Source organism: Salvelinus alpinus, chromosome 10 (genome assembly GCF_045679555.1).
Source record: "Salvelinus alpinus chromosome 10, SLU_Salpinus.1, whole genome shotgun sequence".
Classification (NCBI taxonomy): domain Eukaryota; kingdom Metazoa; phylum Chordata; class Actinopteri; order Salmoniformes; family Salmonidae; genus Salvelinus; species Salvelinus alpinus.
Window position 1 is genome coordinate 25842784 of NC_092095.1, and position 53230 is coordinate 25896013.

General features: G+C 42.2%; 4 protein-coding genes and 1 pseudogene across 9 annotated transcripts; 2 read left to right on the forward strand and 3 right to left on the reverse strand.

The window, feature by feature from the left end:
• The first annotated feature begins 6878 nt into the window (after positions 1–6878).
• LOC139531797 (proteasome activator complex subunit 1-like) lies at positions 6879–10862 on the forward strand. Its single transcript, XM_071328648.1, has 11 exons — positions 6879–7143; positions 7448–7480; positions 7585–7647; positions 7803–7904; positions 8047–8104; positions 9336–9433; positions 9598–9666; positions 9793–9860; positions 9998–10052; positions 10156–10242; positions 10554–10862. The coding sequence occupies exons 1-11, from the start codon at positions 7105–7107 to the stop codon at positions 10632–10634; spliced, it is 753 nt and encodes a 250-aa protein (XP_071184749.1). The 5' UTR covers positions 6879–7104; the 3' UTR covers positions 10635–10862.
• A 192-nt stretch (positions 10863–11054) lies between these two features.
• LOC139531798 (fat storage-inducing transmembrane protein 1-like) lies at positions 11055–12383 on the reverse strand (annotated as a pseudogene).
• A 1241-nt stretch (positions 12384–13624) lies between these two features.
• Positions 13625–31326, reverse strand: dcaf11 (ddb1 and cul4 associated factor 11). 4 transcript variants are annotated; one of them, XM_071328643.1, is made up of 15 exons: positions 31125–31326; positions 28627–28849; positions 28191–28318; positions 27804–27922; positions 27651–27715; positions 27336–27436; positions 27014–27160; positions 26599–26653; positions 26015–26083; positions 25825–25882; positions 25383–25568; positions 21156–21309; positions 15446–15598; positions 15129–15235; positions 13625–14904 (listed from the first exon to the last, which is right to left on the reverse strand). In XM_071328643.1, the coding sequence occupies exons 2-15, from the start codon at positions 28836–28838 to the stop codon at positions 14833–14835; spliced, it is 1626 nt and encodes a 541-aa protein (XP_071184744.1). In that variant the 5' UTR covers positions 28839–28849; positions 31125–31326; the 3' UTR covers positions 13625–14832. The 4 variants fall into 4 exon arrangements, with proteins under 4 accessions (XP_071184744.1, XP_071184745.1, XP_071184746.1 ...); XM_071328644.1 differs by having other exon boundaries at positions 28627–28874; positions 31125–31259; XM_071328645.1 differs by lacking the exon at positions 31125–31326 and adding an exon at positions 30833–30971 and having other exon boundaries at positions 28627–28874.
• A 2301-nt stretch (positions 31327–33627) lies between these two features.
• On the reverse strand, positions 33628–35863 carry thtpa (thiamine triphosphatase). Its single transcript, XM_071328652.1, has 4 exons — positions 35731–35863; positions 35431–35506; positions 34483–35037; positions 33628–33858 (listed from the first exon to the last, which is right to left on the reverse strand). The coding sequence occupies exons 1-4, from the start codon at positions 35734–35736 to the stop codon at positions 33758–33760; spliced, it is 738 nt and encodes a 245-aa protein (XP_071184753.1). The 5' UTR covers positions 35737–35863; the 3' UTR covers positions 33628–33757.
• A 383-nt stretch (positions 35864–36246) lies between these two features.
• Positions 36247–49618, forward strand: zfhx2 (zinc finger homeobox 2). Of its 3 annotated transcripts, none has more exons than XM_071328651.1 (5): positions 36247–36733; positions 38605–38763; positions 41951–42005; positions 42265–46474; positions 46747–46926. In XM_071328651.1, exons 1-5 carry the CDS (start codon positions 36635–36637, stop codon positions 46784–46786), a joined length of 4563 nt encoding a protein of 1520 aa, XP_071184752.1. In that variant the 5' UTR covers positions 36247–36634; the 3' UTR covers positions 46787–46926. The 3 variants fall into 3 exon arrangements, with proteins under 3 accessions (XP_071184752.1, XP_071184750.1, XP_071184751.1); XM_071328649.1 differs by having other exon boundaries at positions 36249–36733; positions 42265–46439; positions 46747–49618; XM_071328650.1 differs by lacking the exon at positions 36247–36733 and adding an exon at positions 36792–38060 and having other exon boundaries at positions 42265–46439; positions 46747–49618.
• Positions 49619–53230: the final 3612 nt, after the last annotated feature.

Here is a 53230-nt window from a genome sequence, read left to right on the forward strand (position 1 = left end):
GATCAACAACTGCAAAAAGTAAAGTCTCAACCAGACCCTGGTCAGGCCAAGGAATATCTGTTGCTCATTTGTTTGCATACTCAAATCAGGTCACAGAACCAGGAAAGAAACTCAAATGTCATCTTCAAATACACATTCAAAGAGAGAAGGCAGAGAATGCTATTATGAATCTGTTTTGGTTGAAGTATTTTTTAAATGTTTGCCCTTTGTTTTGAACCAAAAGGAAAAGTATTGGGCTGAGGATCAAACAATAATTATTGATGCTTGTACTTTCATAACGTGACTAATGTGTCAATAATTAAACTTGATTCAGAATTGCATTTTTTGCTTGAACGTATACTATTTCATTGAACACGTTTATTGTACAGAACACAACTTCTATTAACATGTCAGTCAACCTTTGCCACTCTCCTTTGTTTCTCTCCTAAATGCTCCTCTCCCCTTTCTCATCTGTCATCCATTGAGGAAAGACCTTTGGTCAGTATATTTCGTAATTAGGCAGAAGTGAAAAACAACTCAAGTTTGAATCACTCACTCAATCACATCAATCAATAATTAATGGTTTCGCAAACACTTCAAGATGACTTTTGCCCTTTGGATTAAATGCATCACAAAGTCTAACAAAATCTTCTGGCCCATTTTGTGTAAGTCTCCATTGACTGTAAAGGATATACACTGAGTGTACAGAACATTAGGAACACCTGCTCTTTCAATGACAGAATAACCAGGTGAAAGCTATGATCCCTTATTGATGTCACTTGTTAAATCCACTTCAATCAGTGTAGATGAAGGGGAGGAGACAGGTTAAAAAAGTATTTTTAAGCCTTGAGACAATTGAGACATGGATTGTATATGTGTGGCATTCAGAGGGTGAATGGGCAAGACAAAAGACTTAAGTGTCTTTGAACGGGGTATGGTAGTAGGTGCCAGGTGCACCGGTTTGACTGTGTCAAGAACTGCAACGCTGCTGGGTTTTTCACGCTCAACAGTTTCGCGTGTGTATTAAGAATGGGCCACCACCCAAAGGACATCCAGCCAACTTGACACAGTTATTATTATTTATTTTTTATTTAACTTATTATTTATTTAACTAGGCAAGAACAAATTCTTATTTTACAATGACGGCCAACCCCGACCAAACCCTCCCCTAACCCGGGCGACACTGGGCCAATTGTGCGCCGCCCTATGGGACTCCCGATCATGGCCAGTTGTGATACAGCACGGGATCAAACCAGGGTCTGTAGTGACGCCTCTAGCAGTGAGATGCAGTGCCTTAGACCGCTGCGCCACTCGGAGCCTCGAAATGTGGGAAGCATTGGAGTCAACATGGACCAGCATGATTTCGACACCTTGTAGAGTCCATGCCCCAACGAATTGAGGCTGTTCTGAGGTCAAAAGGGGGTGCAACTCAATATTAGGAAGGTGTTCCTAATGTTTTGTACACTCAGCATACACGTTAAGTACATAACCAAGAGAAAATTCAAGACATTTTCAAGCAATTTCCTTGTGTGCTTGTAATAGTTTGCATCTTTCTCCTTTAACTGAAATTGATTATGAATGTCAGCCAAATTAGATAATTCCATCATTGCAACACACCATAGCAAAACAAGGACCCTCAGACAATACAGTCCTATATGATAAGAAACTAAGCTGCTGATGCTTTATTGGAGGTCTGGAGATGAGAGGGGGTCGTAATCACTGTTGCCTGGTATACATTTCTGGTCTTGTCTCATCGTTCTGTAGGGTAAATACTGGAAGTCTGCAAAACTGATATGCTCCCACAAACATGTTTGAATACACTCTTAGAAAAAATGGTTCCGAAAGGGTTCTTCAGCTGTCCCCATAGGAGAACCCTTTTGCGTTCAATGTAGAAACCTCAGTGAAAAGGGTTGTACATGGAACCCAAAAGGGTTCTACCTGAAACCAAAAAGGGTTCTCCAAGGTGTTCTCCTATGTGAACAGCCTCATAACCCTTGTAGGTTCTAGATAGCACTTTTTTTCAATAACAATTGTAGGCTACACTCTTGTAGGCTACACGCTTCATATATGATACCCTTGGGTTCCATAACGGGTTCTATATGGAACCAATTTCAGTTCTAGAACCGTAAGGGGTGCCATATATGAAGTAAACATAGAACCCTTTTTTATAACCATTTCAAAGATGTTCCTAGAGCACAACTACTGAGCAAGCCCAGAAGCCCTAGAGCTAGACCCTCCATTCAACTGATCACTACCTACACCCTGCAAAGTCCAGAACTACTAGGCATCATCAAAAACATTGGGATATTCTATGCTTAGACCCAGCTCTAGGGAATACATTTCAGCAGCCTCCTGCAGTGCTTACTGTAGAGCTAAAAACATTAAAGACAGTGCAGCCTGGTTTCAGAGCATTTCTTATTATTCTGTACATAAATCCAAGACACTCCATTTAAGATTTTAGCTAATTAGCAACTTTTCAGCTACTTACTACTTTTTAGGTATTTTGCCACTACTTAGCATGTTAGCTAACCTTTCCCCTAACCCTAACCTTAACCTAACTCCTAAACTTAACCCCTAACCCCTAGCCACCTAGCTAGAATTCGTAACATATCCTACGTTTTGAAAATTCATAACACATACTGAACAAAAATATAAACGCAACATTTAAAGTGTTGGTCCCATGTTTCATGAGCTGAAATTAAAGGTCTCAGACATTTTCCATATGCACAAAAAGCATTTTTCTCTCTCAAATGTTGTGCACACATTTGTTTACATCCCTGTTAGTGAGCATTTATCCTTTGCCAAGATAATCCATTCACCTGACGAGTGTGACGTATCAAGAAGCTGATTAAACACAGGTGCACCTTGTGTTGGGGACGATAAAAAGCCACTCTAAAATGTGATGTTTGTGTCGTGGTAATTTCCTGTATTACTCAATAAAGAGAGAGAGAGAGCCAACCACACACACAAGTCAGAGTTATATTATAAAATCCATCTTTAATAATATATAAGCTTCACCAAAGCCCTTTTTTGACTCTCAGATCAATTCAGTGTCTATAAATGAATTCTCTGAGAGTCCTTACAAAACAATTCTTAGTTTCATTTAGAGTCAAGATACACCCCTCTCAACTTACAAAGAATCCTTTACCCGAAAGAGGAGTATCCCATAGCTAGACAGCATCAGCTATAAATCATCGTTCAGTTTGGTCTCCTAAGACGAGGTTTCAATCTCATGCTTGGTACTTCACTGTCTACCAAAACATTACCTCATCCAATGGCATATATCAATTGTCAATCCTAGATACTCCCAAACCTGGACAACCTCACTAAAGACAGTGAGCCTCTTAGGTCATATACCATATCAAGATAAGGGCAACCTCAGAGGGGACATACAATGGTTCCAAACACTGCCATACTCCTTCCCCCAATGAGAAAAGTAGGGAGTGACTGGCGTACAGACATTGTATGAGATAACTAACTGGTTCCCCATTAATAACGCCATCCCTTCACATGGTTTAGGAATAGTTACATACACATTCCCATAAGAAAACAATGTTCCATTCTGTCCTCCTCCCCTTCTGATATTCTACATAGCACCACATGGTTTAACAGATACATTGACATATGAAGACAAGCCTGACCTCTCCCCTCTCTGGGCCCCTAGTGACTAAGCCCTAGCTCAGAAGGGAAAAATGCACTGCCAACCCTATATTCCAAAGGGCACCATTCTAATGACAAGTATCTCACAAGCATATGATGAAAATAACATCTTATCTATCTATGTTACCTAGCTAAATCTGATTCAGCCACGACATTTGTCACACAACACAATGCCACAGATGTCTCAAGTTTTGAAGGAGCGTGCAATTGGCATGCTGACTGCTGGAATGTCCACCAGAGCTGTTGCCAGATAATTGAATGTTAATTTCTTTACCATAAGCCACCTCCAATGTTGTTTTAGAGAATTTGGCAGTACGTTCAAGTGGCCTCACAACCGCAGACCAAGTGTAACCATGCCAGTCCAGGACCTCCACATCTGGCTTCTTCACCTGTTGGATCGTCTGAGACCAGCCACCCGAACAGCTGATGAAACTGTGGGTTTGCACAACTGAAGAATTTCTGCACAAACTGTCAGAAAACGTCTCAAGTAAGCTCATCTGCGTGCTCATCATCCTCAACACGTTCTTGACCTGACTGCAAGACCGTGGTGTCTGTGACCAACAGATGCATATCTGTATTCCCAGTCATGTGAAATCCATAGCTTAGAACCTAATGAATTTATTTAAATTGACTGACTTACTTATATGAACAGTAACTCTGTAAAATGTTTGAAATTGTTGCATGTTGAGTTTATATTTTTGTTCAGTGTATAATACTAATTGTAATTTGTAACATATCATACGAAATGGGTGATGGACATCCACAAATTAATACATACCATACGAAACGTAATATATACTAAATGGACAGGCACGGATTTACGTACAGAATAATATGAAATGCTCTGACACCAGGTTGGACAGTGTTGTCAGATCCGATGTCAGCCAAAGCTCAAACAAGACCAGGCTCCTGCTTATCCACCCTGGCAATTGTGGCAATTGTACCCAATGCCAGTACACCAAATTTAGGAAAGTTTCTCGCACTGGTGGAAAAAGTACCCAAATGTCATACTTGAATAAAAGTAATAGAAAGTTACTCAGGTAAAAGTGAAAGTCACTCAGCAAAATACTACTTGAGTAAAAATCTAAAAGTATTTGGCTTAAAATAGACTTAAGTATCAAAAGTAAATGTAATTGCTAAAATATACAGTTGAAGTCGGAAGTTTACATACACTTAGATTGGAGTCATTACAACTTGTTTTTAAACCACTCCACAAATTTCTTGTTAACAAACTATAGTTTTGGCAAGTTGTTTAGGACATCTACTTTGTGCATGACACAAGTAATTTTTCCAACAATTGTTTACATACAGATTATTTCACTTATAATTCAATGTATCACAATTCCAGTGGGTCAGAAGTTTACATACACTAAATTGACTGTGCCTTTAAACAGCTTGGAAAATTCCAGAAAATGATGTCATGGCTTTAGAAGCTTCTGATAGGCTAATTGACATCATTTGAGTCAATTGGAGGTGTACCTGTGGATGTATTTCAAGGCCTACCTTCAAACTCAGTGCCTCTTTGCTTGACATCATGGGAAAATCAAAAGAAATCAGCCAAGACCTCAGAAAAACATGTGTAGACCTCCACAAGTCTGGTTCGTCCTTGGGAGAAATTTCCAAACGCCTGAAGGTATCACGTTCATCTGTACAAACAATAGTACGCAAGTATAAACACCATGGGACCACGCAGTCGTCATACCACTCAGGAAGGAGACGCGTTCTGTCTCCTAGAGATGAATGTACTTTGGTGCGAAAAGTGCAAATCAATCCCAGAACAACAGCAAAGGACCTTGTGAAGATGCTGGAGGAAACAGGTACAAAAGTACCTATATCCACAGTAAAACGAGTCCTATATCGACATAACCTGAAAGGCCGCTCAGCAAGGAAAAAGCCACTGCTCCAAAACAGCCATAAAAAGCCAGACTACAGTTTGCAACTGCACATGGGGACAAAGATTGTACTTTTTGGGGAAATGTCCTCTGGTCTGATGAAACAAAAATAGAACTGTTTGGCCATAATTACCATTCTTATGTTTGGAGGAAAAAGGGGGAAGCTTGCAAGCCGAAGAACACCATCACAAACGTGAAGCACGGGGATGGCAGCATCATTTTGTGGGGGTGCTTTGCTGCAGGAGGGACTGGTGCACTTCACAAAATAGATGGCATCATGAGGCAGGAAAATGATGTGGATATATTGAAGCAACATCTCAAGACATCAGTCAGGAAGTTAAAGCTTGGTCGCAAATGGGTCTTCCAAATGGACAATGACCCCAAGCATACTTCCAAAGTTGTGGCAAAATGGTTTAAGGACAACAAAGTCAAGGTATTGGAGTGCCCATCACAAAGCCCTGACCTCAATCCCATTAGAAAATTTGTGGGCAGAACTGAAAAAGCGTGTGCGAGCAAGGAGGCCTACAAACCTGACTCAGTTACACCAGCTCTGTCAGGAGGAATTGGGCCAAAATTCACCCAACTTATTGTGGGAAGCTTGTGGAAGGCTACCCAAAACGTTTGACCCAAGTTAACCAATTTAAAGGCAATGCTATCAAATGCTAATTGAGTGTATGTCAACTTTTGACCCACTGGGAATGTGATGAAAGAATTAAAAGCTGAAATTAATCATTCTCTCTACTATTATTCTGACATTTCACATTCTTAAAATAAAGTGGTGATCCTAACTGACCTAAGACAGGGAATTTTTAATAGGATTAAATGTCAGGAATTTTCTTGTACTGCTAAGTATTCAAAATGTACTTTTGATTGTCAGGGAAAATGTATGGAGTAAAAAGTACATTATTTTCTTTAGGAATGTAGTAAAGTAAAAGTTGTCAAAAATATAAATAGTAAAGTACATATACCCACAAAAATTACTTAAGTAGTACTTTAAAGTACGGCAGTTAGCCTTGTGGTTAGAGTGATGGGCCAGTAACCAAAAGGTTGCTGGATCAAATCCATAAAAATCTAAATTACCATAAATTGAAATTCTCGCAATGTGATCTACACGATTGCTGCCAGTGCGGGTTATTTTGTGTTGGAGAGACCTCAAGGGAGTTACACACTAGAATGTGTGAGCACCGAAGTGCGAGCACCGAAGTGCCATTCAAGGTGTTGACCCCAACAGCCCAGTGGTCCTCCGTTTCATTTCCCAACGAGCCATGGCAGCGTTCGTGCCTACAAAAAGACGCCATTACTAGTTTCTGCAGGTTATTAAATCCATAATTAAACTACAAATCCCACGATGCTGCATCTTGAGCTTCAAAACTGGAAAGTACGGAACACTGAAAATTGTTTACTTACTTTCATTTTCACTTTTTGTGCTGACTAACTGCGACTGTTTTCCGCGTTGTGTACTATTAGACATTTAGAATAATCGCGCATTCTTTCAACTATTTAATTCTTGCCTATTATTGCATTGAAACGGGTGTTTTTTGACTATCAAATAAATATATTCCCATCACACAAGATGACTTCCATAGACATTCGCCCGGAGTCCAAGAAGATGGTAGGTTGTCAATTTAAATTGTGTAATAACAAACAGAAGCCAAATGTAACCTAGAATCATTCATGACTGTAGCCTACCAATATCATGTGTGTTTAGATAACTCACCAGCCCTGATAATCTTCAAGGCGTTTTGATAATTAGACCAACAATAGATCCAGGTGAGGCCACATCAGGTGACCTTTCCCCGGCTATCGTAGTCAGGTGTAAAGTAGAGACAGTGGGAGTTGGGTTTGCTGCTGTGCCTTGCATACAGTTTCATTTACAAAAATAAATAAATCGTATTTCTTTGGTTTCAATTTCCTAGGTCGATGACTTCTGCACTCAGCTCACTAAAGAGGTAACTGACATATTTATTTTTGATAGTCTAATAAGCACATTTTAGATGGTAATCATTACTATGTCCAACGTTGATAACGTTGATGTATTTCCTGCGCGTTATAGGCAGAGACCCTGGTCACATCATTCTTCCCTCAGAAGATTGCAGAGATGGAGATGCTATTGAAGGTATGGACAAATGTTGACCATGAAAAAACACCTTTTGAAAAAACACCTTTCGATTTCAGTCCAGATACATTGACACAATGCTATTGTAAGTAGGCAAATATGAGCTGTTTGTCAATGCTTTGTTTATAATTCATACCCCTTGAAATGTACCCCAGAAATCCTTTAGCACTGATGGCCTGGCAGCTCTGAAGTCACCTCTGGACATCCCAATGCCAGACCCAGCTAAAGAAGAGGCAAAGAGAAAGAAGAAAGAGGAGGTACAGACATTTCACTAATTCAGCATTATATCATGATTAACCCCTTGGATTACACTGGAATCATCAAAAGTAGTATCAACCATGCAAATTGATGAATCTTGCAAATCCTTTACCCCATTCCTCTTTTTGCTTTTTTTGTCAGAAAGAAGCAAAGGAAGGAAAGAAAGACAAGGACAGCGATAAAGAAGATGAAGATGCAGGTAAAGACACAATACCACTGATGTACCACCACAGTTAGATGTTAACTTGCCGTATGCACAGATCTGGGATCATCTCCTAATCTTAAAAACGTCCTCCAGAGATTTTTCTACTTTTACTGTTGAAAAGCGATATCCCCACTTGTGTTATGTCATGAGATACCTTGACCACCTTTTGAGATATACATTTTATTAAGTAAATCAGGTTAAATTAGGTGAAAATTAGACTAGAGTGACACTTTAAAGGCCCAATGCAGTCAAAAATGTGATTTACCCGTGTTTTATATATATTTCCACACTTAGGTTGGAATAATTTCATCCTGTTTTGGTGGGATGGAGTTTTGGCCTGCCTGGTGATATCATCAGGTGGTAAATTTGGGAATAGACCAATAAGAAAGAGTTACAAACCTCTCTGCCAATAACAGCTAGTTCCCCCCTCCCTCTTCAGACCACTGCCAGACAGTCCTAGCAAAATTCTTTCTTGAGAAATTGCTTTTTGCTAAGAAGCTACTTTAGTTTATTTTTGACCATTTTAATGTAAAACAATCACAGTAAGGTACTTAATTGTTACCCAGAAATGGTTTGATATTGAGATATACCAAACATTAGGAACACCTTCCTAATATTAAGTTGCACCCCACCTTATGCCCTCAGAACAGCCTCAATTCGTTGTGGCATGGAATCTATAAGGTGTCAAAAGCATTCCACAGGCATGCTGGCCCATGTTGACTCCAATGCTTCCCACAGTTGTGTCATTGGCTGGATGTCCTTTGGGTGGTGGACCATTCTTGATACACACAGGAAACTGTTGAGTGTGAAAAACCCAGCAGCGTTGGAGTCTTGACACAAACCGGTGCGCCTGGCACCTACTACCATGCCCCGTTCAAAGGCACTTAAATATTTTGTCTTACCCATTCACCCTCTGAATGGCACACATAGACAAACCATGTCTCAATCGTCTTGAGGCTTAAAAAACCTTTAACCTGTCTCCTCCCCTTCATATACTGATTGAAGTGAATTTAACAAGTGACATCAATAAGGGATCATAGCTTTCACCTGTATTCACCTAGTCAGTCTATGTCATGAAAAGAGTTCTTAATGTTTTGTATGCTCAGTTTAAAGTAGCTGCGTCTGAACTTTTAACCATTAGAGGGGACACACAAATCAAATCGTAGATCAGTGCATTGGGATAGCTTCGTCCTACTCTGGGTTTTCTGATGGGTTTTTTCCCTAGGGCCTGCCTGCGGTCCGATCCCCTGCAACGAGAGAGTGGAAAGTCTTCTGAAGGAGATCAAGCCTCAGATCCAGATACTGAAAGAGAAACTCAACACCGTCAGTCAGCCTTTTGTCTCTATTACTCTGTATTGGCCAAACTGTTATTTTACATCTAAGATTCACTAGCACATCTCTATTGCTAAATAGGTGAGAAGGCATGTGTAATTGTAAGGCAAGTGTGTATAGAAATACATACATTCTATAATCTCTTGCTCTGGCAGGTGTCAATGTGGGTGCAACTTCAGATTCCCAAAATTGAAGATGGGAACAACTTTGGGGTAGCTGTGCAGGTCAGTGTTATGAATTTCTGAGATGAATAAGATATTGTCATATCTGTTATATATATTATAGTCATTCATCAGTTATATTATGCTTGTTACCTGTACAGGCCTATGTTCACAAGTGTTTTTTCACAGGAAAAAGTGTTTGAATTGTTGACCAACACTCGCACAAAGATTGAGGGATTCCAGACACAGATCTCAAAGTAAGAGACAGACCAAAATATTAACATCATTTCAATTAGTTGTGTAATTACTCTTTACCTACATACAATCTAATTAGTTATGTAATCAATGTGTTAATGTGACTAACACACACCTTCATTATTTGATGTGTTGTCAGGTACTACAGTGAGAGAGGGGATGCTGTTGACAAGGCCTCAAAAGAGCCACACGTGGTTAGTATAACTCTGTGTTTGTTGTGTGTGTGTGTGTGTGCATGCACATGCTCACTTTCATTGGTGTGTGTGTTAACCATATTTCGTATACTTATAACTCAAGGGAGACTACAGGCAGCTGGTGCATGAGCTGGACCAGTACCAGTACTGTGAGCTGCGCATCGTGGTTCTGGAGATCCGCAACACTTATGTAAGCCAAGATGCCTAATGTATCATTCCTTTTTTCCCTTCATTAGAGTTCAAGTGCTCAGCATCCCCATAATGTTCAACCCAGAGTTGAATAACATTTACCAGTGTGAACAAGTATTAACCTCAAGAGACCTCAAGTTGTCATTGGAAATCTTACCCTGTTAACAAATTGATTGAGTTGATAATTACAATGCCTCTCCTACTATTTTCATTGTACTTACCTGCCCTTGTCATGAAAGGATGGTGTAAATGATGATGATGAAATATTTCAGTGATGTAATTACCCTGCTATTTCTGTCACCCACTCACCAGGCCGTGCTGTTGGACATAATTAACAAGAACTATGACAAGATCAAGAAGCCCAGAGGGGACTGCAAAGCCCTCATCTACTGATGATCAACTGACTGTTGTATGTGCACTCTAGTTGGCAATACACCTACTCAACCATTCACTGGATATGATACAAATCGTGTAGTGTAACATGTTAAGATGATTGTTGGGTAACTGAATACATTGACAGTTCATTTAAAAACATTTTCATTTTCATCAATGGTAAAAATAACACTGCTGTATTACACAATCATTTTTATTCAGATTTCAAAATAAAGCAGTGATAACTGACATATGAAGTGAGTTGTGCTTTTTTGCCTCAAGGTGAGATTGGAAAGTATTTAAATATTTTGTTTAGGAAACATGTGAAAAGTTTGAGACTTGACTCAATCCTGTGGTAATGTACGTCATCGTCCTGTTATCATCCAATTCTATCTTATTGGTGTTAGGAGTTATCCCACTGAATATAAAGCACCAGAAAAGTGTAAACAAAAATGATAACTTTAGTTTTTATAAAATATCAAGCAGAGCCTGTTTTTGCTGTGGAGTGTCAACCATTCTTATCCGAAGACATACATTTTTTGGTCAGTGCCTCCACACGTCATGGACATCCCTCTCACTGCTCTCTGAGTGGTGGTGAGTAGTCCCTCTCCAGGCCACCCAGGACAGCATCAGCTTGGTTGCAAATGATACCAGCCCTGGTACAGCCCCCTCCAGCCCAGATATTCTAGAGCTCCCCCCAGCAGCTGGGAGGGGAACCTATGGTAAGTGAGCCAGCAGACAGAGCAGCATGATCAGCCACAAGCCCAGCAGGGAGACACAGAGCAGGAAGAGCAGGCACCGTGGGGCCCCCTGAGGGACCTCCTAGGGCCAGGTAGGGCCCCAATATGGCAGTCTCCTCGGCCAGGAGGAGGCAGCAGAGGCAGAGGAGGAGGGTGTCCTCGGAGACCTCCCAGCCTCGCAACAGCATGCCCGCTTTCAGGCATGAGGCCTTGCCCTCATGGAGCAAGAGTAAAGACTGCACTGGACACTGGTTCCATGGCCCAGATTCAGGCCCCCATCCTGTAGTAGCAGGCATTGGCTTGTAGCCGCTACCTGTTGCATTCTCCAGCAGAGTCAGAAGATGGTGACAGCACCACCACAGCACTCCCATGACAGCTATCTGTGAGAGGTGGCGAAGGGAGAGAGAGGGGGATCGACGGATGGAGAAGAGGAAGATGAAGGAGCCCGTGAAGACACAGGCCCAACCCCAGCACAATCACAGGAACATCCTGAGAGAATTCAAAGCAGACTTCTACAGTAAATGTAAGATGGCTATATAGCTCGGGACAGAACTAGATGGTATGGATACTGGGTGAATATTATCTGTGTGAAATCAGGTAGCATAAACAATATATTCATTATCACAAAGCAACAGTAAGCGAGAAAGAATTTAACTTTTATCTACTCTCTCCAATATTCTATATCTTGCCCATTTAATCCCCATAATACTGTTGGGTGTTGGTCTATGTCGACAGTCTTCTCACCTGCAGAGGTAGTGGTTTCTGTTTGCAAAGATGCTGTACTTGGAAACCCAGACTCAGCGCTGGTCCAAACAGAACCAAGCCTGACAACAGGAGGTAAAAGGGTGTCTGAATATGGCACTAACAAGCAGTCCAGCCCAAAGGTCTGTCACAGCCACCAGAACTGTGCTGAGGAACATCATGACGAGCTTGCCTGGTCAGCTCTGTTCCTTAGCCACTGGTGTAGTTTACTTATGTTCATTTTCCAAAATTCCATTTGATTTTGTTTTCAATCTTTCGGTCCGTTGTTTCTATTCACTTTTCTTCAGTCACATCTTTAGATTATTTTATTTTTTTATCATCCTCTTCCTACCTCTTCTTGTTGGCCGAGAGTGTACTCTGTTATGGAGTATGTACTGCAGCTTTATCTGTTCAGTGCTGTGCTCTCCTATCATTGGTGTTCCAGTGTTCCCTCCACTTTCTCTATACATTTAAACTCAGAAATCCTAAAAACACCTCTGCTCAACTGTAGCCTATGCCACATTGCAAATGTTATTATGGCTTTATTATAAAGTGCCTTTCTCTTCAACAGTACATTTTACCACGCATTGAATTGCATCTTGGTGCACAGATTTGTTTACAGAAAATGATGGTGTGCCTGGGCCTAGATTTCTTAATCTGGCCCTGCACACAAGAGCAGCCTAATAGATTGTGAAATGTTTCCAACCAGCGTTGGTACTGTACTAATGGAATACAATACTCTCCATACACCAGTATTGTGATGTAAGTATAATTGTGTCATATCATGTCACAAATGACCATATAAAATTGTTAATACATTTAGAGTAAAAGCCAGTCTCTTTTTTTGGCCAAGTCCTCTTTTCTAGGCCCTCTATTCAAAGGCTCAGATGTCAATGTCAAAGCTTATTTGAATCCATCCCTGTTGTCTGTGTTTGTCAAAAGCAACACATGCCTCACAGAGCGTTCTCTAAAACCCATTCCACCACTTAACATTCCATTATATGCTGCTCCATGTATCCCACCACTTAACATCTGCCTGTATTCATTCAGATACAAGCCCCTAGTGGTTTATCAGAGATACTTACTAATAGCCTCAGAGGCCAGTCTCCAGACAGCTCCCATCCTATATTTGTGTTAATTGTTCACTCGTTCTCCTTCCTTGCTCTCTGAGAGTGCCAAGAAATCTGACTCTAATATTAGAGTACAAACAACATTCTTGCCGTTACAATACCCCCCCACGGACCTATGATGTGGCTCTATAGCAACTAATTGTCTGTTAACTGTGGTTGGCTATGCACTAATTTAAAGCGGTGTTCAAAAAAAATAATCCCCTCTTGCTTCTTATTGCTCAAGCAGCGACTTTCGTGAAAATCCATCTGTAAAGCAAATTACTGCAAAGACAGGTGGCTAAAGTAGTAACAATTACAGTTGTTATCAGATAACCTTTCCTGATATCAATCTGGCAATTCCCTTCATATTATTTCTGACGACTGTATTTGGCAGGTTATGTACTTCTACAAAATAACTGAATATGTTCAAATAAATGTTTTATTGATATTGTAAAACAATTGAGATTGGAACATGAACATCGATATAAACACACAGTCAAACAACATACACACATATTAATGTGTGTACCCACTGGGCAGACGTCTAGTTTTAACACCTAGTTTTGATTTACTATTGGTTGAGTTGTCAGCAAATGTGAATTCAACGTGAAATCAACAAAGCATTTCATCATCGGATTTAGGTTAAAAGTTTGGTGAAAACAATATTAAATTCCCTTAGGTTGATGACTTTTTGTAAATCCAATCAGTTTTCCATGTTGATTCAACTTCCCATAAATTGTTTTAAATGTTTTATTACGTGGAAACAACGTTGATTCAACCAGTTTTTGCCCAGTGGGTATCCACACGTGCACACACACATCCCCCAACCCTTCACTGTGTCTTAAACCCCAACACACATTATTCACACATTCAAATATTGGAATTGGAATTGTTGGACTCCAAAATAACTTATTCTTACCCATGGACATTAATACCATTAAAGTATTATATCTTATACTGAATTGTCATAAGTCTTTGTGGCTGTTCACAATTCGCCTGTAATTTATAACATTGTTTTCGTCTACATACAGTATACATTATTTGGGTGATGCTTTTTACTCAAAGCAACAAAAACATACTGTTGTTAGGAGGCTTGTTGGGGGCTCTCGGAGCAAGCATTTAGTTAGCTTTGAGCTTTAATAGGTTCTGCATAAAAGACTCCAGCCCAACTTAGAAAAGGCTTTAGCCTTCTTTAGCCTATACTTGCATGAGAAGAGACATCAACTCTCCTTAACTGGCATGGTCTTAAAGTTAGATAGCATGGTTCCGTCTGCACTGTCGGTGGAGGGACTAGTGCTGTGTAGGAATAACACCACCTGTCAGAAGACAATGCCTCAACTGTCTCGCTAAAATGTTGCCGTTCTCTGCAGATTGGCGAATACGGGGGGTAATAATGGCTTCTGCACCAACACAGGGAAGTAAAAAGGTAGAATTGGGAGATTAACACTTCACAATCACACTATAATTATTGTTATCCAGCATTGAATCAATGAGATTTCACGGTTTGCTCTGAGCTTGTTGTTTCGCTCTCTCCCTCTGTTGTGGTTCCACCCCTCCCCAGAGTGATGTCACTGACTGACACGGTCAGGCTATCCCATACCTATGACATCATCACTTCCAGTCCTTCTTTCAGTCCCTCTCCCTCTCCTCATCCAGTGGGTGGGTCTGCCTGTGCTCCCAAACACGCACTGCTCCGTCCCACTGTGAAGAAAAAAATTAAGATTGAGGGAGAGAAATAGAGAAAAATAAAGAGGGAAGTGTGAATTAGAGGGAGGAAAAGGAACAATATGTTAAATGACAGGAAAGATAAGAGAACTTACATGCACATTGATTTAATGAGATAGGTATTCTGAATGGTCTAAATTAACTTCCTGAATTGACGCCAGCCCCTCAGTGGAGTGGAGCAGAGCCAGCTAGAGACTTACGGAGCTGCTGATGATGTTGTCCTGGTAGGGATGCCAGCTGACGTCCCTCACACACGCGTCATGCTCAGAGAGTCTGGTCACCACGCTGCCCGTCAGCACGTCATAGACTGGACACAAACAGTCCGTTATACCCCTTTACAATGCTTTTGACTCCCTCTAGCACACGTGTTAGCAAACACACAGTCACACACACAAAATGTCTCTCTCCCACAGATACAGACCAACATACGTACACACTTTACATTCTACATAAACAGAATCAAACTATATTTCTCTCTTCAACACACACACATCCACACCCAGGCATAGTGACCCACCGATGATCTTCCCAGTGGAGCAGCCGGTGTAGATGAACCTCTGTCCGGTGGTGAACTCCGGGGAGAAACGGCAGCGTATGAGTGTGTGCAGAACGCCGTGACCCCTGTAGGTCATCACCGAGGTGTCGCCGGTCAGCTTGTGTCTCTTCAGGGCTGGGAGGACAGGCGAATAGAAGCACAGCAGGCAAACGACAGGTCAGTCAACACCGCCTTCTATTTACACAGTCAAATACAGCTGCCTTATGGCCAAATATTTACAAATAGGACATGTAGAGGATGAATGCTCAAAAGATACTGTAGGCAATGTTTCCTCGGCACTGAGCAGATTTTCAGGTCTTCCAGCGCGTGTTTACTGTGAACACTGAGGCTGTACCTGCTTTAAGTTACTGTTAACAGTGGCCACGTAGGCTACTGTGGCTATTTGATCATAATGTAGGCCTACCAGAGTGGACTACCATCAAAAACAAATGGAGAAAATGCATCTCATAACATTTTAACAAGGAAATAGCTGTTCTATCATTCAGCCTACAGTAGCAGCCTACGTGTGGTTTTCAATGTAGACCTACATTCCATGAGACTTTTGAAAACAACATGCAGGGCTTGACATTAACCTGTTTATCCACTTGTTCTTCAGACGAGGAGGTGACTGATAATGTTGTGTTGTTTGACGCAGGAAACCACTTTACTAAATAAAATGCATTATTATTCCCATACCAATATTACAGAGAATCAGACAAATTATGCTACCCTCTGCATATTGGCTACTTAGCTTTTTCAAGCCTGTCTCAAAATACAACACTGCCCCTTTAAGACAAACAAAAAAGCTGTTCACCTGGCTCGCTTTTCAAAGGTGTCTAGAAATACACGTTTTGTCCTCTCGTAGGAAGCAATCACTCCCCTATTGCTGACCACAAATAATCTATAACTGGGCTAATAACTCACTAACTTGCAAAGGATAACAACAAAATGTGCACGTGGCTACATGCAGCTCTCGCTTTGATCTCAAAACAAGTGCATCTACTCACGACCGCTCATGCTGTAAACACAGTACAGTTAAACGTAAAATGGCACAGATCCATATATGGCAATGGACTATTTGCATATAGGCCTACTGCAGCTCAGATTTTTATGCCGCACCGGTCTGAGTCATATGTGTCAATGCAATAGAATCCTACTCCGATGCGTTCTGCATTTCTTGCATAGATAATTTTGTTTCGGGATGTTGCATTGTAAATAGCTAATATTGCGTTGATTCGATCACAATTACCACAGCAAAGGGAAACGTTGATAGTGTTAACAGGGAAAACTCTAGAACAGTGGTCACCAACCTTTTGAGTCAATATCACAGATTCAAAATGCAAGCCAAGATCAACCGCTCAGATTTGACTTAAAAAACATAAACCTATGCAACATTTACCAATTAAAATTAAAAGTACTGTAACAATGAGGTTTGTGCAGTAAGCTATTGGCCTAATACATTATCCCAGCATATTAGCTCTGCTTGAATTGCCCTGCCAATGCATTGATGTTTGTGCCATTATATTCAAACATTTATGGTAGGCTATATGATCACACCAGTAATAGATCTGTTGTTGAATTACTTATGAGGCACATCTGAGTGAGCATACATTTAAATAATTTGCTTTTTATTTTACTGGGCTGGTGGTGCCTGCATCTGATGGTCAGTATCAGCGGAGGGAGAGCAGAAATCTGAGGGTCCGCCTCTCAACATCCCTTCGCTCTCCCTGACCAAAAAGGGTCAGTCTTCCAGCTGGTGGCGCAACACGAGTCGCACTGCATTATTCCTGCCTCATGCACAAATTCATGTTGTTACTCCTATGAACAGAACGTGAAATATTCCTTGATATTAAAAAAGATCCTAGCCACTAATAATAACGCAAGCCTATAGATGCACTTCCCTAATAATTAATTACTGCTGCACTGCTTTTTTATAGAGCCGAGTGTAAATAGGAAGAAAGTGCATTTTATGTCTCATAAAAGTTTTGAATACAAAGTGTTGAGTGCTGAATAAGAACTTGAACTCACTCAAAAACAGCAGCTCTTTGCTGTATTCGTTGACAGTCTCTCTCTAGTCATGTTTTAAACGTTTTTAAATCTCACAGTAACAACTTTGCTGTAGCTTTCTTTTATGCCCGCTACGTTTCTGCAGACAATCTGACCAATCGACTAGGAATGCCTTGGAGATCGACCAGTCGATCGTGATCAACCGGTTAGTGACCACTGCTCTAGAAAATTGAGTGAAGTTCAAACTCTGTCTGTCTGTGGGCTGATATTTCTGCACGGCAGTCCCGGGGCTACTGCGCACACGCGCAACTTAGAGGGAACATTGACTGTAGGTAGGGATGGGGGGGGGGGTGTATTTATTTTTTATTTATTTATTTAACCTTTATTTAACCAGGTAGGCAAATTGAGAACACGTTCTCATTTACAATTGCGACCTGGCCAAGATAAAGCAAAGCAGTTCGACACATACAACAACACATAGTTACACATGGAGATACAGTAGAGTATACAGTAGAGTATTGCGATATTATTTTTGGCCATTTTATATCAATACTGTAACTCCAACTATCGCATTTCTTTACTTATTTTTGCTTGGTTAACGTTAGCTAGTGCTATTCACCTATAACTGCGCCAAAACGCTGGTATTTAGCACCTTATAGCATAGCGATAGAGGACTCCTGTGCCCAAAAACCTGTTATAGCATGGGCAGCGCCACAGAGGACTTTCACCATTTTCAAGTAGTCAACTGGGTGAGACTTTCTATAGGTTAAGGAAGGATCACATAATTCCCTCCAGGTCATCAGGAGGGATCAGCCAATGAATTATACTCGTGAGCAAACATTTCATAACTGCAGGTGGCAGTAAATCATCAACCTCGTCATTATACCTGTTCAAATAACACTCCATGTGGCAGTCTGCGCCCTTTCAGTTTGTTACCATCTCATAGAAGTAGTAGAAGAAAACGGACTACTTCAAAATGGAGATGGCCTCAATGGCGCTGCCCATGCTCTCACAGACACCATAATGGGACATCCACAATGTTGTGTCCTCTAATTATCTCTATGTCCTATAGATAGTTCTCCATCTTCTTTTTAAAGACGGAATCTGCAGTAGGGGGAAACAGTGCCACTGGCCGACTACCACCTTCATTTTTTGTTTTTGTTGCGGAGCTGAGGAGCGTTGTGCAGCATGGTAAAATAAATTACAGCACATATTGTGCTCTTCTATCGCACATGCAATGATGTTACTGCTGTTTGCACTAACACTGCCCTAACTCATCTGGACAAGAGGAATACCTATGTGAGAATGCTGTTCATCGACTACAGCTCAGCATTTAACACCATAGTACCCTCCAAACTCGTCATCAAGCTCGAGACCCTGGGTCTCGACCCCGCCCTGTGCAACTGGGTCCTGGACTTCCTGACGGGCTGCCCAAGGTGGTGAGGGTAGATAACATCTCCACCCCGCTGATCCTCAACACTGGGCTCTGGTCACTACACACCCGGGTTCGATCCCAGGCTGTGTCGCAGCCAACCGGGAGACCCATGAGGTGGCGCACAATTGGCCCAGCGTTGTCTGGGTTAGGGGAGGGTTTGGCTGGCCGGGATGTCCTTGTCTCATCATGCTCTAGCGACTCCACATGGCGGGCCGGGCGCATGCACACTGACTTCGGTCACCAGCTGTACAGCGTTTCCTCTGACACATTTATGCGGCTGGCTTCCGGGATAAGCGAGCAGTGTGTCAAGAAGCAGTGCGGCTTGGCAGGGTCGTGTTTCGGAGGACGCATGGCTCTCAACCTTCGCCTCTCCCGAGTGCTTATGGGAGTTGCAGCGATGGGACAAGACTAAACTACCAATTGGATATCACAAAATTGGGATGAAAAGGGGGTAAAAAGTAAAAGAAAATATATATCAAACACACACAGAAGTTTACATACACCTTAGCCAAATACATTTAAACTCAGTTTTGCACAATTCCTGACATTTAATCCTAGTAAAAATTCCCTGTCTTAGGTCAGTTAGGATCACCACTTTATTTTAAGAATGTGAAATGTCAGAATAATAGTAGAGAGAATGATTTATTTCAACTTTTTTTCTTTCATCACATTCCCAGTGGGTCAGAAGTTTACATACGTTAAATTGTTTAACTTGGGTCAAACATTTCGGGTAGCCTTCCACAAGCTTCCAACAATAAGTTGGGTGAATTTTGGCCCATTCCTCCTCACAGAGCTGGTGTAACTGAGTCAGGTTTGTAGGCCTCCTTGTTTGCACACGCTTTTCCAGTTCTGCCCACTATTTTTCTAATGGGATTGAGGTCAGGGCTTTGTGATGGCCACTCCAATACCTTGACTTTGTTGTCCTTAAGCCATTTTGCCACAACTTTGGAAGTATGCTTGTGGTCATTGTCCATTTGGAAGACCCATTTGTGACCACGCTTTAACTTCCTGACTGATGTCTTGAGATGTTGATTCAATATATCCACGTAATTTTCCTACCTCATGATGCCATCTATTTTCTGAAGTACACCTGTCCCTCCTGCAGCAAAGCACCCCCACAACATGATGCTGCCACCCCCGTGCTTCACGGTTGGGATGGTGTTCTTTGGCTTGCAAGCCTCCCCCTTTTTCCTCCAAACATAACAAATGGTCATTATGGCCAAACAGCTCTATTTTTGTTTCGTCAGACCAGAGCATATTTCTCCAAAAGTACGATCTTTGTCCCCATGTGCAGTTGCAAACCGTAGTCTGGCTTTTTTATGGCGGTTTTGGAGCAGTGGCTTCTCCCTTGCTGAGCGGCCCTTTCGGGTTATGTCGATATAGGACTCGTTTTACTGTGGATATAGATATTTTTCCACTGGTTTCCTCCAGCATCTTCACAAGGTCATTTTCTGCTGTTCTTGGATTGATTTGCATTTCTCGCACCAAAGTACGTTAATCTCGAGGAGACAGAACGCGTCTCCTTCCTGAGCGGTATGACGGCTGCGTGGTCCCATGGTGTTTATACTTGCGTACTATTGTTTGTACAGATGAATGTGGTACCATCAGGCGTTTGGAAATTGCTCACAAGGATGAACCAGACTGAGGTCTTGGCTGATTTCTTTTGATTTTCCCATGATGTCAAGCAAAGAGGCACTGAGTTTGAAGGTAGGCCTTGAAATACATCCACAGGTACACCTCCAATTGACGAAAATGAGGTCAATTAGCCTATCAGAAGCTTCTAAAGCCATGACATTTTCTGGAATTTTCCAAGCTGTTTAAAGGCACAGTCAACTTAGTGCATGTAAACTTCTGACCCACTAGAATTGTGATACAGTGAATAAGTGAAATAATCTGTCTAAACAATTGTTGGAAAAATTACGTGTGTCATGCACAAAGTAGATGTCCTAACTGACTTGCCAAAACTATAGTTTGTTAACAAGAAATTTGCGGAATGTTTGAAAAAAATTGTTTTAATGACTCCAACCTAAGTGTATGTAAACTTCCGACTTCAACTGTGTAATAAATATAATTTTTTTTTGGATCCATTTAATCATGTATACTTGCATAGTACCTTATGATTGAAGATTGCAATTGGAGTGGCCCACTTGCTAATCTAATGTGCAAGCTAGAAGAAGAACCAGTAATGTATAACAACCTTTCTGCCTCAAACGTCCCTAACACCCTGACCCCCTTCCCCAGGCCTCTCACCTCTCTGGGGCACCTGCTGCCAGCGGTAGTCCCAGTTCTGCTGGGTAACGGCCAGCCGCGAGGCCGCCAGGCCCTCCTTGGGGGAGAACTTCCTCACGTCCCACAGCTTGATGGACTGGTCCTTGGAGTTACTGATCAGATAACGTGCATCGCCCTGCCATATGGAGAGGGCAGAATAATGATGGATGTGTATCTTCCTGACAGAAATAGTTGTCCCTGCGGGTGATTTGTGCAGTCAACGGACACACAGAAGATGTCGTTACCACAGAATGAGGGTAAAAATACTAATAATACATCCTTCCTCACTGATCGAAACCCTTTCTGATTGGTGAAACAGCACTGCATAGCTTTGACCTGTCCAGTTGTGTATAAAAAATACATTTGACCATGTACAGTGCCTTCAGAAAGTATTCATACCCCTCGACTTATTCCACATTTTGTTGTGTTACAGCCTGAAATCAAAATGGATTCAATATTTTTTTCTCTCTCACCTATCTACACACAATACCCCATAATGACATGTTTTTAGAAATGTTTTTTTGAAGTACAGAAATGTCTAATTTACACATACAGTACCAGTCAAAAGTTGACACCTACTCATTCAAGGGTTTTTCTAAATTTTTCGCTATTAACTACTGTGTAGGATGACAACTTTTCATTCTCTCAACCAGCTTCATGAGGAATGCTTTTCCAACTGTCTTGAAGAGTTCCCACACACGCTGAGCACTTGTTGGCTGCTTTTCCTTCACTCCGCAGGTCAACTCCTCCCAAACCATCTCAATTGGGTGGAGTTCGGGTGATTGTGGAGGCCAGGTCATCTGATGCAGCACTCCATCACTCTCCTAGCCTTATCTTATACAGCCTGGAGGTGTGTTTTGGGTCATTGTCCTGTTGAAAAACAAATGATCGTCCCACTAAGCACAAACCAGATGGGATGGTGTATCGCTGCAGAATGTTGTGGTAGCCATGCTGGTTAAGTGTGCCTTGAAATCTAAATACACTGCTCAAAAAAATAAAGGCAACACTAAAATAACACATCCTAGATCTGAATGAATGAAATATTCTTATTAAATACTTTTTTCTTTACATAGTTGAATGTGCTGACAACAAAATCACACAAAAATTATCAATGGAAATCAAATTTATCAACCCATGGAGGTCTGGATTTGGAGTCACACTCAAAATTAAAGTGGAAAACCACACTACAGGCTGATCCAACTTTGATGTAGTGTCCTTAAAACAAGTCAAAATGAGGCTCAGTAGTGTGTGTGGCCTCCACGTGCCTGTATGACCTCCCTACAACGCCTGGGCATGCTCCTGATGAGGTGGCGGATGGTCTCCTGAGGGATCTCCTCCCAGACCTGGACTAAAGCATCCGCCAACTCCTGGACAGTCTGTGGTGCAACGTGGCGTTGGTGGATGGAGCGAGACATGATGTCCCAGATGTGCTCAATTGGATTCAGGTCTGGGGAACGGCCGGGCCAGTCCATAGCATCAATGCCTTCCTCTTGCAGGAACTGCTGACACACTCCAGCCACATGAGGTCTAGCATTGTCTTGCATTAGGAGGAACCCAGGGCCAACCGCACCAGCATATGGTCTCACAAGGGGTCTGAGGATCTCATCTCGGTACCTAATGGCAGTCAGGCTACCTCTGGCGAGCACATGGAGGGCTGTGCGGCCCCCCAAAGAAATGCCACCCCACACCATGACTGACCCACCGCCAAACCGGTCATGCTGGAGGATGTTGCAGGCAGCAGAACGTTCTCCACGGCGTCTCCAGACTCTGTCACATGTGCTCAGTGTGAACCTGCTTTCATCTGTGAAGAGCACAGGACGCCAGTGGCGAATTTGCCAATCTTGGTGTTCTCTGGAAAATGTCAAACGTCCTGCACGGTGTTGGGCTGTAAGCACAACCACCACCTGTGGACGTCGGGCCCTCATACCACCCTCATGGAGTCTGTTTCTGACCATTTGAGCAGACATGCACATTTGTGGCCTGCTGGAGGTCATTTTGCAGGGCTCTGGCAGTGCTCCTCCTTGCACAAAGGCGGAGGTAGCGGTCCTGCTGCTAGGTTGTTGCCCTCCTACGGCCTCCTCCACGTCTCCTGATGTACTGGCCTGTCTCCTGGTAGCGCTTCCATGCTCTGGACACTACGATGACAGACACAGCAAACCTTCTTGCCACAGCTCGCATTGATGTGCCATCCTGGATGAGCTGCACTACCTGAGCCACTTGTGTGGGTTGTAGACTCCGTCTCATGCTACCACTAGAGTGAAAGCACCGCCAGCATTCAAAAGTGACCAAAACATCAGCCAGGAAGCATAGGAACTGAGAAGTGGTCTGTGGTCACCACCTGCAGAATCACTCCTTTTTTGGGGGTGTCTTGCTAATTGCCTATAATTTCCACCTTTTGTCTATTCCATTTGCACAACAGCATGTGAAATTTATTGTCAATCAGTGTTGCTTCCTAAGTGGACAGTTTGATTTCACAGAAGTGTGATTGACTTGGAGTTACATTGTATTGTTTAAGTGTTCTCTTTATTTTTTTGAGCAGTGTATATCACAGACAGTGTCACCGTCACACCTCCTCCTCCATATTTCACGGTGGGAACCACACATGCAGAGATCATTCTTTCACCTACTCTGTGGCTCACAAAAACACAGCAGTTGGAACTCTGGGTCTTCCTTTCCAGTGGGGGTCCTCATGAGAGCCAGTTTCCTCATAGCACTTGATGGTTTTTGCGACTGCACTTTAAGAAACTTTCAAAGTTCTTGAAATGTTCCGTATTGACTGACCTTCATGTCTTTAAGTAATGGACTGTCGTTTCTCTTTGTTATTTAAGCTGTTCTTGCCATTAAATGGACTTGGTATTTTACCAAATAGGGCTATCTTCTGTATACCACCCCTACCTTGTCACAACACAACTGACTGGCTCAAACACATTAAAGAAGGAAAGAAATTCCATAAATTAACTTAAGGCAGACCTGTTAATTGAAATGCATTCCAGGTGACTACCTCATGAAGCTGGTTGAGAGAATGCCAAGAGTGTACAAAGCTGCCATCAAGGCAAAGGGTGGCTACTTTGACGAATCTCAAATATATATATTTTTTTGGTTACTACATGATTCCATGTGTTATTTCATGTTTTTGATTTCTTCACTATTATTCTACAATGTAGAAAATAGTACAAGAAAAGAAAAACCCTGGAATGATTAGGTGTGTCCAAACTTTTGACTGGTACTGTAAGTATTCACACCCTTTTGCTACGACACTCCAAATTGAGCTCCGGTGCATCAAATTTCCTTTGATCATCGTTGAGGTGTCACTACAACTTGATTGGAGTACACCTGCGGCCAATTAAATTGTTTGGACATGATTTAGAAATTAACAACTGTCTATTTATAAGGTCCCACAGTTGACAGTGCATGTCAGAGCAGAAACGATGAAGTCCAAGGAAATGTCCGTAGATCTCCTACATAGAATTGTGAATTGACTTTTCAGCAGCAGGGACTGGGTGATTGGTAAGGATAGAGGGAACAATGAATGGAGCCAAATACAGGCAAACCCTTGATGAGAACCTGCTTCAGAATGCAAACGGCCTTGGACTGGGGCAAAGATTTACATTCCAACAGGACAATGACCCCAAGCATACAGCCAAACCAACGCTGGAAAGGCTTCAGAACAAAATTGTTAAAGTCCTTGAGTGGCCCAGCCAAAGCCCAGACTTGAATCCCATTGAAAATCTGTGAAAAGACTTGAAGATTGCTGTTCACTTCCATTCCCCATCTAACTTAACAGATCTTTAGAAAGAATGGGAGAAAATCCCAAATCCAGATTTGCAAAGCTGATACAGACACCAAAGACGACTCAAAGCTTTAAATCGCTGCCAAAGGTGCTTTTGCAAAGTATTGACTCAGGGGTGTGAACATGTATGTAAATTAGATATTGCTGTAATTCATTTTTTATACATTTAGAAAAACATGTTTTCACTTTCTCATTATGGGGTATTGTGTGTAGATGAGGAAAAAAATGTAATCCGTGTTGAATTCAGGCTGTAACAACAAAATGTGGAATAAGTCAAGGGGTATGAATACTTTCTGTGGGCACTGAACGTACTCAAATAGTGCTTTGATATGGATGATTACATACATTGTATCCTAATGTGTAGAGGGTGATTACAAATGCTGGACACATACACACGCAGCTAGTGTTTTTTCTATTACCTTGCTGTGTATGAAGGTGATGCCGTCTCTGTGTCCAGACAGCTGGCCCACGGGCTGGGGTCTGTCCTCCCGCAGCGTCCGCCTGTCCCACACCTTGCAGAGCGCGTCGTCGCTGCCCGAGAACAGCAGCTGGGACGAGCTGTCAGCAAAAGCCACCGCGTTTACGTCATCCTCGTGAGCATCAATCTAAGGAGAAGGGGAGGAGGGAAGAGGAGAGGGGGGGATAAAGTGTGTAAAAGAGTGAGGAGGAAAGAGATAGCAGAGGTCAACACAGTGAGGTGGGTTGTGATATACACAGAGGGCTTCCAAGATAAGAGGGACGCTCTGTATCGTCAGCAAGGCGATAGTGTGAAGCTTGGTGGGCAGACAGAGGGTGACTAAATACTCGCAGTGCCAATGTCAACAGCAACAGCAAATATGGTCTATAAGCACAGACACAGACCTTAAGGGTTCTCCTATTCTGTTCACGATCAAAGACGTAGAGGCAGCCATCATTTGCTCTGTGAAGAAAATAAAGAAACGGAGAGTGAGATATGCACTGTAGGCTATTAAACATGTCCCTAACCAACTAAAAAATATTAGAAATTGATCTGAAAATGTAAAATTGTGATGAAGAAATTGTGTGCACCAACCCTCCAAGGATCTCTTTTCCGTCTGTGGAGGCAGCCAGAGAGAAGACACAGAACCTCCTCTCGTCTGGGCTAAGAGGGAAGAACAGAACATTAACCAGCCTCCTCCACTGAGACATCACCAATTATGGAACATCCTCGACAATCCATGGAAAAAATTGGCCTAAAATGGTGCTGCTCTCAAAAAGTTGAATCCTAGCTTCAGAGAAACATGCGTGTAGCTCAAAGTTCAGTGCAAGTGTAGCCTCACGAGCTACCCTGATTCAGTGAACCCCTTTTACACTAATTCATATAATTTAAGTAAACGTTGAAGTTACAAAGAAGTTAGGATTTCTCCCAAACAGCAGGAAAAAAGTGGAAAAATCACATAAATGGAGTCACTCGGCTTTTCATGTAATATATCATGAACTCATATAATTTAAATGGTTCCTGTTGCTCCATTATAGTGGCACACAAAATGAACAATGGCCGGTTGAAATGATAGCAAGTTCCAAGGTCAGGCATCCTTGTGAATGAAGAGGATTGTAGGTAGAACAGTTTATTACCTGATTGGTTAAGCTATGAGTACTATGAGGGGAAACACTAACTTGAGGTCCAGGGCGGTATGGGTTTCACTGTCTCCATCTACACTGCAGACATGAACTAGAGGGGTACAAGAGAGCACACATCAGTACAAAATACACCCCAGTGACATCATGACAAGAAGCCCAAAATAGATATATTCTGGTGAAGATCGTGATGGCAAAAAACATCCGTTTTAATGTTTAGAAATAACTGATTTCAAAATGAGTTAGAGTTGAGTTATTTTATATTATATCGACATAGCTGTGATTACCGACTACGCCTCGTCTCATGTTGGTTGAAGCGCCGTCCTTCCACCTCACTATCTTCAAAATAAGTTATAATCCTACCCATTCCTTCATCTATGGTAAGGTCAGGGTGACTAAAATAGCAGCACCCCCCAATGTGGGTGGTATCTTCACTCTGGTGGCCTAGCCTTACTGTAATCAGACCAGCTGGAGTAGAGCACGTTGTGGGAGTCGGGGGTGAAGCATACGTCCAGCACGCTCCAGCCGACGTCCCTGGCCTTCACAGTCTGCTTCAGGTTAAAGCGCCCGCTACTGGTGTCATACAAACGGATGTTCTGGTCTAGGAAAGCCAGGGAAGGGATGCATGTTTTAGAAATCAGTGGTCACTACAAATAAAAATGTGACATTGTTTTAATATCCATTTTGTAAATGTACATGTAAACACAGTGCTTTAGAACTAAAGGAATTTCAATAATTTCCCCAGTCTACTGTAACGGTTGTGTTCACGTCCTTACCTTGGCAGGCAGAGAGGAACATGTTGCCATCATCACTGTACACACCACAGAACGCTTTCTGCTGGTATGTGTCCTTGTGTGTCACATGATTGGGCAGGAAACTGAGGAGAAGTGCAAACGGAACACCAATGGATTTCAGCAACAACAGGCAACTCATCTGTCAACATTCAGGTCAATGGTCCGATAAATAAGGCTTTATTCATTACAACTTTTAAGTGGAACAATTCATAACACATCCCCTTTCACTTGTTTCTGCAATGAGTTTACGGTGCTTAGTTTTAGTGTGTGGATGTGAGGCGTTTTGGTCATACTCACTGTGAGCGAATGCGACTACACTCTCCGTGAGAAAAACTGGAGCCTCGACATCGGCCTTGTTCCCTCTGAGAGAGTAACACAAATCAGAATCACCCTCTAGACCTGAGGAACTCAGTAGACCCAACATGCTTGCCCAACAATGCTTGCCCTCACCTCTGTTAGCATGTGGGTGAAGCTTTGCCTGCCTTTCAAGTCAGATGAGGCCGTGGTCAAGAGGATCTGAGTCCGGATTTCACTCCGGTCCAACTCCTGAGTGTCTGGCTGGGAATCCACTGACAAGACACAGGAGCAGTGAGCAAGAGACCAGTGAGGCATGCAAGTAGATATACATGTGTAAACACACTTGTGTAACAAAAATGCCAATACCTTTTATTTTAACTGTGGTGTCAAGTGCATTGGAATATCTATATGAATAGCACTATATCAGATAGAAGGAATAGCATTATGTTTTTTGGTCATTTTTCATCCATTGCTTGCACACAAAGTAAAAAGTAGGATTAAATGTGACTAGTGCACTCAATGAAACCCAGCTTGGTTTACCGGGAGGGTTGTAACGGTCTCCTAGACGCCCCTCCCAGGCCCCATCGCTGTCCTCGTCAGAGTCCGAATACGACTGGACGAGCTGCAGGCCTGTTGCTCCACTCCCATGGACCAGCCTCACCTGGCCCCTTCATGTACACACAAAGATGAGGAGAGGGATGGGGAAACACTTGTGCTCATTGACATGAACTAGGACTAGGCTACACATAGGACACAAGTCCAGAGGAGAAAGCACTCTATTCTGCATTGGCATGATTTCCTTATGAGTGCCATGATAAAAAATAAAAAAATAAACCTCTGCTGAGAAGCAATAATGTGAGTTTGTGTTGAGTATTTTTTTTAAACTTGGAGCAGAGTGAACTTTAGTGCTAGGTCTACTCTTTGGCTACTGTACAGGCTATGGTCAGACTGTCTCCCAGTCCCAGCTTCCACTTACCTCCTCAATAGGTAAGCCAGCACTTGAGCTAAATCGACGTCCTCCTCTGCTGTTGACTGCCTGTCACCCTGCTGCCCCTCAGCCGATCTGCGACTTCTACTGCTGTTACTGTTATTACTGCTGCTGCTCTGGTTGGATTCCGCTTCAGACTGGTCAGGGTTGCCACTGGAGCCCCGACCGCCGGACATCCCAGAACTAGACTGAGAGCCCATATACTGAGAGCCTGCCAGGGAAGTCAATGATGTTGTCTATGAGAAGTGAATAATGATGACAAATGCTTTAAAGGCCCAGTGAAAAACGTGATTTCCTGTGTTTTATATATTTCCCACACTAAGACGAAATCTCTCCGCCATTGCCTAGTTGCAAAAATTCTGATAGTACGAGGATTCCATACACTATACTTGTTTTGTCACATAGTTCGAATAATTTCAGTTTATCTAACACTGTGAAATATATTTTCCATAAATAAAAAATATTGTTTTTTTCATCTGTTTGAAGCTGGTGTACAAAACCGAAAATAAAAGACGCAAAAACTAAACTTAAGAACGGGAAGCATAGAAATAGCGTACATAAGACAGAGCTACCGCTTCTTAGACTTGCTTCCAATGAGAATGACAGATCGAGCCTTCCGAGTTGGACAGCGGTCTAAGGCGCAGTGCTAAAGTAGTCACTACAGATCCGGGTTCGATACCGGGCTGTGTCGTAGCCGGCCGCGACCGGGAGACCCATGAGGCGGCACATAATTGGCCCAGCGTCATCCGGGTTAGGGGAGGGTTGGCCGGCTGGGATGTCCTTGTCCCATCTCACTTTAGCAACTCCTTGCGGCTGCCGGGCGCAAACACGCTGACTTCGGTCGCCAGCTTTACGGCGTTTCCTCCGACACATTGGTTGGGCTGGCTTTCAGGTTAAGCGATCAGTGTGATTCGGAGGACGCATGGCTCTCGACCTTCTCCTCTCCCAAGTCCGTACGGGAGTTGCGGTGATGGGACAAGAATGTAACTACCAATTGGATATCACAAAATTGGTGAGAAAAAGGGTTAAAACTACCCCCAGGCCCCCCGGGTGGCGCAGTGGTCTAAGGCACTGCATCGCAGTGCTAGCTGTGCCACGGGAGATTGGGGTGGCGCACAATTGGCCCAGCGTCGTCCGGGTTAGGGAGGGTTTGGCCGGCAGGGATATCCTTGTCTCATCACGCACTAGCGACTCCTGTGGCGGGCCGGGCGCAGTGCACGCTGACCAGGTCACCAGGTGTACGGTGCTTCCTCCGACACATTGGTGCAGCTGGCTTCCGGGTTGGATGTGCATTGTGTCAAGAAGCAGTGCGGCTTGGTTGGGTTGTGTTTCGGAGGACACATGGCTCTCGACCTTCGCCTCTCCCGAGTCCGTACGGGAGTTGCAGCGATAAGACAAGACTAACTACTACCAATTGGATACCACGAAATTGGGGAGAAAAAAGGGTACAAAAAAATAACTGCCCCCCCCAGAAATTTGAATGACAGATCTATAACACATTTCTATGTGAATTTGGTAGGGTCGCCAAAAAAGTTACATATTACAGCTGTAAGCCTGGAGGCAAATAAAACATATGTTTGCCATTCAGAGGGTGAACTGGCAAGACAAAAGATTTAAGTGCCTTTGAACGGTTTGAGTGTATCAAGAACTCCAACGCTGCGCGAAAAAAAGGCGGTGCAACTCAATACTAGGAAGTTTTTCCTAATGTTTTGTACACTCAGTGTATATGGCTCTGATGCTTGCTAATTCCCCATAGAGGATGTCATCCTCCTAAGGAGAATGAACTGGCAAATCAGCTGTCTACTCGCATAAATATTTTTCAAGACATAAAACCACACCATTCCAACACAGAAAAGCTGCTTATTAACATAGTTCCTTAAAAAAATTACAATATGCAGAAATCGCTCCGCCATTTGCTGGTTTTTAAAATTCTAATAGGTTCATCTAATTTCAGTTTAAGTGACAAAACAGGTAACGTTAACGTTGATGTCGACAAATATTGTCAAAACCGCTGTGAAATAGCTTTTCAATGTGAATTTGGTCGTGTCGCCCCAAAAAGTTACATATAGCTGCTTTAATTAACATTTTGGGGAAGGTAAACTATTTAACTCATGTTGTAATTAATTATAAGTAATATTTCATAACAATCTGGAAACACAGGATAGTTAACGTTACTTTAACAAAATCTGTTCACCTGTATGGGTGAGCTGCCTGACGTGTAAGAGATTGACCGTGTCTTCTTGACACAGACATACAACTACTATCAAAGACTTAGCTAGCTAAGAAAATGTAGTGGCAAAAATCATCAAGCGACTTGCTCTAACGTTCGTTACAAAAAACGAGCTAACCATCGCATGAATTGTCTGACTAGCTAGCCAGTTAGCTAATACAGCTAGCCTAGCCTAAAGATACCTACACTGTTCTAAGTATAAGGTTACACGCGCTTGACAGTTATTTGTTGCTGTATATTAAGCAAAATAACTTGCCAATTATGTTGTCACGAGTCCGTTTAAGAAAACGTTTTTTATCTGTGGATGATACGCCGTTTTCGCTGCGATGTTTTCAAGATAATACCAGACCGAAGTTGCGAAGTCCGTGATGCGCCATGTTGTTTACAACATAGAAACTCATTATTTTTTCTATGGTTTACAATACTGGAGCAACCTGCGCGAGAACCCCAGCCCTTTTGGTGTCACATGACCTACTCCCGCGAGAACAAGCTACCAAGTCAGTCAATTTGTGCCAGTGCAAATTGACAAGACATGTTGAAACTTGGATGTGTAGAAAATTCACCTCGTGCCTACTCTACACATGGATGACATTCTCCGCAGGAAAACTCTGAAATGAGGACATCCATAAAACCGCAGGGATAGCAACACTATATAGTGATGACATAAGGTTTAGCACTTTACCTAGTACTTCCCCAAATAGCCTAATCTCATATGGCTGCTATACATTTGTTTTTGTTAATATTTCTTAAAAATATATATTTTTAGTTTATTATAGATATACAGTTAAAGTCAGAAGTTTACATACACCTTAAACTATTTTAAACTCAGTTTTTCACAATTCCTGACATTTAATCCTAGTAAAAATTCCGTTTTAGGTCAGTTAGGATCACCACTTTATTTTAAGAATGTGAAATGTCAGAATAATAGTAGCGAGAATGATTCATTTCAGCTTTTATTTATTTCATTACATTCCCAGTGGGTCAGAAGTTTACATACACTATTAGTATTTGGTACCATTGCCTTTAAATTGTTTAACTTGGGTCAAATGTTTCAAGTAGCCTTCCACAAGCTTCCCACAATAAGCTGGGTGAATTTTGGCCCATTCCTCCTGACAGAGCTGGTGTAACTGAGTCAGGTTTGTAGGCCTCCTTGCTCGCACATGTTTTTTCAGTTCTGCCCATGTAACCGATGTGAAATGGCTAGCTAGTTAGCAGTGGTGCGCGCTAATAGCACTTCAATCGGTGACGTCACTCGCTCTAAGACCTGAAGTAGTTGTTCCCCACGAATTTTCTATAGGATTGAGGTCAGGGCTTTCTGATGGCCACTCCAATACCTTGACTTTGTTGTCCTTAAGGCATTTTGTCATTGTCCATTTGAAAGACCCATTTGCGACCAAGCTTTAACTTCCTGACTGATGTCTTGAGATGTTGATTCAATATATCCACACAATTTTCCTCCCTCATGATGCCATCTATTTTGTGAAGTGCACCAGTCCCTCCTGCAGCAAAGCACCCCCACAACATGATGCTGCCACCCCAGTGCTTCACGGTTGGGATGATGTTCTTCGGCTTGCAAGCCTCCCCCTTTTTCCTCCAAACATAACGATGGTCATTATGGCCAAACAGTTCTATTTTTGTTTCATCAGACTAGAGGACATTTCTCCAAAATGTACGAGCTTTGTCCCCACGTGCAGTTGCAAACCGTAGCCTGGCTATTTTTATGGCGGTTTTGGAGCGGTGGCTTCTTCCTTGCTTAGCGGCCTTTCAGGTTATGTCGATATAGGACTCGTTTTACTGTAGAACAATATACTTTTGTACCTGTTTTCTCCAACATCTTCACAAGGTCCTTTGCTGTTGTTCTGAGATTGATTTACACTTTTCACACCAAAGTACGTTCATCTTTAGGAGACAGAACGGGTCTCCTTCCTGAGCGGTATGACGGCTGCGTGGTCCCATGGTGTTTATACTTGTGTACTATTGTTTGTACAGATGAACGTGGTACCTTCAGGCATTTGGAAATTGCTCCCAAGGATGAACCAGACTTGTGGAGGTCTACAATTTTTTTTCTGAGGTCTTGAAGGTAGGCAACGAAATACATCCACTGGTATACCTCCAATTGACTCAAATTATGTCAATTAGCCTATCAGAAGCTTCTAGAGCCATGACATCATTTTCTGGAATTTTCCACGCTGTTTATAGGCACAGTCAACTTAATGTATGTAAACTTCTGACCCAATGGAATTGTGATGCAGTGAATTATAAGTCAAATAATTTGTCTGTGAATAATTGTTGGAAAAATTACTTGTGTCATGCACATTGTAGATGTCCTAACCGACCTACTTCAACTGTAGGTACACAACTATCTTAAATGTATGATTGCACAGGATCTTGTTTTTCAAATATGTTTTGTATTTCATTTCGCAAGGGAATTATATACTATACTAACTCAATGGTATTAGTTTATTTGTTTTTTCAAGGTTGGTAAGCAGGACAAGACCAACCACACCCTGTGGCGATAAGAGGTTGGAAGACATTCCCATTCCCAATCATCCTATGTCTCCAGCAAAAGTGGATCCAAAACATGCTGAATGGCAGATGTAATTATTATTCAGTGACTCTGCAAGTGGACAGGGTGGTAGTTCATTATTCTTTAGAAGTGGTTGAATACCATGTACTAGGCCTATGACACCCAGACAGCATAGCAGGACATATGAAATGATGATGTCTTGTGAAAGCAAAATCAAGGGCACCAATCATAATAACTTTTCATTGTTTATTGTAATAACAAAAAGAGACCATCATTTTTGTGTTAACCACTTGAATTAGATAAAGTTAAGGACATGCAGAAGTTTCAATGACATTAGTCAGCTACCTTCCAGCTACTATTTCTTACAATATATGTGCACTTAGTAATTTTGCATAGTGTTCTGGGCAGTATCTTTGCAGGTACACATCCATTTTTCCTTGAACCCTCTGATCGCCAGACAGACCTAAAGATGAGGGGGAGAGGGTGAAATAGGGAAAAAGAAAGAAAATATTAAATATTTCTAACATAAATATAACATATAAATACAAAATGAACCCTAAGGTGTGACAATACAGCACAGAATAAAGTTGTAATAACATGGTAATGATATGGTAACAAGTTATAGTTACTCACATTGAAACGTTATTTGCCCAGATACCCCGTAATTTCAGTATAATTATATTCTTATTTCAGGGTTACACCACATACTTTGTGCCATAGTATAGAGGGGTAACAATACCTATCCCTTTTTCCAACCATCTTCCTTATTAAACTCTTATTTCATCCTTAAAGTCTTATAACAAACTATTACCCTTAAACATGAATGTAATTATACTGAAATTAAGGGTTGTGAATGTTTTTATTGTGAGTATAAATAATTTGTTACATTACTATTACCATGTTATTACCATTTTATTCCATGATGTAACATAAAGTGCTACTAAATTATCTTTAAGAAGACATTAGTAGAATACATATATACCATCAATCTGTATGATGCATGCTTTCTGGCAGAAACAACCATTACCATGAAAATTAAAAGAATAATAAGTGCATAAATGACTGATACCCAGCATCCCCTGCTCACCCAGTCTTTGGGCAGTCTTTTCAATCTTCCTCAGTGCAGACTGAATGTCTTCTCCCTTTGGCACGAGAACCTCTATCTCCCCAACACAATAGCCAAAGTCGGCCTGGTCAAGGTCTACACGCACTCCACTTTCATCTCCTTCCCCCCCAAAAGTGAATGAACACCTCTGTGTTGTAAACTCTGCAAAGCAAACCAGATTCAGCTCCATCAGCCAGGACTCATTCCCTGTGGGGCAATTCTCTGCACCTTCAGTTTTGGGTGTGTCTTGATGGACCACTGGGTGCGTCTGGTTGGCAGTTTTTTGCTCCCCATTACCTTCTTTCATGACCTCTCTCACTTTCAACTGAATTTGAGACAGATTGGTTATCTCCTGATAGCGTGAACACAGTTCTGCCTTCTGAGGCTCCCCCACTCTGTCTTCTGCCTTCGTAACTGTGGTGCATTTGAGTTCCCAACATCCCTGGCGACAACGCAACCACACATCTCTCAAGGTGAGAAGGAAGTCTGGGGTGTCAAAATACTTGTCTTGGAATTGTTTCTGACCAATACACACCGCTGGTGAGAGAAAAGTTGCAAGAAAGAGGGAAGGGTGCAGAGAAAATGTATTACATTTCATTTGAATGAATAGTTTTCACTGCTGAAAAGGATGCAATTTTGTTTTTAATGTGTAAGTATACTGAGAAATGATATCAAGTAAGTATTAAAAATAAAATCTGTCCTGATAAAACTAAATTAACATTGTAATCTACATTTGAGCTTTCTTTACCAACCTTCATCAGCAGCATTCCACTATAATTAATCTAGTAGTTAGCCCACATTATACATTAAAATGGTGCATTCTATATTGTAAGTAGCCTACATCAATCATTTTTTGTGTGTTTTTAATATAAAATCAAGAGTTATGGAAATGCCCTTTGGGCACAATGGTACAACTTGGAGGCTACACACCTCCTATCTCTTCCAATTGTTTCTGAATGTCAGCGTCACAGACAAATTTCCTCTCCACTTCCACACTCATTGTACTCTGTAATGACACAAATTTATCAGCATCAAAATGCTCACTGTGAAATAAATTAATCTAACAACTACACATGATAAATTCCATTTGGGAAATAATATATGGTCCCAATATTGGCCTTGCTGCAGTGTGGAAACGTAGCTACGATCTGTATTAAATACAGAGCGCGTGCAGGAGTAACACTAGACTAGTACGTTAGCGTTATACCATTCATATAGGCTACCCCTCACCTCCATTTAACGACCGCTATTACCGATTCAACAGTCTTGTAAAATAGGTTCAAGATTGTTGATTGAGCTTTGACTAAATCACTGACAGCCGCAAGTATTTTAGACAGGCGCAGTGTGGACACCTAGGTGCTTACTGCATTCTTGAGCATCATAGCCCGTCATAATAACGCAGAACAATACAGAGATTGAAAAACACTGTTAGTGCCTTTTTTAAACCTATAATCTATACTATTTGTATCTTTGTTTTCACCATAATCCCCCATATTTCGTGAATAATTAAACTATTGTCATGCAGTACTACACAATATGATGTACAGTAATATAAAAGGGCTTGGTGAACATACTGTAACAAGTGTCCTAATTGGACAGGGGTCCTATTAGGCCTAATTGGAAAATGCCAATCATTCAATAGCCTATTGATGGATTGAGAAACTAAACAGAGACCAAATAGCTCTAATCAAAGACATATATTGGCTCACCATGATTATAAGTAGATGTAAAACTTTACGCAACGTTTTGTCTAGATACATGTCCTATAGATACATGTTGTGATTGTTTAACATTTCAATATGTAGGCTATTCGCCCTGCTGGTTTATTTTCATCCTAATCTGCTGAGGGTCAGGATGTTGGGTATGCAATCTGATTCAATCCGGTTGATTGAATTCTACAAATGCTTTTTCAGATCAAGGGACATGGCTCTGGAGAAGCCCTCATGCTTCATTACATTAAACTGCAGAAGTGGTTCGACGAGACAAATATTAGGCTATTTGAATCAACTAATATTGTTACATGAAGGTTTTATATTGACGCCAAATGTATTCTTCCCTGCTGAATGTCAGAAATCAGCCTTGGGGGGAGCTGTCGTGTGTTTACTAGAGGGAAGAGGGGAAAGAGAGAGGGCGAATGAGGGAGGGAGAGAACAGGCGAGGGAGGGCGAGCAAGAGAAAACTTTTCAGTTTTAAAGAGCGAGAGGAAGCGTGCGCTGGAGCGACGACCATGCAGGTAAATGCATTAGCTAATTGCTCTGAAGTTAATTAAACGATATTGGCGTTTGCTTAATTGCGATTGTGTGTTTGAAAGATTGTGTTGCAAATGATAGTTTCAATCGAACGATGAATGTTGTATATCAAATGGTTCTATTCACCGGATTCGAACATTAAATTCCAAACTTTTCAACCTCCGTCTCCGTTTCTCTTCACCCCACCACCCCTTTTGCCGTGCGCAGTGTGCAAGTAGTCTGTTTCAAGTAGCTTAGCATTTGATTCTTTTGTCAATTATTGCACGAAGCCATCTAAAATGATTGTAAAGATGTTCATGAATACTAAATATTTTGTATAATGAAGTAGATCATTAAAATGTGTTATCAGGTTTTGTGGAATGGTGGGGGAGTAGGGGGCGCGCCGTTTTTTACACATCTGTAAAGGGAACCCATATTCATTAATTAAATAGCTTAGTCCATGTAGGCCTCAATTTGCGCTGTTGAGCAGGCAGCGGGTGGTGTAATACTGGATCCCCGATTGGCAGCCCACAATCCGAGGGATAAGGGAAGCACTCGAGGCCGATGTTTTGGACGGAATATCTAAAGCCTACAGTGTATCTATTTGTAGTAGATCGGTATACTTCCGAATGTGTAGCCATGTACACCTGGGCTTAGTTTTTCTTTTTCCAGACTAGTTGAGGAAGGTTGACAGCGACGGGTTAAGTTCTTGTTAGCTAGTAGGCTAAGTGCCACGACTGTTATTTTGGTCCTTTTGTTTAATTTCGCAACGTTAATGAATAGACAATGCGGTACGTAGTTTCGAGTCTCAGTTTTTAACCGTCTTTATAATTGCAGGACAGAGTTGGTGTGTTTCTTGCATTTCATAACATAAGCTAGAAACAACTATTGCGACGTTGATAGCTTGGCTAACTAACGTTAGCTAGCTTGCTAGCTAATTGATTCAACACTTCGGCGTAGCTAATTAGGTTGGACGTTAATTAGCTAAAGAATCACGAGCCATTTGGGCATTTTTATCCACACCGTTGTTATATAAAGCCTTAAACTATGTTTTATTACTCACTGCACTTTCTCAACTATAATAATCATGCAACCTTGCTGGTAAAACGATATTTTCTGGGCACGGCTAGATAATTGGTGAGGACGGAAGTGGGAAAATACAAGTGTTGGTATTTGGGATTTGTTTTTGTTTTTATCGCGCCTCGATTAATTTAGTAGTATTCAAATGTGGATCTTAATAATAGCGACTATGTAAGTCGTTAAACATAACCACAAATGTCAATTTCTGCCGAGTAGCATTGAAAAAGGACAATACTGCATTGAGTTCTCATGGTGAGGTATGTTGGCCATTAGGCTATTTTGTTAACGTTAGTGTGTATGATGTTCAAATGGCCATTATTCGCTTATTAGTTATAAAGCGACATGATATGTTTTGCATGACCCTAAATATCATGCTAGTCGCTGACAGTTTATGCTGGTCAAGGTCAATAATCAGGCCATTCACTTACATTTTAATTGAAGTGGTTTAAATGTTTCTTCGTGTCACATGACATTGCAATTACATGTCAGAAATATAAAGTATTTTTATTGCACTCTGTTAATTTGTTAATTGGTAGTCCTCAGAGGAATTTAATTTGAGGTTGATTAATTGATTTGGACCAAGTTTAATTGATACTATTTTGGGTAGGTCTAATGTAGCCTAAACAATTAGGCTATCTATTTCTGTTATCTAATAGTTAATTATCTATATTGAGGCTGAAAACATTTGTACTGTATAGCTTATTTTATTTTGGTCCTACAGAGAAACACCCCTGGACATGGTTATGATTTAAAAGCAATATTTTTAATTCCACTAAAATACATTTTGATCTTGCAGGAGGAGTCTGGTGAGACAGTGTGCAGTGACAGCAACAGAGTGGCGGTGTGGTTGTGCCCCCTGTGTCAACAAGGGTTACCAGACAGGGGCTCCCTTGCTCTGCACCTGAATGATGGGCATAGTGTGCTTCCTAACTGTGTAGACAAGTTGCTGGACATTGTAAGTAGCGCAATTCAAGTTCATTTTGGACTTGTATTTTTTTTTACCCATTGTGCGAGTCAACGAACTTGACTTTTGTGTCTTTATGTTGATGTATTTAATTCATGATTCTTGGATGACGTCAAACATAATACATTATCAATTATTGTACATGCATTATTTGTATGTTATTGTAGGATTTTAGGACGTTTCCCAAAAGCCTCTTATATTTTAAGTTAGTTAAACTTATTCTTTTGTAAGAACATTGTTAAATCTCCGAGCTGTTTTCAAAAACCATCGTTACTAAAGTTGCATTTGAAAACGCTGGTTATTTACGGACTGCCTGAGACCACTCGTAGAACAGCTAATTGCGTCGTAAGCAATTGTTTTGTGTACCGTGCCACTTTATACACAGATCTCCACTAACATAGAATCAAGATGTTTCTGTCTCTCTGACTTAACTACACAACGAAGTTGACTACAAAGTTGCAAATGTCTTTAACTGTTACAAACAAGCAAAGGATAAAAACATGCTTCAAAGGAAACCAAGATGACTGCTTTAAAAGATAAATTGCCTACAGTATAAGCTACGTACGCCTATATAATTCAAGAATATTTAAAAACATTTAATGTTCATTCAATTGAGTTCTATTTTGCTACTGTCTATAATTTTGCCTCAACATGCAGTACCAGTCAAAAGTTTGGACACACTTACTCATTAGAGGTTTTCTTTATTTTTACATTTTTCTACACTGTAGAATAATAGTGAAGACATCAAAACTATGAAGTAACACCATATGGAATCATGTAGGAACTAAAAGTGTTAAACAAATCAAACTATATTTGCGTTTTTCAAAGTAGCCACCCTTTGCCTAGATGACAGCTTTGCACACTACTGGCATTCTCTCAACCAGCTTCACCTGGAATGCTTTTCCAACCGTCTTTAAGGAGTTTCCACATATGCTGAGCACTTGTTGGATGAGTTTCCTGCACTCTGCAGTCCAACTTATCCCAAACCATCTCAATTGGGTTGAGTTTGGGTGATTGTGGAGGCCAGGTCATCTGATGCAGCACTCCATCGCTCTGCTTGGTTAAATAGTCCTTACACAGCCTGGAGGTGTGTTGGGTCATTGTCCTGTTGAAAAACAAATAATAGTTCCATTAAGCGCAAACCAGATGGGATGGCTTATCACTGCAGAATGCTGTGGTAGCCATGCTGGTTCAGTGCGCCTTGAATTCTAAATACATCACTGACAGTGTCACCAGCAAAGCACCATCACACCATCTTCTCCATGCTTCACAGTGGGAACTACACATGCGGAGATCATCCGCTCACAAAGACACGGCGGTTGGAACCAAAAATCTCAATTTTGGACTCCACCGGTCTAATGTCCATTGCTTGGGTTTCTTGGCCCAAGCAAGTCTCTTCTTCTTATTGGTGTCCTTTAGTAGTGGTTTCTTTGCAGCAATTTGACCATCAAGGTTTGACTCAAACGGTCGTCTCTGAACAGTTGATGTTGTCTGTTACTTGAACTCTGTGAAGCATTTATTTGGCCTGCAATTTCTGAAGCTGGTAACTCCAATGAACTTATCCTCTGCAGCAGAGGTAACTCTGGGTCTTCCTTTCCTGTGGCGGTCCTCATGAGAGCCAGTTTCATCGTAGCGCTTGATGGTTTTTGCGACTGCACTTGAAGAAACTTTAAAAGTTTTGACATTTTCCGGTTTGACTGACCATGTCTTAAAGTAATGCTGGACTGTTTCTCTTTGCTTATTTGAGCTGTTCTTGACATAATATGAACTTGGTCTTTTACCAAATAGGGGGCTCTCCTGTATACCACCCCTACCTTGTCACAACACAACTGACAGGCTCAAACACATTAAGAAGGAAAGAAATTCCACAAATGAACTTTTAACAAGGCACACCTGTTAATTGAAAAGCATTCCAGGTGACTACCTCATGAAGCTGGTTGAGAGAATGCCAGGAGTGTGCAAAAGCTGTCAAGGCAAAGGGTGGTTACTTTGAAGAATCTCAAATGTAAAATAACACTTTTTTTTGGTTACTACATGATTCCATATGTGTTATTTCATAGTTTTGATGTCTTCATTATTCTACAATGTCAAAAGTAGTGAAAAGAAAGAAAAACCCTTGAATGAGTAGGTGTGCCCAACTTTTGACTGGTACTATATTTCATAATATGTAACAATGTGTGCAATGTGCCAAATCTTTACTTAGTGCATTATTATACAGACCTTCCAACATGTACGCATTTTGCGTACCTACTACGCAATTCTCTGTCCATGTACGAGATCTGAGTTAAAAGTACGCAGAAATTAATAGGGCGTGGTGTGTTTTTTAAATGTTTATTAAAATGTACTCAGTAATACATTAACATCCCGTTTCTCGAGTAGAAACACACAGACGTGTACAGAGTTTGTGTCAATGGAGATTAATACATCATTATTCGACGTAGCTACCCCGTGTCTGCCCCTCCTGTTTGTTGTGATGCTGAGTTTGCCGACTGTCAGCTGTATGTAAACACATGGCCAAATCTCTTTTCGAGTCCATGTGTTGTGGAAAGGTAAACACTAATTGTTTCAAGCAAACATAAGATGGACATTCAGTGGGCTCAAGTGCCAGCACTTCACTCGCATTTGCTAGTGAAAGAAATAATTCAAATACGAATAACTTGTTGCATTTGTGCGAGTGTGATATACATTTAATTCTGCGTCCCATTAGTTGTATTTTCCACAACATTACGAGGATCACGCAACCTGAGACTAGCTTATTTGTTTAATAAAATAAAAAACTCCAAGAATAAAGGCCCTTTGTGTGTTCTTTCTAATTAGATCTTGTTAGTGATTTTTTACCATCTGTAAATGGAATGCTGTCAAGCAAGTATTCCAACCTTCTGTAGACTTGATTTGGTATAATTCTATAATTGCGATCTGACTCACAAACAGCGCGCGCACGAGTGTGCTGGTGGAAAGAGTACCCCAATTCAGCATGTTTTGCGCGCTATTTGAACCTCCAATTTGCCGCTGCGTCTGGTACTATAAAAAGTTGGACAGGGTTGGCAGGTCATAGAATGAGTCACCAATTTATACCAAGATGCTCTCTTGTTGGACTGCAGCACTAAACAGTGGGTTCCTGTGTCAGCAAAATTGAGTCTTAAGGTAAAATGTTAAAGTTTTCTTTTCTCTTTACCAGGCTGCTCCCAAACAGGGGGCGAGTGGAGTGGACACTGATGTTAAGCATGATACAGGTGAGTTTGTCCTCTGATTAACAGCAGTACCTACGGTTTTGCACTGTCTTTATGAATTTGAGTTATGCATTATTTGAATGGATACAAGCACATTGACATATTGAGTAGCCTAAACAATTAGCTTGTGTTCATTTTAAACGCCTGTCCCTTGACGGTTTAGACCTAAATGTATCAATATGCTATGACTGTATTTGTGTTGTCAGGGTTCCATGAACCCAAAACACCTGCTGAAATATCTTGTCTTTCTGCTTCACATCAGATGCTGCATCATTACAACGGAAGCTTTTAGAAGCTTCAGCCTCCCTCTCAGACCCATGTCAAAATAATGAGAACTCTGAAGGACCCCAGCAGAATTACAACAGTAGGCACACTCTCATTGGGTCTGGCGACAAAGATAAAGAGATGGATAAGGAAGTCGGAGTGAAAGACCCGGAGGGAGGTGTAGTTGTCTTGGAGTCGGATCAGGAGAAGGATCAGTCCACAGAAACTCCTGTCGACAATGAAAAGTCCACAGGAAAAAATGGTGTAATGGCTGATGGCGACGACAGCCGTCCATTCAAATGTAATGCGTGCTTAGAGGCTTTTCCTACCAGGACCACATTGTGTGTTCACTACAACTCTGCATCCCATGTGCAACGGATGAGAACAGGATCCCTAAAACAGGGTGGTGAAAATGACACCCCTGCTCCCTCAGTCCCTTTTCTGTCTCGGCCATATTTATCAAACAAGCCCTACCAGTGCGCTGTGTGTCGAGTCTCTTACAACCATGCCATTACCCTGGAGAGTCATTTGAAATCTGTTTTGCACCAGACCCGCAGCAGAAATGCAGGAATCTCTGCCAACAGTGCAACTGGAAATTCGGGAAGTAACATGGCTACTAACTTAGTTGTTACCTCTGGGGGCAGCACTGCACAGTTGGTTTGCACCACCAGCAGCAATTGTGTCATCCCGGCAAGCCTGACAGCAGCAGCAATGACTACCAAAGACGGAGAACCTATTCAAACTCAGCTGGCTCCCTCGCTGCTTTCCTCCCCTGTAGCCTCTGCTCAGGCAGTCTCTGCCTTTCTCACCCTCCTCACGTCCAGCCCAAGCTCTCTCTCGCACTCCCTCCTCCCCTCTCTGTTTGCGGCTGGGACGTCCCCTGCCACAGCCACACCTCAGCTCATACCCCAGCATCAGATGCTCATGCCCTTTATCGTGAATGGGCTCCAAAGCCAGAGTCTAAACCCAGAGCTTTTGACACAGTCTGTTCCCCTTCTAGGTCTCAATGCTGCCCAGCAAGCTATCCTGGCCCAAAGACTCAGTAGCTTACAGAACCAGTGGCCAGCTGTCGGCCTCCAAGTAACCACACAAACCTGTTCAGAAGACAACCAAACAAACAAGAGCAAATTGAAGGAAGAGACGAACAAGACGACAATTGAGGAGAAAAGGTCCCTTAAGTCTGAAAAGGGGAGAAATTGGCCCCTGGAATATGATGGAGAAAGAGAGATTTGTGAGGAGGATAGTAAAGGATATGCACAAGAGCTCATCAGCGCCTTAGTAAACAAAAATAACAGGGTTGAGTCATTTAGGATAGATGGAGATAATGAAATGAAAGATGGTACAACATACGAAGGGAACTCTGCAGATGGAAAAGGGGAGGACATTGACAAGTGTATTGACCGCTCACCGTCTGTTACCAGCAACTCAAGCCTAAGTCCTACCACTTTAAATCTTATGCTTAGCCCTGATTGTACCCTTAAAAAATCTGAAGTTGGCACAAGCCATTGTGTCTCTGTGTTGTCACCAAAATTGAGCCCCTTTAAACACGCCTTAAATTCCTCTGATCCAACTCATCCCCATGCTAATTTGAGGGCTCGGCACTTCTCCCCAGGGTCCCCGATACTGTCAGAGTTCCAGATACAGGTTCTGCGTGCGTTTCTGGAGTCGCGTAGTGGGGCTGACGCAGCCAGTCCTCCCCGTGATGACTGTGAGTCGTTGGGCAGGGAGGTGGGGCTCACCGAGGCGGAGGTACACAAGTGGCTCACTGACGCCCGACGCGCCAAAGAAAAGCAGAAAGCTGGGGGCGCAGGGCACATGCGCAGCATTGCAGCCTACGGTAAAAGAAACAAGTGTCTTGATAACGAAGAGGAGGAAGGTGCCCTTACAATAGATATGCTTGAGGGAAGGGACAGCGGTGAGGCCTCTGGCAGTCACGCAATGGATCTGTCCAATAGTGGAGGAAGGAGGAAAGAGTTGGGGAGGGAGAGCCAAGGGGACTCGTGTCTGGCCTCTGATTCAGACAATGAAGAATTCTACACCTCTGTCATCGTGAGTGAGGAGGACAGCCTGAGTGGCTCCATGAGGGAGGGGCCAGGCAGCCCTGCTAAAGAGGAGGCTCTGGTAGAACTGGCAGGAGACAAGGGCTCAGGAGGAGGAAAGGTGCTGCGCTCCACCACTGTGTTTCTCTCAGACGCCGAGGATGACGATGATGACGAGGAGGCTGCATCTCAGAGAGCAAAGAGAAGAAATAGAAAGAGGGAGTTGGAGCGGGAGGAGGTGGAGGTCAAGAAGGAGAGATTAGACCCTGACGTGGATTTGGAACTCGAGGCCCAAGCTGATCCTCCTTCCCAACTTTCTATCGCCATTGACCATCGAGGACTTCCAAGTGGCATTCTACACTCCCTCCCTCTGTCTTTGTCCCTGGCTCCATTCTCTACTCAATTCCTTAGCCCCTATGTTCTCTCACTCCCTCCCTCAGTGGTTGGGCTTGGAGTTGCAGAAGGAGATGGAGGCAAAGTACCTGCCTTTCCAAACCCTCCTAACATCACCCGGTTCTCTGACCCTCTCATTACATCGCCACTCTCCCTCCATACCCACACCTCCCACTACATGTCTAATGGTGGAGACTGTGAGGCTGCTTTAGATCTCAGCATCAGGAAAAGCCACAGCTCAACATCTGCTTCCTCCACCTCTCTCATGGGTGACAAGACTTCAGCACAAAAGGGCCGTCTGCTTGACGGGCTAGGTCTAAGACCCACAGCTTTTGGGTTACCTGAAGAAGGGAGACTCGGTGTGGTCAAGTTCAAACCTGAGCAAGCAATGTCCAACAGCAGTGGCTTTGCCCGTGGCAATAACATGGCTAAGGCCAGCACTGTTTACATGAGGGCAGCAGAGAGGTTGAACACCTCCATAATTGAGAGAGAAAAGGAGCGGGAGAGGGAAAAGGAGAGGGACCAGAAAGGCAGGCCCAAAGCACGACGGTACAGGGACATGAGACGTTCCAGGACCATCATCCAGGCTGAGCAGCTTGATGTGCTTTATGGCTGCTATTTCAAAGATCCAAATCCTGGGAAACATGAGTTTGAGCAAATATCAGAGTGGGTCCATCTCCCAAAGAAAGTTGTACAGATCTGGTTTCAGAACATGCGGGCTAGGGAGCGCAAGGGTGAGGTTCGCTTCGTCAGTGATGGCACTCTGGCAGCAGTGGGCAAACCGCTCATCAAGTTCACCTGGCCACTGTCACAACCCATTTTCTCCAGCACCCCCAAATCAAACACCAACTGTAGCGTCTCAACTGTAGCCAATCCAGTACGGGCCCTCCCAAAGACTGAGGTGAAAGAGGAAATTGTCAAAATCAAAAACCAAGTTCCTAACAGGCCCAAGGAGGTGGCCTCTTCCATTTCCTCCGTGAGCAGCAGTGTGTCTGCAGTGCCAAAGACCAAAATGGAGGTGACAAACAATGTCACAATGGTCAAAATCGCCCCCAAAAGCATCGCTCCATCTCTCCCTGTCGTACCCAAGGAGACCTGTCCTACCCCGCCTTGCCCCCCTCCCAAACATACACCTGAAGAGGATGTTGGGGAAAATGACTCTGATGAAGAAGTGGATGATCATAACCAAGAGAAGCCACTAGCTGGGCCTGGATCCACTAACCGCATGGTACCAAAAATGCCCTCCACTCCAATTAGCAAGTCCCTTGCTGCGACATCTCAAAAACAAAATGGGCTCAACTACTGGTCAGCCAAGGGCCCCTTTAAGATCAACACGCTTTCTAGGGAACAGTTGGGTCTGTCAACCCCCCGTGCTCCCACAGTTGTCGGCGCCACTGCTGCCACCACTGCTCTCAATATTTCTGCTGCTGCCTCTACCGTAGCAACCACCACCACAGCAAGCGCAAGCCCTCAGACCACTGTCAGCATTGTCACCATCGCCAAGACTGCTCCATCGGAGGGAAGCTTCCTGCACCACTCCACCACCCGCAGGCCGCGCACACACCTGTCCTGTCTGCAGCTGTCCATCCTGCAGTCTTGCTATGAGACGTGTGCCCACCCTAACGCACTGGAGTGTGAGGCAGTAGGGACGGAGCTGGGGCTGCCACTCAAGGTGGTGCAGATCTGGTTCCAGAATACCCGCGCCAAGGAGAAACGCTGGAGGCTGCAGCAGGAGAAACTGGTCAGACATTTGACTGTACAGTATGCTATGCATTGGTGTGGGAAGTTGTTCATATTATTTTTTACTTTAAAGGCTGGTTTCCCAGACACAGATTAAGCCTAGTTTTGGATTAAGAAGATATTTCCATAGAGATCTCAACTGTGCAGGATTTCTGGTCTTGGACTAGGCTTAATCTGTGTCTGGGTAACCGTCCCTAAAACTTTGCTCCTTGTCTAGAAGTGTGTATATGTAAATTGAGGTAACTCACCAGTAACCTTTTTTGTTGGAGTAACGTCTTTGTCTCTTTCCCTCTCTCTCCCTCTTCTAGTCTCCAGTGTCGTCAGATCCCTCCAAGAAGGTTGACATGAGCTCAGGCAGCTATCTGCAGTACAATGCTCTGCGAGCCCACCGTCCTATCCTTCCCAAACCGGTTCAGCTGACGGTCCTGGAGCCATCTTCTCCCCCAGCCAGGGGCCAGCCAGCAGGTCGAGAGATGCTGAGAGGCAGGTGCGAGGCCTGCAATGCAGGCTTTGAGTCCAGAGCAGCAGCAAGATCCCATGTCTTCTCCCCTCGACATCTAGCCACTCTGAGAACCACTAACTTTGGCCAGCCGGCGACCATCATCAACAACGGATCTGATACCGGGTCCAGTTCTGTCTCCGCCTTAGGGTCTGTTGTAGAGGACCCTCCAGCTTCCCCACCCCCAGCCAGCAGCACCAGCTAAGGCACCCATTGGTGCTGGTAGAGACTCGGGACCCATTGGGCTCCTTACATTTTAAGAAACAAAAATTGGGCACTGGTCTTCCAAGCTAATATTCTTTGGTTTCCGATGTTTGGAAAGGCCCGGTTGCCCTTTCTCCCTCTCCTTGGACGTCTTTCTGCCGAGTTCTTGTTTCCAAACTGGACTCATTTGGATACACTGACTATTGTTACACTGCTTCACGCTTAATCAAAAGTTATCAAATGACTGATGAACATGTACCAGTCCCCTTTGATATTTTTCTGGTCTGCAGTTATAATCCTTGTCTCATCCTTGTCCTTAAAATTACTCTTACAATACTTGTGTATTATCCCCTTAAGACTGCTTATGCAAAACGATTAGGCCATTATATGACAGACTGCAAGATTCTTATCCTCATAAGTGCACCTAGAAATGGAAGTTTTAATAGTGGACCAGGCACTTGTGTTTGAGACTGGGTCTGATACTACATTTCCCACAGTATACTCCTTCCCAAGTCATTTTGTTAGTCCAACTGCATCCTATAAGACTGGGACTGCTGGGATTGACTGTACATGGATATATTTGACCAGAACAAATGAGAAGTAGCTCTGTTTTAGTTGCTTTGAACGAAAGCGGTTTTGATTTTATCTGTATCCCAAACTTTTTGTTAGGATACAGGTGGAGTGTGTTCAGTTAGAGATGGTGTATTTCATTTTACTTGGATTTTAAAGGTACTTTTTAACTGGTTGTGACTAGAATTGGCTTGTTAAACTGAACAGATTATTATCCCCTCCTGTTAGCGCATTGCCTGCGGCTGAAATGGTAGGATATTCCCTATATAGTGCACTACTTTTGACTAGAGCCCTATGGGACTAGAGACCAATTCACTCTGTTTTCATGACAATCCTCTATAGATGGGGGGAGAAGAGGCTGAAGAGGGCAGACTCTCATTATACAGCACTTTGATGCGTTTCACATTGTATGAAACGTTTTTATTCTTAAGCATTCTTATGCAGAGTGTATTTCTACTTAATGAAATATGCGCATGTTGGATGTCTTATGGTGAGTCACAATAATTAAATTGAAACATTGTTTTGTTGCAGTCTGTCAAAAAAGGTATGTTTTGGCTTATTAAACTCCAAACAAAAGACGGATCAGACCTTAATGCCGTGCAAGGAGAGTCTTAGTCCAGTCACTATTGTTAAATTATTTCCAATCTATTAATTCATTACTGGTGTGCAAGATCTATTGAATGAGTATGTGGAGCAAGAAAATTGTATGTTTCCGCCCTTTTTTCTTATTTGGTCAATGAAAATATCCACAACGGATCATTGCATAAGATTGGAACAAGTGCTATTGCTTATAACCATCAATATACATCAACTTCCTGTGGAGGTCAAATGAAAAAGACTTGACCAAGATAAGAAAAGAAAAGAACAGGGTTTGAATTTTTGGGGTTTAATTTATATATTTTTTTGTCTTGAAACATATGTGGTTGCAAGCTAATACTCGTCATCTTTGTACTGGGTAGAAATAATGCAACTAGTCCAGAAACCAAGAGAAGGGAGTCAGTTTGGTACTCTAGTCACCTTTTGTAAGCAATAGGGACATACAAAAAGTCAAGACGGAGCTAACGAAGGTGCTGTTTTGAAGGACACATAAACTACTAAATATGTTTTCCTTCGGTTTTATGTTGTATATTATTGTTATTAATAATGTTACTATTAATAGTTTTAACAAAATGCTAAACTAAATGATTTTTTAAAAAGAAATATATTACGAAAAACTGATATTCCAAAGTTACCCTTCCTTTTGCTTTCTGTCATTTAAAAAAACCAAAAAGCAATCTTGAGGTTGGCAGAGAGCAGGAGAGATGTTCTTCATGCAAACTGTAAAGTAACTCCCATGGCTTGACACTTGAGCCAGTCCAACATTTTTACCATGAGCTACAGATTAATGCATTTCAGCCTTCACAACATGAGGAAGGCACTTTATTGGGCTCAAAGACTAAACGTTTTAAAATGTCCTCCATAATTACTAATCTTTTTTTAATGGTGTGGAGCTGTAGCATTTGTCTAAAACAAGGACTGGGTTGCAGGGCTTCAAGTATGGGATTACACAATGTTGCATTGTCCAAGGTAGATAGGTTTTATGGAGATCTGCTTTTTATTCTAATCATTTTTCATTGTCACTTGATTATCACAATTGTTATAACTGTACTACTTCTGCTATTGTTATCATTACTCATCACGGTTTTGATTATTATTGAACCATAACGGTTTTAATGATGCCTCTTTTCACAAGAAAGATGGTATTGGTATGAATATTGAACAATAATGGTGGCAGTGTGCTTAAAAGATGTTTAGAATATTGACGAAGCTTATATTTTTCCTCACTTGTACTTTCATTTTGTGTTGGATCTCCCATTCAGTTTTCTTTTGGTATACAGAAAACAAATAAAATAAATTGAACAACAAAACCAGTCTACTTAGCATGTTATGGGTATGTCAACCAGGTTCATTGCTTGGTAAATGAATTTCACTAGTCTCTTGTAATAGGCTTCATGTAATCATAGCCAAGAGTTGATGTATTTGTCGCGCCCAGGCTCTGTCGCAGCCGGCCGCGACCGGGAGGTCCGTGGGGCGACGCACAATTGGCTTAGCGTCGTCCGGGTTAGGGAGGGTTTGGCCGGTAGGGATATCCTTGTCTCATCGCGCTCCAGCGACTCCTGTGGCGGGCCGGGCGCAGTGCGCGCTAACCGAGGGGGCGGGTGCACGGTGTTTCCTCCGACACATTGGTGCGGCTGGCTTCCGGGTTGGAGGCGCGCTGTGTTAAGAAGCAGTGCGGCTAGGTTGGGTTGTGCTTCGGAGGACGCATGACTTTCGACCTTCGTCTCTCCCGAGCCCGTACGGGAGTTGTAGCGATGAGACAAGATAGTAATTACTAGCGATTGGATACCACAAAAATTGGGGAGAAAAAGGGGATAAAATTTTAAATTTAAAAAGAAAAAAAAAAAAAAAAAGAGTTGATGTATTTGTAAATTCATGATAAACCTAGAGCATAGCTGACTTTTTGCCATGGTTGTACTCTGCTGCATGTAAGGTGTGACTAGTTATATGGTAATGACAGTTCTGTCTCCATCAGGAACCTGGGGCCTCATTTATCAATAATATGTAGGCACAAATCTGCATAAACCATGCGTTGGATCATTTCCAAGCTGTGAGATTTTTCAATATGAACGTTGGCTTGAGTGTGTGTAAATTTACACACAGCCATGACCAGTGCCAAGTGTTGGATGAAGGGAACTGCTTGTCAAGCGTAGAATGGGGAAAATATGTTTAAAATGTGTGAAATTGAGAGTATTTCAATTATTTTTCGATGTCATTGTTTTTGCAATGTGAATGCAACGTATCTTTGACATGCTATATATATACTGAACAAAAATATAAATGCAACATGCAACAATTTCAAAGATTTTACTTGAGTTACAGTTCATATAAGGATATTGATCAATTGAAATAAATTCAATAGGCCCTAATGAATGGTTTTCACATGACTGGGCAGGGGTGTTGCAATGGGTGAGCCTGGGAGGGCATAGGCCCACCCACTTGGCAGCAACGCCCAGTCAATCAGAAGACGTTTTTTTTTACAGTCATAAATACTCCTCAGCACCCGTCCCCCTTCAGACGATCCCGCAGGTGAAGAAGCCGGATGAGGAGGTCCTGGGCTGGCATGATTACATGTGGTCTGAGGTTGTGAGGCCGGTTGGACGTACTGCCAAATTCTCTAAAATGACGTTGAATGCAGTTTATGGTAGAAAAATGTACATTAAATTCTCTGGCAACATCTCTGGTTGACATTCCTGTAGTAAGCATGCCAATTGCACACTCCCTCAAAACCTGAGACGTGTGGCATTGTGTTGTGTGACGGAAGTGGCCATTTATTGTCCCCAGCACAAGGTGCATCTATGTATTGATCATGCTGTTTAATCAGCTACTTGATATGCTTCACCTGTCAGGTGGATGGATTATCTTGGCAAAGGAGTAATGCTCCCTAACAAGAATGTAAACAAATTTGTGCACAGAATTTGAGACAAATAAGCTTTTTGTGTGTATGGAAATTTTCTGGGATATTTTGTTTCAGCTCATGAAACATGGGACCAACACTTCACATATTGCGTTTATATTTTTGTTCAGTGTAATTTGATCACATCAGTGCATTTGTTACGATAATAATCCATATACAGTACAGTCATTTGTTAAATTAGAGGTACATGTGAAAGTGAAACCATTGTTGAAATACTATAAAAGACTGAGATAATGGGAAGATGAATGAGAGACGGAAGATCTTGCTTGATTTGGCACACGCTGCATTTCGCAGAGCATGTTTTAAGAGACCGGTGGGACTTTTTCTGAACAAAGTACAGATTTGCTCATTAGATATAATTTCCCTAAACCAATCTAATAGGGTAGACCTACTTTAAGAAGGCAAACACATGCCACTCTGGTGCACATCCAGGTGGACCATTAGGACAATTAAGTTGCTTTGGCAAATATACTTCAAATGACTAGGCACCACTCATCAATAAGCATCCATCTCCAACAGCTCCCTCCTGTAGGCGTATAGGTCAACTTTGCTGTTCTGCAGAATGAACGAGTCGTGCGTTCCACCTTGCCACCACATTCAGCAGCGTCTTTTGCGCACAGCTCCCGCTGAAAAGTGTCGTTGCCAAACACCCTTGGATGGATAGCACCAGTGGTGTAAAGTACTTAAGTAAAATTACTTTAAAGTACTAAGTAGTTTTTGGGGGTATCTGTACTTTACTTTACTACTTATATTTTTGACAACTTTTACTTTCACTTCACTACATTCCTAATGAAAATAATGTACTTTTTACTTCTTACATTTTCCCTGACTCCCAAAAGTACTAGATACATTTTTTATGCTTAGCAGGACAGGAAAATTGTCTAATTCACACACTTATCAAGAGATCGTCCCTGGTCATCCTTACTGCCTCTGATTTGGCAGACTCACTAAACACAAATGCTTCGTTTGTAAATGACGTCTGAGTTTTGAAGTGTGCTCCTGGCTATCCGTAAATTTAAAAAACAAGAAAATCGTGCCGTCCGTCTGGTTTGCTTAATATAAGGAATTTTAAATTATTAATACTTGTACTTTTACTTTTGGTACTTAAGTATATTTTAACGATTACATTTACTTTTGATACTTAAGTACATTTTAAACCAAATACTTTTAATGGGTGACTCACTTTTACGTGAGTAATTAACTAGTAAGTTATCTTTACTTTTACTCAAGTATGACAATTGGGTACTTTTTCCACCACTGGATAGCACTTTGATGTGCACCGGAATGGCATGTGCTTGCCTGTCTATAGTAGGTCTTAAATCTTCGCAAAGATCTTATAAGATTGGTTTTGGGAAACGATATTTGATGCGCCAATCTGTACTGCAAAAAAAGCCCCACCTGTCTCCAAAACGCGCTCTCTGCTAAATGTAGCGTGTGCCAAATCTTCCAAGAGAGCAAGATCAGCCATCTCGCATTCGATTTCCCATTATCTCAGTCTTTAAAAAAAATGTATTTCAACAATGGTTTCACTTTCACACATGCCTTTAATTCAGTGGTTCCCAAACGTTTATAGTTCCGTACCCCTTCAAACATTCAACCTCTGGCTGCGTACCCCCTCTAGCACCAGGGTCAGCGCACTCTCAAATGTTGTTTTTTTGCCATCATTGTAAGCCTGCCACATACGATACATTTATTAAACATAATAATGAGTTTTTGTTACAACCTGGCTCGTGGGAAGTGACAAAGAGCTCTTATAGGACCAGGGTCCAAATAATAATATAATAATAATCAATAATTTTGCTCTTTATTTAACCATCTTTTTATATAAAACCTTATTTGTTCATCGTAAATTGTGAATAACTCACCACAGGTTAATGAGAAGGGTGTGCTTGAAAGGATGCACATAACTCTGCAATGTTGGGTTGTATTGGAGAGAATCTGTCTTAAATCATTTTCCACACAGTCTGTGCCTGTATTTAGTTTTCATGCTAGTGAGGGCTGAGAA

Bases quoted from the DNA above. Each gene is read 5' to 3' on its own strand.
- LOC139531797 (XM_071328648.1), top strand. From the start codon at position 7,105: ATGACTTCCATAGACATTCGCCCGGAGTCCAAGAAGATG. The intron at 9,434-9,597 runs GTCAGTCAGCCT...TTGCTCTGGCAG, and splicing joins TGAAAGAGAAACTCAACACC to GTGTCAATGTGGGTGCAACT. The intron at 9,861-9,997 runs GTAAGAGACAGA...ATGTGTTGTCAG, and splicing joins TTCCAGACACAGATCTCAAA to GTACTACAGTGAGAGAGGGG.
- dcaf11 (XM_071328643.1), bottom strand. From the start codon at position 28,838: ATGGGCTCTCAGTCTAGTTCTGGGATGTCCGGCGGTCGGGGCTCCAGT. The intron at 26,654-27,013 runs GTAAGGCTAGGC...GTACCCCTCTAG, and splicing joins CTCCAGCTGGTCTGATTACA to TTCATGTCTGCAGTGTAGAT. The intron at 21,310-25,382 runs GTAATAGAAAAA...TCCATATGGCAG, and splicing joins TCACCTTCATACACAGCAAG to GGCGATGCACGTTATCTGAT.
- thtpa (XM_071328652.1), bottom strand. The intron at 35,038-35,430 runs GTGTGTAGCCTC...TTCTCTCACCAG, and splicing joins ACAATTGGAAGAGATAGGAG to CGGTGTGTATTGGTCAGAAA. The intron at 33,859-34,482 runs GTGAGCAGGGGA...CCTCATCTTTAG, and splicing joins AAAGACTGCCCAAAGACTGG to GTCTGTCTGGCGATCAGAGG.
- zfhx2 (XM_071328649.1), top strand. From the start codon at position 36,635: ATGAGGGAGGGAGAGAACAGGCGAGGGAGGGCGAGCAAGAGAAAACTT. The intron at 38,764-41,950 runs GTAAGTAGCGCA...TCTCTTTACCAG, and splicing joins TAGACAAGTTGCTGGACATT to GCTGCTCCCAAACAGGGGGC. The intron at 46,440-46,746 runs GTCAGACATTTG...TCCCTCTTCTAG, and splicing joins GGCTGCAGCAGGAGAAACTG to TCTCCAGTGTCGTCAGATCC.